Below are 60,948 nucleotides of genomic sequence, written 5' to 3'. Positions count from 1 at the left end.
AACAAGATTCTGATCTTCCAGCAGAGCAGCAGCCTGTCTCCCTTGCTTTCTTTTTCCTTCTTTCTTTCTTTCTTTCTTTCTTTCTTTCTTTCTTTCTTTCTTTCTTTCTTTCTTTCTTTCTTTCTTTCTTTTGTTGCATGTGGCTCTTAGCTAAAAATCTTTGCTACTCCAACATCTTCAGGTTCTTTTCCTTTTTTCTTTTTCCTGTAGTAGCCTTGATTAAAAAAGATAAATGTCTTAAGAGAGGAAATTTTGCTTTATTCATCACAGTCTACACATTTAAGAAAAAATGAAAGACACATTTTTGTTGCTAAATAACTATTTTACATCTATTTTGGTATAGTAGAATAGATAGTAAATGTAATCATTCAAAACATATTTCTGGGAAAAACTGAAGTAATTGAGATAATGTTTAGCAGAAAACAAAAATCTCACACATATTTTTAAAATATACATATAAGTCAGGAATGGTGGTACATACATGTATTCCTACCACTCAAGAAGATAAGGCAGGAGGAATGAGTTTGAGGTTAGAATAGGGTGCACAGGGAGACTTTATCTCAAAAAATTCCTCTTTTTGTCCTCGAATAAACCAAAGTCCAATAAAAAAAGCCAAGCTACAAGTGTGTTTATATACAGTTAAATAGATCATAAGTATAAAAAGATTAAACAAGAGTACAATATTTTTCATAATCTGATACTTATAAATAAAGAAGCAATCCTAAACAATCCGTTCTTTAGCTAATACACATATAGACACAAACGCGTTTTCTTTTAAAAGAGCACCACAATTTTATCTGGAAGATACAATTCATTCTGATAGTCTTACCAGATCATTACATTAAAAAAGTTTCTAATTAAAATATTTGGTATTACTTTTCGTTAGGCACTTAGCTAAGATCCTGTAGTTTTAGCAGCCTAGTACAGACAAAAAGACGGTTTTTGTCATCTCCTTGTATAATGTCCTTTTAAGGAAAACTGTAATATCAACAGACTTCCTTTTAAGTAGAAATATTCTCTTGTATGGCTTCATTTGTTGAAGTTTTAAGTCAGTATCGCAGACTGTGAAGCTTGGGGTTTCTTAAATTCAGCATTGGTTGCTTGATTGTAGGTTTATCATCAAAAAGTGCTGCTTCACTCTCAGTGGTTGGAAATCTTTTCTGATATATCAAGGGGTATTCCTTCTGAAACTTAAAAAGGAGGGGAAGGATTAGCAATCCTGGCCAGGTGTGGTGACACACACCTTTAATCCCCAGAATTAGGGAGGCAGAGGCAGGCTGATCTCTGAGAGTTCAAGGCCAGACTGGTCTACAAAGCAAGTTCCAGGACAGCTAGGGTTGTTGTACAGAGAAACCTGCCTCAAAAACAAAACAAACAAAAACAACAACAATAAAACAAACAAAAAACTTCCTGAAGTTCCTGAATATTTTCTTATATAAAACTAGTCAAGTGTATTTTTCATCTGACACTTCTCTCTATTTTTCTGACGGGGTCACTGTAAGATCCTTCAGACCCCTCCCTGTCAATGTTAAAATCCTAGGGTTCTCGTCTGTTAATTTTTACCCTAAACCCAAATCTTTCACACTGGTAAGGCCTATGAAGGTCACAGGGATTTGGTACAGTTTGTATTTCACTTTTGAGTTTCACAGGTTGTGTTCTTTCTAGAATTATGTGACTCTTGCATTTTGCTTTAGAGCTGAAGATTCTAAACAGTGGCAGGGACGAGTCACCGAGAGACAGGTGTTATAATCCAGATTTTACTTATGCTTTCTCAGGATAATTCAAGATATAATTATAACAAATAAAAGCAACATAAAAGAAAATCAATTAATATTGCTGTAGTTATTTTAAATTTAAAATAATTACTTCAAATACATAATGAAGAACAATAAGCAATCTATATATGTAAAAGTTAAAATCTTATCCCAAATGTCATTAGAAACAGCAATCACTAACCACACACTGGAAAACATTTGTAAGATGGAGAGTTGTACATTCTTGTACCTGTTTCAGCTTTCTTCTTTTCTCCTTTAGTGGCAAGCTTTTACTTCTAACAATATTCTCCAAAAGTTCTGCAATTGCAGCTTGGGAATTTGAAATTTTCTGTTCATCAAATTCTTTAGCACTAATCTGCTTACAGTAAGAATATGTTGGCAAAGGAACAACTAGTCCATCTTCATGATTTTTAACCTGTCAATGAAAAACAAGACAGTGAAAACGTGTACATTCCGGTTATATTTTTCCCATATAGAACACTTTTGATGGAATCTATAATCTATCATTTGGCCTCAATCACACATTCAGTGTATTAAGAAAATTGAAGATTATACACTAGAGGAAAGTGAGCAGGATGATTTAAGCACCACGACTTATTTTATAGCCCTGAATTGACTTTTCTTGATCTGTCTCCTAATCATAAAAACGAAAGTTTCATGTATATAAAAGCATTAAAGGAAGGTATTCTAATTTTTATCACAGATTTTATTATTTGAAATATAAAATATAACAATTTAAATATTTTAATTCAGTTTTAAACACCAATATTTTCAGTTAGTAATGAAGTATTGATCAATTGTTTTTGAGAACCAGAATACTATCAGAGCCTACATACCTATTGATAATAAAGTTTAAGGTACATATTTATAGTAAGCCAGTATAACATTATAATAGCATACGTGAGAAAAAGCACCAACAAAATGTGCTGGCTAGCCAACTCCTGAATATGGTAGATATTTTGTTTAGTGTTTTGTTCCCCCCTTTTCTAACATTTTTTTTTCCATTCTGCTTATTCCATTAACCTTCTTCTTTTCTACTTTTACAACAAATTCTATAATAAATTGATTATATAGAATGTATCAGAATAAGACTCTTTTCATCCTACTTACCATTAGATTTTCAAAGGGTTGACATTTAACTTAGCATGAGATAATCAAGAGTTCATACATAGGAACTGGGGAGATGGCTCAGTGGGTAAAGTGTTTACCAAGCAGACATAAGGCCTTGAGTTTGGATTACCAGCACCAACATAAAAACTGGCCACAGTGACATGCTTGTCTTACACCAGAGCTGAGGGTACTTTTTTTCTTTTTTTTTTTTAAAATTGGAGGTAAAGGGATTTATTTTCTTTTTACTTTAGATTTGAAACCCAATGTTATGTGCATTAAAAAATAATCATATTTTTCGTAATGTAAAGGAAACATTTGTCAACATGGGACTGCAAGAGAGGAAAGGCAAAGAAAAGTCCCAGTGCTGTATGAGTCTCCAGGCTCTATATATTCCTGACTTAGAGGATGAATATATGAGCTATTAAGTGTCCATTTTTTATGGGGTTACTCTGAGATGGATTTGCTACTTGCTAATAAGCAATGCGGAGATTTTTAAGGCTCAAAATACCTACATGGCCCTTCTTAATGTAGTCAAGATGTTTCTCCACTGCAGCCTGTAAATAAGTGGGTACTTGAAGAATTTCCTGATGATGATCCATTAGGAAAGAAACTAATCTTGAAGCCAGAAGCTCATCAAGATCCACTTCTTCAGCGCAACACAGGACACATCGAGAAAAAGTATTTATCATCTACAAAAAGATGTCAATTTAAAAACCCAAGTTTTCATATAAATAACAGTGTCAATAATTTCCAATTTTCATTGCATGATGTATAGGGATAAAATGATAAGCAGCTTTCAGTTTATGACACATGGAAATAATTTATTATAGTTAGGAAGATAAGAATTTTATTATATTACATTACAGTACAGTAATAACATTTGTTATGCATTATGTTATCAAAGTTCTAATGGATCATGTATAACAGGCTTTTATTTCAGTCTGTCATAATTTTATTAATATATATCACAGCTTCCGTTAATATATAGATGCAAGCCTTAAGTCAAAAAATGTTAGAGAATAATGACTTCTTATATTAAACCAATTACACGAAACCACAAACCAGGATTATATAATATGGAACACATGTTCAGCAGAAGTTGCAAAGTTGGCACTATTTATATTTTGAAACTCTGGAAAACGGTTGTTAATGATAATTAGTGTTTAGGCAGTGAGTTAATGCACAGATCTCTATTTCTATCATAAGGATTTTGAAACTCTGGAAAAATGGAAAACTCATTACTCTCATAGCTATATAATCTATATCTTCTGCCTTGATTTTCCTTTACAAGGCTCATATTTCCAAAATTCTGTTGGACAAACTTTATTTAGATGCTTTAATAACTTTAAAACCAAAAAGAAGAAAACTAAAATTATCTCCTTTTCAAACACCATCCTGTACTGAATTCTTATGCTTTTCAATGCTATAAATATTCACTAACATTTTTCTTTTTTTATCTATTCTGTCTTTGTTAATGAATTATCCACAGTGATGAGCAGAACAGCTAAGCAGAGTACCCAGGCTTATTATGAGAACATTTTATAGATTTAAGCTGGAGTCTAAAGAGTGACAATTCATAAGAAAAAAAATGAAAGAGACAGAGATAGAGATAGAGAAATAGACAGAGAGAGAAAGACACAGAGAGACAGAAATTTTCAAAAATTCATCTCCCATCAATATCTGTATATCAATCCCTCTATCCTCATTTTTAAGGAGCCTGATCTAGGGTTGCTTGGTAATAGTTCTTGTTTGTTTGTTTTGTTTTCCAGTACCTCTTGTCCATAGTGACTATTGTTATAACTCATCAGATATCATTTCCCCACTGGCATATTCTTGGAAACACTTTGGCAAATTATTCATTGATTATTTCCTTACTCTCTACCTCACGGCTGAAGTGCTCTTAGTTTTAATAGCACTTACAAGTCCACTTCCCTCCCAATCAGACAGAACTAATACGAGGTGATATATTCTGGTTTGGCTGACTAGATCAATCACTGTGAGGTGGGCAAAAGGAGAAAGAATGTAAAGTCATCTGCTAAGATTAATAAAATGTGAAAGTATAAGAGCCTAAACACAAACAATTTGTGTAACACTACTTTTTGCTTGAAAAGGTCAAGTTTTTAGAGTCTGTTTTTCTTATGCTTTAAAATTTAACCAACTTTTTAATCCAAATATTTGGCATAAAGTGAAACAACAATGAACTGGCCAATCATACAAAACAAAAAAGAATGTAACCTTGGTAGAATAGTTTACCACTGTAAAATTATTAAACTTTATTTTGTGCTTTGCATACATGGCTTTGATTTTCTGAGGCTGCTTTGTTTTCTTTAAAATGATTTTTAAAAATATTTTATACTTTATTTTATTATTGAAGGATTTCCTAATCAAGCATTATAAGATAGAAATATCAGTTAAATAGCACTTTCAAATAACTTGGTTTTCTTTTAGTTTTATGACTTACTTTTTCCATTATAAGAAATATCCCCAGTCCCCTTCTGCCTGGTCCTTTCTGCTGGGACAGACTGCTAGCAAGCCTGCTCCCCTGAAGAACCACATCCTGAGGCATCCCAGGAGAGTCACTGCACACAGGGCAACTGGCACCACAGCCTGAGACATCCCAGAAGGTCTGCTGCATACAGAGCAACTGAGCAAGTGATTGCCAGCTTGTCTGCTCCTCTGAAGACACCACACCTTGAAGGCATCCCAGGAGTTTCTCTGTACACAGGGCAACTGGGCAATTGACACCACAGTCTGAAAACCTCTTGGGGGCTCTGTGTCATACAGGGCAACTGACCCAACAGAATGAAAGGGTCCATGGAGTTCTGCTGCACACAGGGAAACAGAAACCACAGTCCATAGGTTCCCTTGAAGAACAGCTTCACTCAGGACAACAGCATGACTGCTTTTCCTCTGAAGACCTAACAGACTGAAGGCCTCCCAGGAGATCTACTGCAGTCAGAGCAACAGACCAGCAGCTTCTTTGCCCCTCTGAGGACCCCCCTAGTTGGAAGGCTCCACAGGAGGTATGCTACAGCCAGGGCCACAGGCCTACCAGGAAGAACTGAAACAACCCAGGGACAAAAGAGACAGACTCCAGACAGAGTCACCCAGACCAGCAAACACCAGGGATAACCAGAGGGCAAGAGGCAAGCACATGATGGCAAGCAATAGCAGCCAATATACGTGGGCATCATCCAGTTCTCCTACCACAGCTACCCCTGAATACAACAACACATCTGAACATCAGGAAGCTAACCTAAAATCCTATCTCATGAAGATAATAGAGTCCTTTAAGGAGGATATAAATAACTCACTGAAAGAAATACAGAAAAACATAGGTAAACAGGTAGAAGACATTAAAGAGGAAACAAATAAATCTCTAAAAGAAATACAAGAGAACATAATCATACAGGTGAAGGAGTTGCATAAAGCGGTCCAAGACCTAAAAGTGGAAGTAGAAACAATTAAAAACAACAACAACAACAACAACAACAACAAAAACAACAACAAACCAAAAACAAATGGAGGCAAAGCAGGAAATGGAAAATCTAGGAAAGAGGTCAGGAATTACAGATATAAGTATCACCAACAGAATACAAGAGATAGAAGAGAGAATCTCTCTGAAGAGAGTAACACAACTGTCAAAGAAAATTCAAAACACAAAAAACTCCTAACCCCAAACCTCCAGGAAAGTCAGGACGCAATGAAAAGACCAAATCTAAGAATAATTGGAATAGAGAACAAAGATTCTCAGCACAAAGGACCTGAAAATGTCGTCAACAAAATCATAGAAGAAAACTGCCTCAACCTAAAGAAAGAGATGGCCACAAAGGTACAAGAAGCCTACAGAACACGAAACAAATGGGACCAGAAAAGAAAATCCTCTAGTCACATAATAGTCAAAACATAAAAGCACAGAATAAAGAAAGAATATTAAAAGCTGCAAGGGAAAAGGGCCAAGTAACATGCAAAGGCAGACTTCTCTACAGAGACTATGGAAGCCAGAAGAGCCTGGTCAGAGGTCATGTAGACTCTAAGAGAACACAAATGCCAGCCCAGGCTACTATACCAGGAAAACTCTCAATAAATATAGATGGAGAAACCAAAATATTCCAGGACAAAACCAAATTTAACAGTATCTATCTACCAATCCAGCCCTATAGAGGATCCTAGAAGGAAAAGTCTAATACAAGGAAGGTACCTACACCAAAGGAAGAAAAAAAGATATTAAGCATCTTACAACAAAGTCAAAAGGAGAGAACCAAAAGCTGCCTACAAAAACAAACATAACAGGAACCAACAGTCATCTGTCTTTAATATCTCTCAATATTAATGGACACAACTCGCCTATAAAAACACATAAGCTAATGGACTGGATACGCAAACAAGATCTAGTATTTTTCTGCAAACAAGAAACACACCCCAATAACAAAGACAGATATTATCTCATAGTGAAACGATGGAAAGAGGGCTTCCAAGAAAATGATCCCAAGAAACAAGCTGGAGTTGCCATCCTAATACCCAATAAAATGGACTTTCAACCAAAAGTTATCAAGTACGATGAGGAAGGACACTTCATATTCACCAAAGGGAAAATCCACTAAGAGAAAGTCTCAATTCTGAACATCTATGCTCCAAATGCAAGGGCACCCACATTCATAAAAGAAACTTTACTAAAGCTCAAAACACACATTGAACCCCATAAAGAATAGTGAGAGGCTTCAATACCCCACTCTCACCAATGGACAGGTCTTTGAAACAGAAACTAAACAGAGACACAGTGAAACTAATAGAGGTTATGAACCAAATGGATTTAATAGATATCTACAGAACATTTTACCCTAAAACAAAAGAATACATCTACTTTTCAGTACCTCATGGTACTTTCTCCAAAATTGACAATATAAATGGTCACAAAATAACTCTCAACCTATACAAGAAGACTGAAAAAAAATCTCATGCATTCAATCAGACCACCATGGCCTAAGGCTGGTCTTCAAAAACAGAAAAAACAACAGAAAGTCCACATACATGTGGAAACTGAACAATTTTCTACTCAATGATAACATGGTCAGGAGAGAAATAAAGAAAGGAATTACATACTTCCTGGAATTTAATGAAAATGTTGAAACATCATACCCAAACTTATGGGGCACAATGAAAGCAGTGCTAAGAGGAAAGTTCATAGCACTAACTGCCCTGGTAAAGAACCTGGGAAGATCTTACACTAGCAACACAACACCTGAGAGCTCTAGAACAAAAGGAAGCAAAAACATCCAAGAGTAGAGGGCAAGAAATAAACTCAGTGCCAAAATCAACCAAATAGAAACAAAGAGGATAAAACAATCAATAATACCAAAAGCTGGTTTTTTTTTTGAGAGAATATACTAGATAAGCCCTTAGATAACTAACTAAAGAACTCAAAGGTAGTGTCTGTTGTGGTTTGCCCTGAAGTTATCTGTATTTTGATGCTAATTCCACTGCCCCAAGGACAGCTGCCTAGTCACAGTACTCAGGAATCAGGTGACTTTACCAGAACCTTCTCCCCATTGATTTTGTAAAGTACAGGTGAAGGGCAGGTACAGGATAGAAGGAGGCCTGTCATTGGAGGAGAAGGAAGGGTGGGTGGGAGAGAAGTTTGAAGGAAGAGGAGGAGACGAGAACAGAAAGGAGACAGGAGGGAGAGAGAAGGGGAGAAGCCTTGGCAGGACAATGGAGGCTGCCGTAAAGATCTCGCTCTGTGTATTTACAGGTTGTTATCAATGTTCCTAAGGTATGGTTGGTACTGGGCTTTGTATGTTTAAGACGGCAATTATATCTTATCAATTGGGTCAAAGATTATTGTGTTGTGTGTTCTTGAGGGTTTGAGTGTAGGAAAGTGTGTGGTGGCAGGAGACACTGGGCCACCATGGTGAAGTTGGGATGTGTTTCTCCCAAGATATCTAGCAGATATCTTGGGGCACAGTGGTGTGGACCTAGTGGGGTAAAAGACAACCAATACCTTTTTTATTTTTATATTTTTACAACAAGTATCCAAATAAACAAAATCAGAAATGAAAAGGGACACATAACAACAGAAAGGGAAGAAACTAAAAATACATCAGATCCCACTACAAAAGCCTATACTCAACAAAATTGGAAAATCTAGATGAAATGGATGATTTTCTAGACAGACACCAAGTACCAAAGTTAAATCAGGATCAGATAAACTATTTAAACAGGCCCATATCCCATAAGGAAATGGAAGAAATCATTAAAAACCTTCCAACCATAAAACGCCCAGGGCCAGATGGATTTTTGTACAGAATTCTACCGGACCTTCAAAGAAGACCTAATACCAATATTCCTCAAACTATTCCATAAAATACAAACAGAAAGAACACTACGTAATTCATTCTATGAAGCCACAATTACTCTGATACCTAAACCACATAAGGACTCAAGCAAAAGAGAGAACTTCAGACCAATCTTGCTTATGAATATTGATGCAAAAATAGTCAATAAAATTCTTGAAAACCGAAACCAAGAACACATCAAAACCATCATTCACCACCACCAAGTAGGCTTCATCCCAGGGATGCATGTTGGTTCAATATATGAAAATTCATTAATGTAATCCACTATATAAACAAACTCAAAGAAAAAAAAATCACATGATCATCTCCTTAGATGCAAAAAAAGCATTTGACAAAATACAACACCCCTTCATGTTAAAAGTATTGGAGAGATCAGGAATTCAGGGCCCATACCTAAACATAATAGAAGCAATTTACTGCACAACAACAGCCAATATCAAATCAAATGGAGAGATACTTGAAGCAATCGGGAACAAGACAAGGATTCCACTCTTACCATATCTATTCAATATAGTACTCAAAGTGCTAGCTAGAACAATAAGACAACAAAAAGAGATCAAAGGGATACAAACTGGCAAAGAAGAATTAAAGATAACACTATTTGCAGATGATATGATAGTATACATAAGCACCCCCCAAAATTCTACAAGAGAACTTTTCCAGCTGATAAACAATGTCAGCAAAGTGGCTGGATATAAAATTAACTCAAATAAATCAGTAGCCTTCCTTTATACAAATGATAAACAGGTTGAGAAAGAAATTAGGGAAACAACTCCCTTCACAATAGCCACAAATAATTTAAAATATCTTGGAGTAACTCAAACCAAACAAGTAAAAGATCTGTATGACAATAACTTCAAGTCTTTCAAGAAGGAGATCGAAGAAGATCTCAGAAAAATAGAGAGATCTCTCATGCTCATGGATTGGCAGAATTAACAGGAAAAATATCCATCCAACCAAAGGCAAGCTACAGATTCAATGCAATACCCATCAAAATCCCAACATTATTCTTCAAAGACATGGAAGGAGCAATTTTCAAATTCATCTGGAAAGGCAAGAAACCCAGAATAGCGAAAACAATTCTTAACAATAAAAGAAAGGCAGGGGGAATCACCATCCCTGACTTCAAGCTCTACTACAGAGCAATAGTGATAAATACTGCATGGTATTAGTACAGAGACAGACAGGTTGAACAATGGTAAAGAATTGAAGACCCAGAAATAAAACCACATGCTTACACACACTTGATCTTTGACAAAGAAGCCAAAAATATACAAGAAAGAAGAAAGCATCTTCAATAAATGGTGATGGTCTAACTGGCTGTCTATATGTAGAAAAATGAAAACAGACCCATATTTGTCACCTTGCACAAAGCTCAAATCCAATTGGATCAAGGACCTCAACATAAAACAAGATACACTAAATCTAATAAAAGAGAAAGTGGGAGAGAACTCTTTGGCACAGGGGGAAATTTCCTAAACAGAATGGTTCATGCTCTAAAATCAAGAATTGATAAATGGGACCTCATGAAACTGGAAAGCTTCTGAAAGGCCAATAAGACAAATTGGTAACCTAAAGATTAAGAAAAATCTTCACTAACTCCACGTCCAAAAGAGGGCTAAGTCTGGAGTGTAAAAATAAATGAATGAATGAATGGAGAATGAATGAATGAATACATAAAGAACTCAAGAAGCCAACCACCAAAACCCCAAAAAATCCAATTAAAAAAATGGGGTATAGAACTAAACCAAGAATTCATAACAGGAATCTCAAATGTCTGAGAAGCACCTAAAGAAATGTTCAAAGTCCTTAGTGATCAGAGAAATGCAAATCAAAATGACTCTGAGATTCCAACTTATACCAATCTGAATGGCTAAGATCAAAACCTCAGGCAACAACATGTTGGTGAGGATGTGGAGAAAGAGGAACACTCTTCCATTGCTGGTGGGATTGCAAATTGGTACAACCACTCTGGAAATCAATCTGGAGTTTCCTCAGAAAATTGGAAATAGATCAACCTGAAGACCCAGAAATACTACTCTTGGGAATACACCCAAAAGATGCCCCACCATGCCACAGGGGCATGTGTTTCATTTTGTTCATAGTAGCCTTATTTGTGATAGCCAGAAGCTGGAAATAACCTAGATGTCCAACAATAGAAGAATGGATATATAAAATGTGATTAATTTACAATATGGAATAGTACTCAGCTATTAAAATCAAGGACATCCTGAGTTTTATAGGCAAATATATGGAACTAGAAAATATCATCCTAAGTGAGGTAACTGAGACCCAAAAGGACATGCCACATATGTACTCATTAATAAGTGGATATTAGCCAAAAAAAGTACAGAATACCCAAGACACAGTCCATAGAAATCAATAAGGTCAACAAGCTGAAGGGCCCAAGTGAGGACACCTCAGTCCCACTTGAGAGGGAGAAGAAAGCAATCACCAGAGGGTAGGGAGGGAGGGATCTGGAAAGGAAAGGGGATGGGAGGTTGGGAGGGGGAAAAGGGAGGAGGGAAACACGATCTGTTATTGGGTGGGTGGAAGGACTGAAGCCTTGAGGGCCAGCAGAAAGAATAAAACAGACAACCCTGGAAGGTAAGAGGTAGGGGGAACCCTCCAGAATGTACCAGAGACGTGGAAGGTGACATTCAGAACTCAAAGGGAGGGGCCTTAGATGAAGTGTCCTACAGTGGGGAGAGAGAACTTATGAAACCCTCCTCCAGCAGAAAGACAGGGCATCAAATGAGGTTGCCATTCCAATCAAAACTCTGACCCATTTGTTCCCAAGTGAAAGAACTGCAGGGATGGACAGAAAGGGAGAGGAAAAGAAGGTACAGTGGCAGGCCCAAAGTGGGATTCAGCTCAAGGGGAGGCCCCCAAGGCCTGACACTATTACTGAGGCTATGGAGAGCTCACAAAAAGGACCTATCATGACTGCTGTCTGAAAGACTATCAAGCAGCTCAAAGAGTAGATGCAGATGTTTGTATCCAACAAATGTACAGAAGCTGCTGACTCCTGTGGTTGAATTAATGAAAAGCTAGAAGAAACTGAGGAGGGCGACCCTGTAGGAGGACCAGCAGTTTCAATAAACCTGGACCCCTAAGATCTCTCAGACATTGGACCATCTACCAGGCAGCATACACCAGCTGATATGAGGCTCCCAACACATATACAGCAGAGGAATGCAGGGTCTGGGTCCAGTCAGAGAAGATGCACCTAACCCTCAAAAGACTGAAGGTCCCAGGGAGATTAGAAGTCTGGTGGGGTAAGGGGAGGGGACATCCTCATGGAGACAGGGGGTAGGGAGGAGGTATGGGATGTGGAACAGTTGGAGGGTAGACCAGGAGGGCAATAAAGTCTGGAGTGTAAAAATAAATGAATGAATGAATGGAGAATGAATGAATGAATGAATGAATAAAAATGCTGTCTTTTTTCTACTGGGGGTGAGGAAGAAACACCACCAGATAGAAACATTCATGCACCAGCACGTGTGTGCACACATGTACACACGCACGCACAAACACAATTCTGGGAACATCATGGAAGAGGCAGAGATCAGGGAGAACTTGAATGAAACATGGTCTTCCTGATATGACAGAACTCACAAAAATGTTTGCCTGCACAAGATCAATCCAATCAACATTCCAGTATGGAGGTGGAGGGATTTACAAACCCCACTCATAGCCAAGGAGCTATTGACAGTTGATGTCCATTAGGGGAGGGAAAGCCAGCTTGCTTTAGAGGTGTGGCTCCAGCATGATCAATGATCCTCCAGTGACGGCCCTATCTCCATGTACATATGGGCAACATTAATTGGGCTTAATGATTTATTTAAAAATCAGGATATGAAGCTGGGAGGAGACAGAGGAAGGGGTGAATATAGTCAAAGTATATTGTGTACATTTATGAAATTCTTAAGAAACAAAAATTATACTTAGAAATTCAACTTACCAATGATCTTGTACCTATCTCTTCATGAAGTTTGGGCAAATCAACATTTTGACTCATTCGAGAAATCATGCGCATTAAGAGTTGAAGCTTTCTACGATTTGGTGGGGGAAGTAACAAACAACACAACTGTAGAGCATTGATGGCAACCCTCTCTAAGTGAGGCTGCAGCAAACCTAGAAGGCAAAGTCACCCCACCCCAAAAGAATCATCAATGATGATGGGTTTCAAATGAACAGAATACAGTTATATAACAAGGATAATATAATAGTATTCTTTCAACTATGGTTACAAATTCCTACATTCATTTAAAATATAGCAAGATAATCACTGTTGTTTTGCAGCTTATTTCTAAGTATTAAAATCCTTCACTTAGAAAATAAAGTGACACGGATTAAGTAAAATTAAAGGAAAAGAAATTAAGTGCTTTAAGTAGGGTAGAATAAATGTTGGTTATGCCATGACCAAAGTATTTCACAATCATTTTTTCTCAAGGAAAGAACAAAGCAATTTCAGAGAAGAAAAGCCAGGAATACAAAGCTGAGTTAGCAAACATTAAAAGTTAACATCACATGCACCAAAACCAGCCTTACTTTGTGTGCCAGTCAACACAGAAGCAGCTGGAGGTAAGGAATTCTCTGAAAGTTCTACGGTGCTTTTGCACAGTCTTTTATTGATTGTGGTAATAGACCCTCCGAGCTTACTTTGTACACTTGTACTGCCTTGTCCAACATTTGGTTTCATTATAATTTCAGCCACTGGTTTATTGATAGAACTATTCTGCCTTGTACTACTTCTTAAAAGTAAACTCTGAGATCTACAAAGCTGTTTTGACGTGTACTTTCCATTACATACGTCTTCTTGGTCTTCAATAGTCAAAGCAGAAGTTCTTTTAAAACCAACAGAGTGTGGCTGCTGAGCATATTCCTCTGAGTGAAGATTAAGTAGGGATTTCTGCTTGGGTACCGGTGCTAACGACTGCTCACTATCGTGTTCTTCTATATTCAGAACTGACAGGTAGAAGACACTGGACTTCTTTTCACTTGAATTCACTGGCATATCTATAATTCCTTCCAAAGAAGAGCACCTTGGTTTTATGTTAGAGGACAGGGCATTTGTATTACTTAAGCCTATTAAATTATGACAGCTTCCTCCCATTATGTCATTAGCACTAGCTCTTCTGTTTCTTAAATTAACTAGCTGCATTTTCTTGGTGCATCTTTCTTGAAATCCTTGATCACTTCTTTGTAGTCTCTTAGTAGAATCCAATTCTTCATTGCTTTTGTCTTTGGAAAGCAGACTGAGAAGAAGGCACTCAGTTGATTTGAAGGAATTCAAATTGCTTAAATCATGGATTTGTGAAGACCGTGGATCATCTTGGATTTTATGTATCCCACTTGTTTTATCTGAAACTGTGATGTAGCCACAAACAACTACCAGAAAATAAACAAAAATTAAGATGCAACTGCAAGACAGTGAATAAAAATACAACAGAAACAAAGTAAAGTTAAAAAAATAAGGCATCACTATGACATACATTGTTAGTAGAGAACACATAGCAGATGCTTAATTTGGAAGCCATTTCAATAGGACACATGCAACATTCAGTTATAAACATGCAAGACTGACTAGTGGTATTTCCATTTGTGATATAAATAATTAATTAAAAATTAATTTAGCAAAATAATTAGGAGGATTGAATCAGAACACACTTATAAATACTTGTTTTTAATTTTACAAGTACTTGGAAGCCTTTAATTATATGACAACTGTATATATAGCAGCACATATATAGTCATCTCAGTGTTTATGGGAAGAGTGGTTCCAGGGATACCCATGGATAAAATCTGAAAATTTATGTCTCTTATCTAAAATGGTGTCATGTACATACATATAACCTAAACATTTATTTTAAATAATTTCTAGATTATTCATACAATAATACAAGTTAAGCATTATGTATATATTTGTTGTTTAGAGAATAATGACAACAACCAAACCAAAACAACAAAAAACACCCTGTAGTTCTATGTAGCTACACTGAACAGAAAACACTTTTGATTATGGACTGGTTGAATCCAGAGGTAGGCAAATACAGCACATGAAAACCAGTGACACTTGTATCTATACTTGGTCTCTGTTCTTGGTTATTGGCATAGAACCACTAAAATCCTTGAATTTCCTGAGTAATCAATCTTGTTATCCAGGAGCTATTGCAAATATACATGAGTTTGTGCTAATGTAACTCATGGCTAGTCACGTATCTGTATTGCCTACAACCTCTTGGAAAGGGAAGGGAGATGGAGATTGAGTTCAATATCAAGAAAAACAAAACAAAACAACAGCAACAAAAAACTTAACTACACTATCATATTTAGCCAATAAAACCTACTTAAAATTCTGAAACAATGACGCTTAGGTAGCTTTGGGTTGAACACACACAGATGTTCAGGGTGTCTTTCCTCAGAGGTTATAGAGGCTCTGGGTCACCCCTACTCTCTTCCATGAGCGTCTCTTCAATTTGTCTGTTCCTGAATTCTATCCTTTTTAAAACAAAATAACAAACAATTACTTTCCAGGGTTTCATGAGTGAATGACTAAATTATAGAGGAGTTCAAAGGGACCTTTTGATTAGTAGGTAGTTGAGCATAAGTGTAGGGAGCAAAGGGAACTTATTTGTTGCCAGCACCAGAAGTAAGGGAAGGTTTGTGGATCTGAGCTTTTCTCCTGTAGGATTAGGGCTAACTCTAGGGAACAATGTCAGAACTAAATAGAACTATATGTCAGTTGATTGCAGGGCAAGTGGTGTCAAAACATACTTAAACCATCTGATCTGGTATAACCATAGTATTATTAAAATCTGAAATAACTTATATCTTACCACATTCATATTTACTATGTTTTTAGACTTTTAACTTTGAAGAAATTTAAAGACTTTAATAGAATAAATTTAAATATTAAGTAAAATTCACACATACCCAAAATGTTCACAAACAATTCATAATATTCAAATGTAAGTAGAGGTTCAGGGAGATCTAGAAAATAATCTGCAATTGTTTTGAATACATCACGTTCAAATCCAACATAAGTTAGACTATTGGTGTCATTACATCTTGGCCCTAAGAAACAGAAGGCAAAAGAAATGGGCAAAATAAATTTCAATTTAAATATAGTTAAAAGTATGCATACATTTAAACTTATATTTCATGAAGGAGCTATGGTTAACAACAATTCATGTTACAATATATGCAATTCATCAATTTATATCTCTTGTTCTCTTTTTAGAAGTTTATTTATTTTATGTGTATGAGTATTTTATTTGCATGCATACATATATGCCAACTTTTTTTTTGCAATTGTTTGCAATGTGAACAAACTATCATGAGATATTGGTCCAACTTTTTATTATGTTGCGATTTTTAAAAATTATATATACATATAACTATATATGTATATATGCACCACATGCATACCTGGTGCCATAGCCCCTGGAATTGGAGTTACAGTCAGCTGCCAGCTACCATCAATTTAAATGCATCAATTACTTTAATGAAATTTTGTTGCAATTTATTTTGTGAAGACAAGAATATTTGAATGATAACATACTTCTTCTAAACATCCTTTGTATGTCAATATTTGTATGAATAAATTTTAATGCATTAATTAGTAGAAAAATCAGATACATCATAAACATATCAAGAAGGATGGAATTATTTGTAATGTAAACACATTATCATTAGATATTGGTCCAAGCTTTTATTATGTTGTGACTTTTTTTTAAATTTCATTTTTTTTACTTATTCACTTCTTTAAAAATTTTAAATGACTTTAATATTTTGTCATTATTAAGTTTTAGACTTAATTCTAGTATTGAAATAACCATGACTATTAATTGATTACTGTTGATCTATTAAAAACAAAAACTTCTGTACACAGGTTAGAATCTATCAGGGAAGTTAGGAACTTACTCCCTTAGGATTAGTTACTCTGTACTCTCTAATTTACTGTAATTTAGTGGTCTCTAAACTTTTACTTGGGACTTTTCCTTTAAGAACATGGTTTATTATAAAAAAAAAAAAGATTCAACCGCATGGGAGTTTTGGGGATATCTCCCTAGTGAATAAAATACACATTCAGATTTTGTAGCCATTATTATCAAATATCCTTTTCCCTGAAACAAATATAGGGTTTTTTTTTCTATCTCTAAATTTTTATGTGGCTTTACATGTGTAAGCATACACAATGAAAATGATTAAAGAAAAAAAGCAAAGTACATACATAACAGTTTAAAAGCTAATGTTTGATTTATAGGGACTAAACTTAGTATTTCTCTAAAGCAGACATTAAGAAATGTTCTTTGTAGAGACTAAATTCTGTCTTTATGGATATGGCACTGTCAATAAAAATCTGATGGCCTATAACTTAGGCAGGAAATAGGAGGTGAGACTTCCAGGAGGCAGAAAGGATTCTGGGATGATGTGACAAGCCAGACCTGTGGTAACTGAGCACAGGTAACCAGCCACAGGGCAGAGTGTAGATCAGATAAATGGGTTTTATAAAGTTAGGATATAGTCAGAGAAGACCCTAGCTATATGGCCAACGTATTTGTAAATATATTTTGAGTTTGAATCTTATATCTGGGGGCCATAGGGCTGAGAGGAATTAGATCTAAATTCTACATTTTTTGTTTGTTTTGTTCTTTTCAAGACGGTTTTAGTGTGTAGCTATGGCTATCCGGGGACTCACTATGTAGATCAGGCTAGCTTCACTCCACCTTTAATAAATAGAATAGTAAGTAATCATTAGCAAGTTTTCTAAAATAGAAACCACAGGTTCAATAGAAACAACAGAAACAAACCCAAAGAATTTATAGTTAGACAATATAGTTAGTCAGAAGGTTCTGAGAATCTTAATTTTTAAACTCTGGGGGAAAAAGTTGTGTATAGTATTCTTCTTAAGAAGTTAGACTGCAGAGAGCCAAATAACTCTATTTTAAAAATGGGCTACAGGGCTAAACAAAACATTCTCAGCTGAGGAATACTGAATGGCCAAAAAACATCTAAAAGAAATGTTCAACATCCTTAGTCATCAGGAAAATGCAAATCAAAACAACCCTGAGATTCTATCTCATACCAGTCAGAATGGCTAAGATAAAAATTCAGGTGACAGCAGATGCTGGCGAGGATGTGGAGAAAGAGGAACACTCCTCCATTGTTGGTGGGATTGCAGACTAGTACAACCATTCTGGAAATCAGTCTGGAGGTTCCTCAGAAAATTGGACAATGAACTACCTGAGGACCCAGCTAAACCTCTCCTGGGCATATACCCAAAAGATACCCCAACATATAACAAAGACACGTGCTCCACTATGTTCATAGCAGCCTTATTTATAACAGCCAGAAGCTGGAAAGAACCCTGATGTCCTTCAACAGAGAAATGGATACAGAAAATGTGGTACATCTACACAATGGAATACTACTCAGCTATCAAAAACATTGACTTCATGAAATTCTTAGGCAAATGGATGGAGAACTAGAAAATATCCTGAGTAAAGCAACCCAAAGAACACACATGGTATGCACTCACTGATAAGTGGATATTAGTACAAAAGCTTAGAATACCCAAGATACGATTTACAGACCACATGAAGCTCAAGAAAAAGAAGGAAGACCGAAGTGTGGATGCTTCAGTCCTTCTTAGAAGGGGGAACAAAATACTCATAGGAGAAAATGTGAAGACAAAGTGTGGAACAGAGACTGAAGGAAAGACCATCCAGAGACTGCCATACCTGGTGATCCATCCCACATACAGTCACCAAACCCAGACAGTACTGCAGATGCCTGGAAGTGCATGCTGACAGGAGACTGATATAGTTATCTCCTGAGCTGTCTCTATAGCCTGACAAATACAGAGGCGGATGATAGCAGCCAACCACTGGACTGAGCCTAGGGTCCCCAGTGGAGGAGTTAAGAGAAAGGACTGAAGGAGCTTAAGGGGTTTTCAATCCATAGGAAGAGCAACAATATTAATCAACCAGAACCCCCAGAGCTCCCAGGGACTAAAGCATCAACCAAAGGTACACATGGAGGGACCCACGGCTCCAGTTGCATATGTAGCAGAGGATGGCCTTGTTGGGCATCAATGGGAGGAGAGGTCCTTGGTCCTGTCAAAGCTCAAAGCCCAGTGTAGAGGAATGCCAGGGTGGGGAGGCAGGAGGGAGTGGGTAGGGGAGCACCCTTATAGAAGCAGAGGGAGTGGGGTGGGATAGGGGGTTTCTGGAGGGGAATTTGGGAAAGGGGATAACATTTGAAATATAAATAAAGAAAATATCCAATTAAAAAAATTAAAAAAAACAGATTAATTTCCAATACTGTTCTTCCCTTAGACCAGTGGTTCTCAACCTTCCAAATGTTATAACCCTTTAATACCTCATGTTGTGGTGATCCCTACCATAAAATTATTTTTGTTGCTTCTTCATGACTAGAATTTTGCTACTATGTTATAAATTGTAATGTGAATAGTTTGGAGATAGATATCATGACCAGTAGTTGAGAATCGTCACTATAGACTCTAGTTAAACACACTGTTATTAACTGAAATCCAGTAGGTGGAAGAATTGTTATATAATATGAACTGGGAAGATCCCTAAAGATGGACAGATAAATTTCTGTGAGTATGTTTGTGTTCCTCACCATGAGTCATAGGAGAACAAAAGAGTTGGGCAGGGACTACAGAAAAAGATACTCAGAAGTCTATGCTTAAATCTCTGCTCTTCATCTTAATTCCATGAATAAAATGTTTCTGCAAGTTATTACATAATGACTACTTATTTTGCTATTCTGTTATTTTGACCTATGATAAGGAATATGATCTCCAATATTTAATCCCATTAACATTTCAACAATACTAATTTTATAATAACTGGAAAAGGACCTCTATCACCAGAATTTTTAAAATACACTTTAACTTTTGGTAACTTAAGGCATATATCTGCGAATTTTAAAAATTTATTTTGAAAGCAGTATGAATTTATTACTTGAATCAGAGGCTTACATTATAAAAACCAACCCTCACTTATTTTTTTTCTTTTTTTTTTCAGAGCTGGGGACCAAACCCAGGGCCTTGCGCTTGCTAGGCAAGCGCTCTACCACTGAGCCAAATCCCCAACCCACCAACCCTCACTTATTAATAAGAAAAAGGTTTGTTGAGGTTTGGTCTTGTGCTATGTATTGTGATGTTAAATGCTAGCCCTCCCCTCCCCAAGGCCTGGCGTTCCACAGAGATTAGAGAATCTGCATGTACACAAAGTAATGCTATGTGACCTTAATTAAAACTACTGGCTGAATAAAGATGCCTACAGCACAGAGCTGGGCAGAAGGGAGGTAGGCCAGGTTTGGAGTCCCAGGCTGAGGGTAGCAGGAGACCATCAGGAGGAGGAAGAAAGAGTAGACGGTGGAGAGTGGAGAGATGACATGGGATAGGTGAATTAGGAAAACATGGCTGTGAGGGCTGGCCAATTGGAGTTAAGAGCAGCCCAGATGGAACACAGCCAGTTATAACTCAGGGTTATTGATAGGAAAGTAGACATGGTATGGTAAGTAGATATCTGCCCAGCTATTTCTGATAAAGGCTTATAATAAATATAACAATTGTGTGTCTTTTACCTGGGAACTGAATGATTTAAGTAAGGTGGGGCAGAAATCCTGATTTGAGATTAAATACTACAACAAAAGCTGAAGAATAAATGCTAAAACCTGATTTATAGATTACTAACATAGCTTTTTCTATTAATATGTTCTAAGAAGTAATTTATCATGAAAAGGATGAACATGGGCTCTACGTAACTATATCTCTGTGTTAACCTTTTACTCATATGCTATTATACTTCTAAACTGCCTCCTTTAAGCCTTTGGGCTTTGTAGCAATTACTGCAGTCAGATTTTACCTAAGAGTCCTCCAAATCCTATGAGCTCTGAGTTATGATTTATTTAAACTGAACTATAAATGACAGATTCCAATCACAAAATAACTTTTTACATAGGAAATAAAAAGCTTATAATAAATTCTATTTGATAATCATTTGGCTCATGAAATATATTTTAATCTTGCTAAACACTATTAATATAACACACAGAAAGACAGACAGAAAAATGGATAGACAGATTCACACACACACACACACACACACACACACACACACACACACACACACACACACACGTGGTCTGCTTTAACTTACAATTTGCTAGGCACTTCATAGCAGATAATACCCAGTGTGGAAGATCCTCTAGATAAAAAAAAATACAAAGAATGTATAATTAGCTATACCATTTTAATAATCTGTTTTATTTTATTTTTAGACTTTATACTTTGCTTAGTATCAAAGTCTCTTACCAGCTTAGCTATCTATCAGCCAAGGACAGATCAATATTTTAAAATACAAAAGTTAAAAATGTATAGAGATCTCGAGTTTGATTCTATCTATAATACTTAAAAGAAGTAGTTACCAAAACCAAGAATTAATTATCTAGGAGGGGCTGTTGAGATATAAACTAAATCTCATCTTTATGTACTAGTAATTTCTCTTTAGTTCCACTTTAGTTCTATTGCTATTCTACAGGAGCGTTACTGATCTAGGTGAAGCTTACAACTGAAATTAACTATGGCTGAACATCAGGGTACTCTTACATTGAGGCCTGCTTCAAATATTTAAGTTGGCACCATATCCAGCTTATTTATCACTAAAGCTTTAGTAAAATATTGGCACATTGTGGGTCATTAACACAAGAGTTGTTAATAACAGTTTTATTGTCTATATTTTGGATGCTTATCACTATCATATATTTAAAGTCATATATTAATTCACTTTAGCAACTAAATAATTTTTGTGATAGCATGAATAATATTTACTTACAAAAATTCTATCATTATTGCTAAATGAATGTCCCTTGGAAAGTGTTCCACTTTCTATACCTGGATCTCTGCACTGTCTTATAAATGCACCTTTGGTTACTAGGTTTGAAAAGATCCCAAATTCTTTTCTAAACACCTACCTGATTTGTTTTGTAGTATGACCACTCCATGCTTACTTGTGTTGGCCATGTTGTACATTATGTATTGAGGAATTACTTGGTTTGGGTTTATGAGTTCTTCTATGGATGGCACACCTAAGATAGTTTGCAGGCTAAAAGAAGAGTATAAACTATTATTTTTTCTTTATAAAGTAGGAGGAACACAACCTGTCGTGCAACAAACAAAGTCACAAAGAGTACTTTATTTTTCTCTTAACAAAACTTCAAGGATTGTATTTAGTCTCTATTTTTACACATATGCTTACTCAACAAAACTCAGAGGAATCCAATAAAAATCTCAAGCTACAATGATGACTTAAAAGGTACAACTTCTTTCTTTATGCTTTACTAGATCTATACCAAAAGCAATTACTAAAACCATACATGTGTATTTAAATTCTAAGCTTCGAAAAGTAATAATTTTATTCATTCTCATATTTGGATGAAAAACATCAAATTAATAATCCACATACTTCAGAATCTTAACTATTACTTATTTTTGTCTTACTAGATCATAGTAACGTATCTCCAAACGTCTTCAACATCCTCCTGACTTATTTCTTTGTTTTCAGGTACATTTTCTTGATCTTCATTGGTTATTCTTTCATGATTTATCTTTTCTGTATTTTCCTGAAGGGAAAAAAAGGCTTTGGTTTGTTATAGTCTATACCCAAACTGAAGGAATGGTGAGCACTGTTAACACACATTTGTTCGTTGGTGTGTGTATGCGTTTATGTATGTGTAGGACTGAAGTTGACATCGGGTGTCTTCCTTGATGCATCCCAGCTTATTTATTGAGGTAGAGTTTTTCATACTTAATAACTGTATAAGTCAAAGTCTCCTGTGGAGTTACGAAGTATCTGAAAACTAATGGGACACAGTTCTCACTCAGTTTTGCAGCTTTCCCAACACTTACAAATCAACTTCATGTCTAGGTACATGAAGTATCTAGTTTGGTTTTTAGAAAAGACTAGTGACAGAGAGATGAGTTAAAGAGTATAAAATTATAGGGCTATTGTTCAGATCATAAATGTGCTGCAAACAAGCTAAATTTAAGTCTTAATGTCCAACCTGGTCTTACTATATGGTGGAATCTTTAAGAGGCAAAGCCTCATGGGAAGATACAGTATCACAAGCAGCAGGTTCTTGGGAGGAGCTACTGGTACCCCAATCTAGCACCCTTTTCCTTCTTTCACCTTCCTGTTTCCATAAGCAGCTTCCTCCTTCATGTGCTCCTATTGTGACCGCAGTGCCTTGCTATAAAACCTAAAGTAAGAGAGACTAGAGAATATGGACTGAACTTTTGGAATCTGAAGTTGCTTACCTACTTTGAAAGTGATTTTTATCAAAGTGGTTGGTAACCTGATTAACACAAATAGGAAGTATAACAAATGACAAAACACTATATTACAAAAATGCTTTTCAAAAATACCTCATTGTTGTATTCGACACTGTTTTGGCAGGTTTCAAACACATTCACACAAATTTTTTTTGAGATTGTAATTTAGGAGATTTCGGTATTGGCTTCAGATACTAAAGCATCATTTACTTTAAATGATCTTACTATTAACCACATGGTAATGCTATTTAAACTACTGGTTAGTAAAAGAATATTTTACCTGAGAGAACTGTAATCCACGCTTCTTAGGAGTTTTACGAGATAAGTTTCGTAATTTAAAAATACTATCTCTGTCTTTGGAAAAGTACTCTGTGTTGGTTTTCTTGATTTCTGTATGTCTTTGTGGAAAAGTTTTAAGTGGAGAAGTTGCAGGAAATCTGGTATAAAAATAATATGGAGTTAAATAGGATGTGATAAAAAATAAACTTCTAGAGTATATTTTAAAAGTCATACAAAAATCTGATTTACTTACATTACCAAGCATAGAAATTCTAGATTAAATCAATATTACCATTAAACCTTTAAAGTATCTTAGTAGTTTCTTGTTTCTTTTGTATATGTGCACATTTCAGTTTTGCTTATATTCAGTTCAGGGTTACAATTAGGACTAATTTGTTTGAAGAAAGAATGCATACATACGAATAGCTCTAGGAAACCGCTGTGTAAATCTCTTTGGAAAAAAAATCATAGCTGTGTAGTTACTTTAATTACAGTTCTCAGGAGGAGGGAGGCAGGTGGAGGTCTGTGAGTTCGAGACCAGCCTAGTCTACAGGTGAGTTCCAGGACAGTCAGAGCTATACAGAGAAATTTTGTCTCAAAAAACCACAACCAAAAACCAACCAATCAACCAACCAAACAAATAAGAAAAACATAAAAAACCTCATAGTTTGTATGTACTTCCTGCCTTTTGACATTTTGTTCCAATTTTAGGATTTAGTCTCTTACTTTTTTTGATTACGGTGCATTTTGTTTTTCATCTTAATATGAAGCATTTCAAGGATACAAACAACAAACAGAATATAAACCAAAATGCATTATGTAACCATCAAGCAATATAATTATTGATATTTTACTGGATAGTTGTCTTTTTCTTAAGTACAAGAAAGTCTTTGACTATATAAAAATCTCATTCCTGCCCTAAGAAGAATCACAAACTTATGGTTTTTATGTGTTTAGGCTTTCAATAAATATTCGTAAACATTGTAGTCTTGTGTATTGTTCTTTTTTGGTATCTTTCATCATATACTAAATTTATACTTAACATTTTGTGGCATGAGAAACTTTCTTTGCTACAATATAATTTTAAAATTATCTCATAAAAGTTTTGATTTTTTTAACTGAGGTATTTGAAGCAGTTATAGTGTTTTCTTTTAAAAAATATATAACTTTTAATTACGTGTAGGTATGTACATGTGACTATAGGTATCTTCAGAGTCCAGAGGCAACAAATTAACCCTCATCATCTTATTACAAGTTATAATAATTATACATTACAGGCAAGGACCTGTGACTTTTTTTTGTAATTAGAGAATTAATAAAACTTAAGGTCAATAATAATGTCACTGAAACGTGATAAAACTTCCATAACATACAAAAACACAAGTACTGTTATCCTTCCAACTTCCTATTTTATTATGTTTTATTTAACATTTAAAAATGCTGAACTTTGTAACTCACAACCTTCAACCATACAGTTTTCTACATCGTTTTAATTGACTTGAGAGCAGCGATACAAGGCAATCTCCAGACCTTCACTTACCCTCCCCTTTCCAAATCTAATCCCCCATTCTCATCTCAGGCTCTGACAACCTATTGCTATCTCCCTTCCTCTCTGCCCTTCTCTAGCAGACCATGAAGATCTACACCTGCTCACCACTCCATCCACTCGTCTCCCCTCCAACTTACACAGGCAGCCCCTGGGAAGCAGATAAGCCAGGACAGCATGCAGGTTATCTTTAGATCTTCACTCTCCTTCATTTCCTACAACTCCCCTCCCCCAGTCTTATCTCTAACTCTGTAGCAGATCACTTGTTGTGACCTCTCCTTCCTCTCTTCCTGCACTCCCAATAAAAAAGGCAGATGTTGGGGGCACATCCTGCTTTCATCCCTCCTATGGCTCCTCTCAGCACCCCCCTATTTCTAGCACATCTCCAACTGTAACTGTCAGCTCCCAATACAAAGAAACTAATTCTAACCAGAACCCTCAGTGGCCATGTCTGGCAGAATTCCCTATCAGGCCATTTAAAGTCACCACACTCTCCTAAGAAACAGAGAGGGCAACAGAAAACAAGGACTAGGACACCCACACAACAAAGACAAGACCATGTATCAGCACCTAGAATTATAACCAAACCCAGATGCCTAGACCTAGACCCGCTATAAAAACACAATAAGTAACAACCAGGATAATATGTCTCCACTAAATCCCAGCAACTATAATACAGTAGATCGGTCCTGAGAAATGTAATATAGCTGAACACAAGGAAGGGACTTCAAAACAGCTGTTATGAATATATAAATGTCTTTAAAGAGAAAATGAATATCTCTTAAAAATATCTATGAAAACACAAACAGTGGAATGAAATGAAGAAAATAGTTCAAGGTTTGCAAGTGGAAAAAGAATCAATAAAGAAAATATAAACTGAGAGAAAACTAGAAATAAAAAATTTAGGCACTCGAATGGGAAACTCATAGGTAGGTCTCACCAACAGAATACAACAGATGGAAGAAAGAATTTCAGGTGTTGAAGGAAAGAGAAGAAATGGATACCTTGCTCAAGGAAAATGTTAAATCTAAAAACATCCAGAAAATATGGGACACTGAAAACCAAGTCAAAGAATAACAGGAAAATTGAAAGGGAAAGAAACCCAGGTCAAAGGCACAGAAAATATTTAAAAAAAAAACAAACAAAACAACAACAACAAAAAAACAAAACAAAAAACAAAAAACAAAACCAAAAACCAAAAACCAAAACAAACAAAACAAAAAACAAAAACAAAAAACAGAAGAAAGATTCTCAACCTAAAGAAGGAGGTGTCTATAACGGAACAAGGATATAGAAGACCAAATAGACTGAATCAGTGAAATCCTCAGTGTTACATAATAATCAAACCACTAAATGTAACAAAGAAAGAATATTGAGAGCTGCAAGGGAAAAATACCAATCATTTGTAAAGGCAGGCCTATTAGAATAACACCTGACTTTGCAATGGAGACTCTAGAAGCCAGCAGAAGAGATGTTCCAAACACTAGGAGACCAGAATCCACTCCAGACACCATGCAAATCCTTTTATCACAAATGATGGAAAAAGAATGTCATTCCATGATGAAAACAAATTTAAACAGCCTCTATGTACAAACCCAGTGTTATAGAAAGTGCCAGGATAACTTCAACCTGAAGAATCTAACCACACCCAAGCAAACAAAAAGAATAAATTAGATCAGCAAACAAAAAAAAGGAGAGGACCCATATTACAACAATAAAATAGGGGGATCAACAAATACTGCTCATTGCTAACACAACATCAACAGATTCAATTCTGCAAAAACCAAACAGAATGGACTTAAAAAACAAGATCCATCCTTCTGCTGCACGCACAAAACACATGGCCCAGGGTAAAAGGACAGAAAAACATGTTCCTAGGAAGCTAGTATAGCTATTTAAAACCCACCAAAGTAGACTTCAAACCAAAACTAATCAGAAGAGATAGGGAAGAACATCAAAGGAAAAACCCACCAAGAAAATATTGCAATGTTAATATTTATACATCAAACACAAGAGAACCCAAGTTCATAAACACTAATACAGCTTAAATTACATATTGACCCTCACACAGTGATACTGGGTGACTTTAATATGCCGCTCTCAACAAACTAACCGACAGCTCATCCAGACGAAACTGAGAAGAGAAAGTTAGCACTATATGACATCATAAGACAACTAGATCTAACAGATGTTTATGGAACATTTCACACATGAGCAAAAGAATAGCTCATGAAACTTTCTCTAAAACTAACCACATACTCAGTCATAAGGCATACTTTAACTACATGTACACCACTAAATTGGAGAATCTAAAAGAAATGCATAATTTTCTTGATATATATCACTTATAAAAGTTAAATCAAAATCAGATAAGCAATTTAAACAGACCTATTGTTAGCAACCAGTCATCTCCACTGCCTGCCCCAGGGACTTAGCAACAACAGGATACATTATCACTATTAGCTGCTACGATGAGACACATTTCCACTGTCATCACTGAATCCTGCATCTTCCCTATGGGCAAGCACTACATCCCCTTATAGTAAGCCCATACAACATATCTAATTAAATGTAGAGAACTTCAAAGCATTTCCACTAAAATCCGGAACAAGACAAGGTGGTCGACTGTTTTCATACATATTCAAGATTGTTCTTGAAGGGACAACTGAAGGAGATCAAGGAGATACAAACTGGAAAGGAAGAAAGAGTATTATTATTTGCAGATGTTATGATAGTATATATAAGTGATTCTAAATTTTTCCCTGAGGGAACTCCTATAGCTGATAAACACTTTAAGCAAAGAAGCTGAATACAAATTTAAATCACAAAAAACAGTAGTAGCTTTTGCATGTATAAAAGACAAATGGTCTGGGAAAGAAATCGTAGAAATGGTTTTCACAATAGCACATACTCCATAGTTTCAATAATATGAAATATATTGGGCTAACTCTAACAAAGCAAGTGAAAGACTTTATTATAAAAATTTTAAGTCTTTGAGGAAAAAAAATTGAAGAAGATGTTAGAGGATGGAAATATGTCCAATGCTCATGGATCTTTAGGATTAACATAGTAAAAATGATCATCCTACCAAAAGCAATCTATGGATTCAATGCAATCCCTACCAAAATTCCAACACAATTCTTCATAGAACCCAGGATAGCAAAAACACCCCCCGAATGATAAAAGAACTGCTGGAGGTATTACCATCTTTGATCTCAAATTATATTATATCTCAAACTGTACTATAGGGCTGTATGACAGGATATTGGCACAAGAACAGACATGTTGATCAATGGAGTAAAACTGAAGACCCAAATATAGCTCCACACATCTATGGACACCTGGTGTTTGATAAAGAAGCTAGAAACACAGAAGGAGGAAAAACGAGAGCATCTTCAATGAAAGATACTGGTCAAACTGAATGTCTGCGTGTAGAAGAATACACATAGATCCATATCTATCAACCTGTACAAAACTCAATTACAAATAGGTCAAATACCCAACAGAAGACCAGATACAATAAATCTGAGAGAAAGTAGGGAATAGTCTTGAACTCATTGGCACAAGAAAAGACTTTCTGAATAAAACATTAATAGGATAGGCATTAACAGCAACAATTTATAAATAGGACCTCATGAAACTGAAAAGCTTCTGTATAGCAAGACATCACCATTATAAACAAAGCAGCAGGCTGTGGAATGGAACCCATACCCAACATTGCTTGGTTGACCAAGAACCTGATACTAGATAAACTAGGGTAAAACCAAACACTACTATTTTAAAACAAAACAAAACAACAAAACATAGCAATGATACTTGACAACATTCTACTATACTTGTAAATTAGTGCCATGCTCAGCCATCCTCAAGAAGCTTCCTCCTGCTTCTCTGCAGATAGGAATAATGTACAGAGACCCACACAGCCAGACATTATGCTGAGTGAGAGATCTTGGAACACGCAGCTGTAAATGGTGTCCATCAAACTCCTCCCCTCAGGTCTCAGAAAAAACTGAAGAGAATGCGAAAAGAGGGTAAGTGCCAGATGGGATGGAGAACAGTAAAAGATCAAGGCCTTCTAGATACGAGAGGACTGGCACACAGAGGACTTCACAAAGACTATGGCAGAATACACAGGGGCTGCACCAGACGGCATCCCAGAGCTGAAAGAAGTAGACGTACACCCATCCCTAATGGAGAAGCTATCTCCAATTGATATCTACTTCAAATGAAAAATTAAGTTTTCTTCAAGGGAATTTCCCTTGGGAAACAAAACACTCTTTAAGGGTATTGCCCTGTGCCCAGCAGTAGATGGGCAACATAAATGAACTTGACAGCAACTCTAAAGGTTCTCTGTATCATAAGGTTAAGGCATGGTTTGTTTTGTTTACTAACAGGTCCTTTACCAAGCCATATATATAATTTATGACTCCTTATTTTGTGTTTCTATGGAATTCTTGAATGTGTGTGTCTAAAATACATTTCTTGTGCTTTGGCTGTTTTATCATGCTATGATTTATTTCTTATTTATCATATTTTATTTTATTAGTATTCCCTAGATACCTGTGTTTTTTTGTTGTTGTTGTTTTTTGTTTTTTGTTTTCTAAAACAAGAAGAAAGCATGTGGATCTGTGTGGGAGTGGAGGTATGGAGGAATTAGGAGGAGTTTGGGGAGAGAAATTCATAATCAGAATATATTGTACAAAAAAAATCTATTTTCAATAAAAGAAAAAAGTAGCAGCAATACCTTTCTAAAAAGCATTACCACAGAAAGAAGCTGCTATTGCAGTGAAGCTGTAACAAATGTGGAGTTACAATTATATTGTAATTTCAGCTCTTTATCTTTTTTGTGTTTAGTTTTTATTTTTGAAATTAAATAATTATATGATTCCCTCCTTCTCTTTCCTCTCTCCAATCCTTCTCACATATCCTTGCTCTCTCAAATTCATGTATATATTGTACATACATGTTTTAAATATAGAAACACAACCTGCTCAATCTATATAAAGTTACTTGTATGTGTATGATTTCGGGGATGACCATCTGGTATTGGGTAACTATTTAGGGGGCTTTTTACCAAGGAATAATGGTGAAAGCAGAGGTAATTAGGCTTTGTAATGACATATCAATTCAGTACCTGAATAGTTGATTGTTGTCATCAAGGTTTTCTGATCCCCATCTACCTTTGATATCTTCAATCACATGATTCTTAAGAAATTTTCTCAACAGTTGAATAGTCTGTTGTCTTGTAACTTCAGGACCAAAATTACTATTACTTCTCAATAGATCCATAAAAGCCAATCTACTGCTTCAACTGCAGTAAAACAATTACTATATTTTTAAATGTTGTCTATGTTTTTCTTAAAGGCATTCCTACTCGAAAGATGTGGTCACTTGATTTCCTGCAAAGAGAAGAAAAAAAAATACACACACACACACACACACACACACACACACACACACACACACACACACACACACACAAAATAAATCTCATTGATTTGGGTTTTAGCCAGTTACAAGCTAGTTTGGGCTACATTAGGCCCTATCTCAAAATAACCAAATGGAACAAAGAAAATTCTTTATTTCACAGGTAATTATACTGTAAATATTATTGAAGAAAAAAATCTTATCTGTGATACATAAACTCTTATCTCACAGATTTTTTACTACTAATTCTAGTGTCAAAATAATATTTTATTTTATTAGGCTTTCTTTACTAAATATTCATTGGGAATTCCAATTACTTAGGAAACTTCAGAATGAAAAGAAGTATAATGTTCCTATTTCTTAGTCAATGAAGCATTTACTATTAGGGTTTTTTTTTGTTTAATTAACATTAATAATTTATGTCAAACAATATGCTTATGTTCAGTATTTAGCTATAAATCTCAGTTTTATAAAGATGCTATTAGCTCATTTTCACATAAGGTAAAAGAAGCACAGCATGTACCTAAATCAGTGGTTTTCAACCTTCCTAATGTTGGGATCCTTTGATATAGTTCCCCAGGTTGTGGGGATACCCAACCATAAAATTATTTGATTGCTACTTCATAACTGTAATTTTGCTACTCTTATGAATTATAATGTAAATATCTGATATACAGGATATTGGATATGCAATCCTCTAACAGTTCACAACCCACAGGTTAAGAACTACTGATCTAAAAGATTAACGTAAATATTCAGATCCATGTTTAAGTTTAAGCCTATAATTTCAGAGGCTGAGGTATGAGCTTTGTTATGTTCAAATCTCGGATGGGATACAGGGTGAGTTCAAAGCTACTCTGCACAACTTAGTGAAACCCTGTCTGAAAAGGAAAAGTAGAACTGACTTCATAGGTTCTTATCACAAAACAAAATCGAAACAAAATGAACAAACAACAAAAGACAGGTTTAACCAACTCTGTCTTAAATCTGTGTTCAATTACTGTGCTAGTCAGATAAGACTTCTGGCACGCAGCGATTATAATGCCGAAGGGCTTTTAATGCCAGTTACTTAGTACTCTTATGAAGATTCCTATAGTGTTGGGTATGGTGGCAAAGGTTAGCAGATCTCTGTGAGTTCAAGGACAACCTGGTCTGCATGGTGAGTACCAGGACGGCCAGAACCACATAGAAAGACCCGCCTCTAAACAAACAAACAAACAAACACTATAATCAACATCGTATAGATAAAATGATAGTAAAATAAATCCATTGCACATTTAATTAACTTATGCATATTTGTGTAAAGAAAATCACTTATTTTCTGAGCTACCTTCAAATAAGTCAATTGTCTAGACTTGTGACATTAACACTAGAACATAATACATTAAAAACATAACTTTTTAACAGAAAAAGACATGTTAGAAATCAGATTACTAACCTGACTGAAGAGACTACTAATTATATTACAGTTGTGTCACACATAAGATCACAATATTGACCTTACACCTGAAAAACAATAACCATAATTCTTTTCTTCCCAAATTTCTCTCATTACTTACATTCAAAATACTTTACTGAACTGCTTCACTACAATAGTAAAGTGACACATGACTCTGCACTCACAGACATCACAGAATACTTTTGAAATGTGACAGATTAATAAGGTCCCAGAGTGAAACATTTAGGCTTTGCTTAAACTTTACCTTTACTTCTTGTTTATGAATCTTTGTTCTTTCTTTCCCTGTACCCCAATATCCTTATATTAATACCTATCTTGTGGTAATTAGAAAAAAAACTTACTTTATGTAAAGTATTTGTAAGTACTTGGCATTTGGGGGGTGGTGCTTATGCTACTTTTGTCTAATACAGTAAATTTTTAATGTGACAGGACTAACTCCTTATGGTACATTGCAGAACTATACTGATAAACATAACCACCACTGCTTGTTGAGCAATAGAATAGCAAGATCACCATACCAGAAAAAGGTTCATTTTTTTCTAGTTCTTTCATTCACCATTTATGTGGCTTTAGGAGCATTCCTTCCTTGAGCCTTACCTCCCACAATGGTAAAGTAGGATCAGCATTTGTGAGAGGACAATTTGCTTGCTATTCTATAGACTACCACACATTCTTATACACAGAATATTTTTAGAAAATCTCTTAAAGTGGGTATATATTGCACCATTGTACAATTTTCCAATGTGGAAACAGGTTAGGTGAACCTGTTACCGTAATCCAAACGCACAATCCCAGTAATTATTAAAAGTGGTTACTAAAAGTATTCTGGGTTTAGGTTGAATAGTTCTTTCCTAGTGCTACTCACAAACTCTACGGGGTCAATAAGTCAGACTGTCATGTCTGGGCTTCCAGACTTGAAACTTTAATTTCTAATTCTGAGAGGCTGTAAATCACACGTGTAAAGTGGCTAAGACTATTATGAGAACCCGGAAAGAAGACATCTGAGGACTTGTCTCACAGAGTCAGAAAGTGGTGTAGCTTTGGGGTACAGCACTTTGGATCTGAAGCTGAGAGACACCAGAGTGAAGCGCAAGTCAAAGACGGGGGTGGGGCGGGAGCAGTCGCTTTAGTTTCCCACGGCATCTCAGAAATCTTGGAGCCCTGGCTCAGGAGAGGTACCAGATCCCTGGCTCGTCATGAATCTGGTAACTCTGAGTTCCCTCAGGAGACTCCCTCAAACAGCCAGGATCCCCGGGGAAACCTCGGTCCCTGGTCCCTCTCCTCCACGTTCTTACCAGCTTGGTGGCCCGGTAAGGTCCAAGAGGAGCACCCTGACGCTCCATGCTGTCATTGCCAGGCTGAGGCGGCGGAAACAGTGCTGTAGCAGGAACTTCTGTGGCCTGGTGTCGGAACAACTGCCGCGCTGCTGATTTGAATATCTCAGAGAGAAGCTGATTGGCGGCGCCATTGAGTCACATGATGCTTCACGGAGGAGAAGGCGCTGTGACGTGCACGCAGCCTGTCTGGGTGGTAAGGGAGGGCTGTGGAGCTCAGATCTGAAGGGATTGTAAAGCGAATGAACCGCACAACAGCAGAAACGATTCTTCCTTCTTGATTCTTCACCAATGCTAATATAAACCACATTGGGCTTTACCCGGACACTACACCTAGAAGGCTGGCCTCTGTGTGTTTGTTTCCTTTCAACTTCCCTCCATGACGCACCCCCCCCACCGTCTCTGTCTCTGTCTTTCTCTGTCTCTCTCTCTCTCTCTCTCTGTGTCCTCTGTCTGTCTGTCTGTCTGTATGTCTCTCTCTCTCTCTCTCTCTCTCTCTCTCTCTCTCTCTCTCTCACACACACACACACACACACACACACACACACACACACACACACACACGCAAAGTTTTAAACCCAGGGCAAGCAGTTTAGGTGCCTATTTGACATATCAAAGCAGACCAGGCTTGCAGGTTTTCCTAGCATCTTTCAGGCCCTACCTGTTAGAAGGAAGTGCTGGCTTAGGTAACATGTGCACACAGAATGTCTATATTTGACCTTATTTAATATGCTTTTTATGTTTTTTCAATTAGGATGAATTATTACCGTTTAAAACAGTGGTCGTTAGTTGTACTGTTTTACAGTTGTCCTGTAGGACCAAGATGCATACATGTGTGTGTTAAGTCACACCTCTGTAAAAACTCCTTTGACTTGCTCTTCTATCTCCTCCTAGGAAAGGTAATGATTTATATAATAACAATGACAGAAATAATTTGCACAGAATAGTGAAAACATTATGAAGATTTTGTTGTCGTTTTTGAGAAAAGGCCACCAAAAAGTCTGGAAATTAACGTGTATGATAGAAATTCATAGAAAAAGGAACATTCTTTCAAAGTACTTGATGTTTATTTATAAATTTCACATCATCTGTTTTCTTGTCCACATTTACTTGCAATACCAAGATTTTCTTTCTCCTACTTCTCTTACTTTAATCTTTAATATTATATGTATGTGTATTTACTAATGTGTGTATTTGTATATGATCTGTTTTTATCCACTGCTTTGTTAGTTTCTGAAAGGACAATTTACTGGAAAAAATGAAAAAATATCAATCAGGAAGAATGGGTCTGTAAAGGATTACTCTTTGCAAAAACTTGTCCCTTTTAGACGTTTTTCTCTCAATTTGCCTAAATTTGCACTAAGCACAGATCATATTTTATGTAAGTTGTGAAGTAAATAAATAGATTATGTATTTTCTTAATCACTATGATAACCTTAATGAACTATGTGGAATGAAAAGAAAAGATATGAAGCCTTTCTTTTTGGTAGAGTTTTTGTTTTTGTTTTTGTTTTTTTTTTTAAGGAAGCACCAGAGCTGATTGTGATTTAGAGTAAGCCACATATGGAAAGAGGGTGTTTAAGGAGAAAAAGAAACAGAACCATGAATCCAGGTAGAATGGAATATTAAGGGAATTCTAAGAGTGATATGAAGTTGTACAGGCAAAGCATGACAGTTGCCTTCTAGAGTTTCACTTTAAAACACGACATCTATTACTGTTAATTTTTCTTCTGATTTTAATTATCATTTTTCCATAGATAGTTATATTGTGAATGGAGATATTTATGTCTAGTTTTAACTACTATAGTTTATTCTCTATAAAGCATCTAGTGAACTTCCTACCAGATAGTTCTCCTTATTTTCCCTTGTTTTGGTACGCATTTGTATTATATCTACATAAACTGTATACAAAATATGTTTTGATTCTTGTTTTCAGAGATCAAATGTATTTTACAGAAGTGTAAAGGACAAGAGGAGTGTATTAGATTTACAGAGGCATTTTCTATTTCTGTTTACTTCTTTCCTTTTCAGATTTACTGGTCATTTTGGGTGTTATTTCCTCTGTCTAAAGAATTTTATTTTATTCTTTTTAGAATACATTTGGTGACAACTATTTTGTAAATTGTATTTATCCCTTTTTGGAAATATTTCATCTTCATTTCTAAAAGAACTTTTCTGTGAATATGAAGTTCTGAGTTGAGAATTATTTTTCTCTCAGCACTTTATAAATATTGTTTCACTTCCTTCTGGCCTCAATGAGGCAGCTGTAATCATCTGATTAATTTCCCCATAAATGGTACATTATTTGTCTTGAGCTGTTTCAATGATATTTCTTTGTATGTGGTTTTCAATATTTGGAACATGATAGCTCTGAATATGTATTTTTGCTGTTGTTTAGATTTGCTGCATTTTTAAACTCGAACGTGTATATCTTTTCTGCAAATGTGGGTAGTTTTTACTTTATCTACTCAATGAGTTTTTTTAAAAGATGATTTCTCAAAAGTTTTATCAATGTATTCTTATCTCCATCTAAGACTAGGATAATACAAAATTTAACTATTTTATAGCTTCATGCGTTCTGGAGGGCCTACTTAAATTTAAAATATGTATTCCTTTGTTTTTCTGGACAATGATCTGTATTAGCTATTTTTTCCATATCATTGCAAAATACTCAACAATATCAACTTAAAGAATGGTTTATATTGTTTTATAGTTTGAGTCTATCATGGCAGAGATTACAGTGACAGGAGCATTAGGCAATTGGCCATATTACATCCACTATCAGAAAAATAAGAAAGATGAATTCTGGTGCTCAGCTGGATTTCCTTCCTTCCTTCCTTCCTTCCTTCCTTCCTTCCTTCCTTCCTTCCTTCTCTCCTTCCTTCCTTCTTTCCTTCCTTCCTTGTTTCTTTCCTTCCTTCCGTCCATTCTTCCTTCCATCTTTCCTTCCTTCCTTCCTTCTTTGCTTCCTTCCTTCCTTGCTTCCTTCCTTTCTTTCTTCTTTGCTTCCTTCCTTCTTTGCTTCCTTCCTTCCTTCCTTCCTTCCTTCCTTCCTTCCTATTTTTCTTTCTTTCTTGCAGATGATCTCAGCCCATAGGATAGCACTATCCATATTCATGATGGGTCTTCCATATTCAGCTAAATCTGGAAATGCTCTCGTAAACATGCACAGAAAATGTAGAACAAGGGATTAGGAGGCATGTTCTTAGTGGGGTAGGTGTGACCCTTTTGGAGAATGTGTGTCACTGGAGATGGGCTTTGAGATTTCAAGAGTCTAAGCCAGTTCCACTGACGCTCTTCCTGCAGCCTGTAGACCCAGATGTAGAACTCTCAGGTACTTCTGCAGTACCATGTCTGCCTGAATGCCATCATGCTTTCTTGCCATGATAATAATGGACTAAAACCATTTGAAACTCTAAGCAAGCCCCAATTAGATATTTTCTTTTATAAGAATTGTCATGACCATGATGTCTCTATGCAGTAATAGTAAAGACCACCCTGTAGGAAGGAATGTTGAAACAACCAGTAGACCAGTAGAGAGAGAGAGAGAGAGAGAGAGAAAGAGAGAGAGAGAGAGAGAGAGAGAGAGAGAGAGAGAGAGAGAGAGAGAGAGAGAGAGCTCAAAGCTCACCATCAGTGACAGGCTTACTCCATCAAGGCTATACTTCCTAATCCTTCCCAAAGAATTCTACCAAATACAGAGTAAGTATCAAATATATGAGTCTATGGGAAGCATTCTCATTCAAGCCACCACAGTCAGATTGTTGAAACTTTATGAGTGTAGCTTCTCACATTCCTAGAAGACACAATCTTAGAGCAAACTTCTTCTTCTTCTGGTTCTTGTTCTGTTCTTCTGCCTTTCCTTTTGCAATGATCCCAAAAACCAGGAATTATGTTTTCAGCTGGGACAGGATTCGACAACTCTGTGATTTGATTGATTGTGTTTTTTTTTAAATGGCCTTTGTTTTAAACAGAAGTCTTCTTTTTGAGGAAGGGAGACTACATTTATCTGTGGGTAAAAGGACAACTATTTAAAAGTTAGTTAGGGATAGTATTGAGTTAGTAAATTTATGATGGTAAGTTCTCCATGACCTTAATAGCCCCAGGTAGTTGTCTACTTTCCATCACCAGGCATGATTTCCCTCTTGTTGAGCAGGATTTAACACCAATAAGGGAGCTGTTAGTTATTGCTAAGGTGCATGACTCTTAACAAGAAGGAAGACCAAAATCTGTATGCTTCAATTCTACTTAGAAGCGGAACAAAATAATCATGGGAGGTAAAGGGAGAGACCTGGGAGGAAGAGAGGAGGGGAAGTGAGAAAAGGGGGGGAGCAGAATCAGGTATGGAAAGAGATAGGAGAGAAGTACAGAGGGTCAGAAAATTGAACAGAAATATGTAGCAGTAGGGGATGTTGATCTGGGTGTACCCACCAGAAAGTCCCAGATGCCACAGAAGCAAGATGTTCCCAGGACCCAACAGGGATGACATTAGCTGAAATAACCAACAAAGAGAAGATAAAAGCTGTAGAGACCATTTCCAGAATTGTTCCTATCTAAAGGAAATGCATGGGCAGACCTGGGAGGCTGGCTATGCACCCATTCCTTCAACACCCAGAGGGAGCCCAACTCCAAGGTGCTTTAAAACTTCCAGGATCACAGGTGAGGCCACAACATCTGCCCCAACACCTGGAGTACCTGAGACCCCTGGGATCCAGAGACCCAGGAACCCCAACCAGCCCGAGGCATGTATTACTTCCTGTTTGAACCTGAACCTGGAGCAGACCTGGAGCATTGGCTCTGCACCTACTCCTACAATTCACAGAGGAAGCTTGACTCCCAGAATTTCTGACAAAACAGGAACTCAGGAGATTGGTCACACCAGGATTTCAGGATCTCAAAGGTAGCTTGACTCCTAGGAGCTCTGACACACTCAATATTGCAGGATCACAGAATCACAGAATCCCAGGATCACAGGAAAGACAAGTTCCAGTCAGAAACTGCAAGGGCAGTTAGCACTAGGGATAACCAAATTGCAAAAGGCAAGCACGAGAACATCAGCAACAGAAACCAATGCTACAACTCAGTTCTCCCACCACACCAAGCCCTGGATACACTAACACACCAGAAAAGCAAGATTCAGATCTAATGACCCATTTAATAGAAATATTAAACAAAATACAAAGGGAGACAATGTTGGAGATGGAAGACCTAGGAAAGAGGTCAGGAGTCACAAATGCAAGCATCACCAACAGAATAAAAGAGATGGAAGAGAGAATCTCAAGCACAGAAGATACCCTAGAGGACATTGAAACAATAGTCAAAGAAAATAAAATGCAATAGTCAAAAAGCAAAATCCATGACACGATGAAAAGACCGAACCTAAGAATAATAAGTACAGAAGAGAGTAAAGACTCCCCAATCAAAGGGCCAGTTAATATCTTCAACAAGGCACTCAATGCTGTGGTTCAGGCACCATCGGATCTGAAGGGACCCAGTCAAACAGCTCCCTGCACCCGAATCTCGTGGGAGGGAGAACTAGACCTTCAGAGGGGCAGACACGCCTGGGAAGCCAGAGACTACTCTCTGCCCACATTTCTGACTCTAGAGGAAAATGCCTAGCGCCATCTGGGCCCCTACTGCACTGGGTCCCAAGTGAAGGCGGGGCAGGGCCTTCTGGATGCTGCCCTCATAGAGAGCTGAAACCTGGATTTGAGAACAGGCCTCAGATCAGAGGTAAAACCAAATTTTCTACTCCAAGTGACCTGCCTGGTGGACTCAGGACTCACAAAGGCAAAATTCCTCTGGGACCAGGCACTTCCAGTTTCTAGCTGGGGCCAGAACCTCGCTGATCCCGGCCCACAGCTCCCTGCTCCCAAACCCCGTGGGAGACAGAGCTCACCGCCCAGACAGGTGGGCACTCCTGAGACTGCAGGGCAGGAGAGAACAGTACTGCCCATCCTGGCCCACATCCCTGGCCCAAGAGGAAACTGTTTAGGGCCTCTGGGAACAGGAAGAATAGGGGCACTCAACTCTGTGGTCCAGACTCCGCCTGGATCTGAAGGGAACCTGTCAAACAGCTCCCTGCACCCAAATCCGGAGGGAGGTCGAGCTAGACTTTCAGAGGGGCAGACATGCCTGGGAAGCCAGAGGAGAATACTCTCTGCCCACATTTCTTACTCTAGAGGAAAACACCTAGCACGATCTGGACACCCAGTGCACAGGGTCCTAAGTGAAGGAAGGGCAGGCCCTTCTGGTTGCTGCCCTCACAGAGAGCTGAAACCCCAGCTCTGAGAAGCAACTCTAGGCATGAGACCAGAGGTAAGACCAACTTTTTTTGCTGCAAGTGACCTGCCTGGTGGACTCAGAACACAAGCCCACAGGAACACCTGAAGACCAGTAGACAGGAACTACTACACGCCTGAAAGCAGAACACTCTGTGCCCATAACTGGCTGAAAGAGAACAGGAAAAGCAGTCTACAGCACTCCTGACACACATGCCTATAGGACCGTCTAACCACTATCAGAAATAGCAGAACAAGGTAACACCAGAGAAAACGTAATGGCAAGAGGCAAGCACAGGAACACAAGCAACAGAAACAAGACTACATGGTATCATCGGAGCCCAATATTTCCATCAAAGCAAACACAGAATATCCAAACGCACCAGAAAAGCAAGGATCTAGATTTAAAATCACATTTGATCATGATGCTGGAGGACTTCAAGAAAGACATAAAGAACTCCCTTAGAGAAACGCAGGAAAACACAAATAAACAAGAAGAATCCTATAGAGAAGAAATGCAAAAATTCCTGAAAGAATTACAGGAAAAGCTGAAGGGACCCGATCAACAGTTCTCTGCAGCCAAATCCCGTGGGAGGGAGAGCCATGACAGAGGGCCAGACATGCCTGGGAAGCCAGAAGAGATTACACTCTGCCCACATTTCTGATTCCAGAGGAAAACACCTAACGCCATCTGGGACCCCGGTGCACGGGGCCTCCTGGAAAAGGCTGCGCAGGCCCTCCTGGTTGCCGCCCTCACAGAGAGCTCAAAAGCAGTCCCCCATGAGCAAATTGAGCTGCGGGTCCACAGGTAAGACCAACTTTTCTGCTGCAAGCGACCTGCAAGGTCAACTCAGGACATAGGCCAACAGGAACAGCTGAAGACCAGTAGACAGGAAAGACTACACGCCCGAAAGCAGAACACTCTGTGCCCATAACTGGCTGAAAGAAAACAGGAAAACAGGTCTACAGCACTCCTGACACACAGGCCTACAGGACGGTCTAGCCACTGGCAGAAACAGCAGAAAGAAGTAAAACCAGAGACAATCTGATGGCAAGAGGCAACCGCAGGAACCCAAGCAACAGAAACCAAGACTACATGGCATCATCGGAGCCCAATTATCCCAACAAAGCAAACACTGAATATCCAAACACACCAGAAAAGCAAGATCTAGATTTAAAATCATATTTGATCATGATGCTGGAGGACTTCAAGAAAGACATGAAGAATTCCCTTAGAGAAACACAGGAAAACATAAATAAACAAGTAGAAGCCTATAGAGAGGAATCACAAAAATCCCTGAAAGAATTCCAGGAAAACACAATCAAACAGTTGATGGAATTAAAAATGGAAATAGAAGCAATGAAGAAAGAACATAGGGAAACAAACCTGGATATAGAAAACCAAAGGAAGAGACAAGGAGCCATAGATACAAGCATCACCAACAGAATACAAGAGATGGAAGAGAGAATCTCAGGAGCAGAAGATTGCATAGAAATCATCGACACAACTGTCAAAGATAATGTAAAACGGAAAAAGCTACTGGTCCAAAACATACAGGAAATCCAGGACTCAATATGAAGATCAAACTTAAGGATAATAGGTATAGAAGAGAGTGAAGACTCCCAACTCAAAGGACCAGTAAATATCTTCAACAAAATCATAGAAGAAAACTTCCCTAACCTAAAGAAAGAGATGCCCATAAACATACAAGAAGCCTACAGAACTCCAAATAGATTGGACCAGAAAAGAAACTCCTCCAGTCACATAATAGTCAAAACACAAAATGCACAAAATAAAGAAAGAATATTAAAAGAAGTAAGGGAGGCGGCCGCTGCGGAGAGCTCATAAGCAACACCCCATGAGCAAACTTGAGCCTCGGGACCACAGGTAAGACCAACTTTTCTCCTGCAAGCGACCTGCTGGTGAACTCAGGACACACAGAGGCAAAATTCCTCTAGGACCGGACACTTCTGGTATTTAGCAGGAGTCCCAAACCTGCGGATCCCTGCCCGCAGCAGCTCTCTGCTCCCAAACCCCATGGGAGAGAGCCCTCACCACCTGGTCAGGTGGGCACTCCTGAGACTGCAGAGCGGAAGAGACCACCAACACTGCCCACCCCTGCCCACATCCCTGGCCCAAGAGGAAACTGTGTACGGCCTCTGGGTTCCCTTGGATAAGGGCAGAGCAGCAGCTGGTCCCCTGCGTCTGAGACACCGCCTGAACCTGAAGGGACCGACCGGATAAACAGTTCTCTGCACCCAAATCCGGTGGGAGGGAGAGCTAAACCTTCAGAGAGGCAGACACGCCTGGGAAACCAGAAGAGACTGCACTCTGCACACATTACTGATTCCAGAGGAAAACACCAAACGCCATCTGGAACCCTGGTGCACGGAAGCTCCCGGAAAGGGCGGCGCAGATCTTCCTGGTTGCTGCCGCCTCGGAGAGCTCATAAGCAACACCCCACGAGCAAACTTGAGCCTCGGGACCACAGGTAAGACCAACTTTTCTGCTGCAAGCGACCTGCCTGGTGAACTCAAGACACAGGCCCACAGGAACAGCTGAAGACCTGTAGAGAGGAAAAACTACACTCCCAAAAGCAGAACACTCTGTCCCCATAACTGGCTGAAAGGAAACAGGAAAACAGGTCTACAGCACTCCTGACACACAGGCTTATAGGACAGTCTAGCCACTGTCAGAAATAGCAGAACAAAGTAACACTAGAGATAATTTGATGGCGAGAGGCAAGCGCAGGAACCCAAGCAACAGAAACTCTATGAAGAATTGGATTGGAATTTTGATGGGGATCGCATTGAATCTGTAAATCTTTTGGTAAAATGGCCATTTTTACTATATTAATCCTGCCAATCGGTTTTTCTTTGAGTTTGTTTACATAGTGGATTAGGTTGATGCTTTTCCCTATATTGAACCATCCCTGCATCCTTGGGATAATGCTCCCTTGATCATGGTGGATGATCCTTTTGATGTGTTCTTGATTTTGGTTTGTGAGAATTTTGTTGATTATTTTTGTGTCAATTTTCATAAGGGAAATTTGTCTGAAGTTCTTTCTGTTGGTTCTTTGTGTGGTTTAGGTACAAGCATAGCTGTAGATTCATCAAAGGAATTGGTTAGTACTCCATCCGTTTCCCTTTTGTGGAATAGTTTGGACAGTATTTGCATGAGGTCTTCTATGGAGGTCTGATAGAATTCTGCACTAAACTAATCTGGTCCTAGGTTTTTGTCGTTCGGGAGTCTTTTAATAACAGCTTCTATTTCTTTACGAGATATGGGATTGTTTAGATCATTTATGTGATCCTGATTTAACTTTGGTACCTGGTATCTGTCTAGAAAATTGTCCATTTCCTCCAGATATTCCAGTTTTGTTGAATATAGGCTTTTATAGTAGGATGATTTTTTGAATTTCCTCAGATTCTTTTGTTATGTCTTTCTTTTCATTTCTGATTTTGTTAATTTGGATACACTCTCTGTGCCCTTTTGTTAGTCTAGCTAAGGGTTTTTCTATCTTGTTGATTTTCTCAAAGAACCAGCTCCTGGTTTTGTTGATTCTTTTTGTTTGTACTTGGGTGATCTCCGCCCTGAATTTGATTATTTCCTGCTATCTACTCCTCTTGGGTGAATTTGCTTCTTTTTGTTCTAGAGCTTTTAGGTGTGCTGTCCAGCTGCTAATGTATGCTCTCTCCAGTTTCTATTTGGAGGCACTCAGAGCTATGAGATTTCCTCTTAGCACTGCTTTCATTGTGTCCTACAAGTTTGGGAATGTTGCTTTTTCATTTCCATGAAGTTCTAAAAAGTCTTTAATATTTTTCTTTATTTCTTCCTTGACCAAATTACCATTCAGTAGAGTGTTGTTCAACTTCCATGTGTATGTGGGCTTTCTGTTCTTTTTGTTGTTATTGAAGACCAGCCTTAATCTGTGGTGATCTTATAGGATGCATGGGACTCTTTCATTCTTCTTTATCTGTTGAGGCATGTTTTGACTGATTATATGGTCAGTTTTGGAGAAGGTATGATGAGGTGCTGGCAAGATGGTATATTCTTTTGTTTTAAGATGAAATGTTCTATAAATATTTGATAAATTCATTTTTACAACTTCTGTCAGTTTCTCTATGTCTCTGTTTAGTTTCTGTTTTCGTGATCTATCCATTGATAAGAGTCAGGTGTTGAAATCTCTGACTATTATTGTATGAGAAGCAATGTGTGCTTTGAGCTTTAGTAAGGTTTCTTTTATGATTGTAGGTGCTCTTTCATTTGGAGCATAGATATTCAGGATTGAGAATTCATCTTGGTGGAGTTTTCCTTTAATGAATATGAAGTGTCCTTCATTATCTTTTTTGATGATTTTTTGGTGAAAGTCGATTTTATTTGATATTAGAATTGCTATTCCATCTTGTTTCTTGGGACCATTTGTTTTCCAGCCTTTCACTCTGAGGTAGTATCTGTCTTTGTCTCTGAGTTGTGTTTCCTGTTCATGGCAAAATGGTGGGTCTTTTCTACATATCCAGTCTGTTAGTCTATTTTTTTTTTTTGGGAGGGGAATTGAATCCCTTGTTGTTAAGAGATATTAAGGAATAGTGATTATTTTTTCCTATTATTTTTGTTGTTAGAGTTGTTATGTTTGTGTGGCTCTTTTCTTTTGGTTTTATTGCCAGGAGATTACTTTCTTGCTTTTTCTAGGGTGTAGTTTCCTTCCTTGTGTTGGAGTTTTCCATCTATTATCCTTTGTAGGGCTGGATTTGTGGAAAGATATTGTGTTAATTTGGTTTTGTCATGGAATATCTTGGTTTCTCCATCTATGTTAATTCAGAGTTTTACTATATGTAGTAGCCCGGGCTGGCATTTGTGTTCTCTTTGGGTCTGTATGACATCAGTCCAGGATCTTCTGGCTTTCATAGTTTCTGGCGAAAAGTCTGGTGTGATTCTGATAGGTCTGCCTTTATATGTTACTTGACCTTTTTCCCTTACTGCTTTTAATATTCTTTCCTTGTCTTGTGGGTTTGGTGTTTTGACTATTATGTGATGGGAGGAATTTGTTTTCTGGTCCAATCTATTTGGAGTTTTGTAGGCTTCTTGTATGTTTATGGGCATCCCTTTCTTTAGGTTAGGGAATTTTCTTTTATAATATTGAAAATATTTACAAGCCCTTTAATTTGGGAGTCTTTGTTCTCTTTTATAACTATTATCCTTAGCTTTCATCTTCTCATTGTGACCTGGATTTCCTATATGTTTTGGTTTAGGAGCTTTTTACATTTTACATTATCTTTGATAGTTGTGTTAATATTTTCTATGGTATCTTCTGCCCCTGAGATTCTCTCTTCTATCTCTTCTATTCTGTTGATTATGCTTGCATCTATCATTACTACGTTTTCTATCTCCAGGTTTGTCTCCTTTTCTGATTTCTTTATTGTTTCTGCTTTGATTTTTAAATCCTGGATGGATTTGTTCAATTCCTTCACCTGTTTGGTTGTGTTTCCCTGTAATTCTTTAAGGGACTTTTGTGTTTCCTCTTTAAGGGCTTCTACTTGTTCACTTGTGTTGTCCTGTATTTTTTAAGGGAGTTATTTATGTTCTTCTTAAAGTCCTCTATCATCATCATAAGATGTGATTTTAAATCCACATCTTGCTTTTCCAGTGTGTTTGTATATCCAGCATTTGCTTTGGTGAGAGAACTGGGCTTTGATGATTCTAAGTAGTCTTGGTTTCTGATGCTTCGGTTCCTAAGCTTGCCTCTCTCCATCAGGTTGTCTCTGGTGTTAACTTGTCTTGCTGTCTCTGACAGTCGCTTTACTCTCTTGTAGGCCTGTGTGTCAGCACTCCTGTAGACCTGTTTTCTTTCAGCTGGATCTGGGAACAGAGAGCTGCTCCTGGTTTTGTGTGTCCTGTAGCCTCCAGGCAATTTGCTTGGAACAGAAGAGTTGGTCTTACCTCTCTTCTTAGGTGTGTAAGCATTCCTGGCAACTGGCTTTCAGCTCTCAGATCAGGTAGAAACGGGAAGGGCCCTGCCCCTGCCTGCTCCTAGGTTCCTTTATCCAGAGGGTACTAGGCAGGTTCCTCTTGGTCTAGGAATGTGAGCAGAAGTGGAGGTCTCTCCTGAGCTCTCAGAATTGTCCTCATTTCTGAGAGTCCAGCTCTTTCCCCCATGGGGTTTGGGTACAGAGAGCTGTGGGAGCTGTTCAGCTCTGGGTGCAGGCAGAAACGGGAAGTGTCCTGTCCCAGACTGCTCCTGCCTTTGTGTGTCCTGTGGCCACCAGGCGGGTTGCTTGGAGCAGAAGAGTTGGTCTTACCTCTGCTTTCAGGTGTGTTAGCGCTGCTGGAGATTGGCTTTCAGCTCTGGGCACAGGCCCCATGTTGAAATTCTTATTGATTTGTAGATTTTTTTCTAGTAGAACTTTTGGAGTCTCTTATATATAATATTATGTCTTCTGCAAATAGGTATAGTTTGAATTCTTTTTCTATTTGTATACCTATACTTTTTCTCTTGCATTATTGCTTCAGTTAGTACTTAGTATACAATACTGAAAAGGAGTGGAGGTAATGGTCATTCCTGATTTCAATGGGATTGCTTCAAGTTGGTCCATTTACAATGATGTTGGCTGTATGTTCCTCTTATAGTGCTTTTATTATGTTTAGGTATGATCCTTCTAACCTTGCTTGTTCCAACAGTTTAATCAGGGAGGCATGTTGGATTTTGTCAAAGGACTTTTTTGCATCTATTGAGGTAGTCATGTGATTTTTGTTTTTAAGTTTATTTATGAAATTTATTATATTTATTGACTTGCATATATTTAACCATTTCTGTATCTATAGGCTAAAGCTAACTTGGTCATTGTGGATAACCTTATTGATGTATGTTTGTATTCATTTTGCCAGCATTTTATCTATCATTTTTTAATTTCTATTCATTAAAGCTATTGAACTATAGTTTATTTTTTGTGTGTCTTAACCTAGTTTTGATATTAGTGTGATTCGGAGTTATAAAAGAAGTTTGGGTGTATTCCTTCATACACACACACACACACACACACACACACACACACACACACACACACACAAACACAAACACACAAATTAGAAGAGTTTAAAGAAAGTCTAGAAAAATTCTGGAGTGAATTCATATACTGTTTTAGTTGAAAGGCTTTTAAATATCCTCATTTTATGAGGGCTATTTAGGATGTTGATCTCTTGTTTAATTTTGGTGTTTTGGCTGAATCTAGAAATTAATTTTTTCTTCTTTTCCTCTCCTCCTTCTCCTTCCTCTTTTAAGTTTTATAACTTAATGGAATACAAATTTTGTTTTTTTAAAAAAGGGGATATATATATATATATATATATATATATATATATATATATATATGAATTCACTGTTACTGTCCTTAAGCACTCCAGAAGAGGGCATTGGATTCCATTACAGATGGTTGTGAGCCACCATGTAGTTTTTGGGAATTGAAGTCAAGACCTCTGGAAGAACAGCCAGTGCTCTTGAGCCCTGGAAAGCAGAATTTTAAACCCTCATAATCTAAGTTTCTTTGCTATTATAATTTTACCCTGTTCATTTCTGATTTTGTTTATTTGGATTCTCTTTGTTTTGCTTTGTTCATTGAGCCAAGGATCCATGGACTGTGTTTATTTTCTCAAAGAAACAGCTCTTAGATTCGTTGACTCTTTGTGTCGTTGTCTTTGTTTCTATTTTATTAATTTTGGCTTTGACATTTAGTCTCCCTCTGTATAGTGGGTTTGGTTTGATCATTTTTCTTCTTGTTGTTGTTTTTCCAGTTATTTAAGTTGTATCCATAAGTCAGCCTCATTTATTTATTTATTTATTTATTTATTTATTTATTTATTCATTCATTCATTCATTTATTTGCCCTGATTATATTACAAATAGTAGATTAGGAAAAGAAAAAAATCTGAGTTTTTTTTTGTTTTGTTGTTGTTGTTATTGTTGAAAATTCTTTTAAAAGAATGGAAAATTAATGGGAATTAAAACCAAGGAAACAGTTAAGTCCTTAACTGTAGCATAGTCCTAAAATAAGGCCTGATTATGACATTTCTGAAATATCATCCAAGAGTAAGGAAAACATTAGTTTCATCAATGATAAGGTCAAGTTTAATAGATGAAGAATACTACATAAGTGATTTCCCTTGATGCATTTCATATTAACCTTTTGAATTTCTCTCAGTAAGTTTCTGTGGATATGGTTAATATATTTTCTATTAGCAGACTGCTCTAAGTACTGTGGAAAGATCCTTGCCCCTAAATGTGACTTCTGGTCCTGTGCACTCATTTCTGTGATCAGGATTGTTGAAGAGGAGCTGAGATATCAGACAAGTAGCTCAAAATTAAAAGTTCAGTCTTGCCCATCACCAGTTCTTACACATGTGAAGACTTTCATTCCATCAGCTATATTGTTGTTATAGTTAAAACCACCATGTAGGTCAAACAGAATACTGTCACATTTCATGCCTGATCTGTGCATAAGATTTTAAATGAGTCATTGAAGGCAGACTTGGGCTACCACTTCACTTTCCTCATCTCTGTGACATCTTTACTTATGTTCTTTCAGCTTGTCTTTTATTATTATTATTATTATTATCATTAACTTGAGTGTTTCTTATTTACATCTCGAGTGTTATTCCCTTTCCCGGTTTCCAGGCAAACATCTCCCTAATCCCTCCCTCTCCCCTTCTTTATGGGTGTTCCCCTCCCCATCCTCCCCCCATTTGCCGCCCTCCCCCCAACAATCACGTTCACTGGGGGTTCAGTCTTAGCAGGACCAAGGGCTTCCCCTTCCACTGGTGATCTTACTAGAATATTCATTGCTACCTATGAGGTTGGAGCCCAGGGTCAGTCCATGTATAGTCCTTAGGTAGTGGCTTAGTCCCTGAAACTCTGGTTGCTTCGCATTGTTGTTCATAAGGGTCTCGAGCTCCTTCAAGCTCTTGAGTTCTTTTTCTGATTCCTTCAATGGGGTCCGTTCTCAGTTCAGTGGTTTGCTGCTGGCATTCGCCTCTGTATTTTGTATTCTGGCTGTGTCTCTCAGGAGCGATCTACATCCGGCTCCTGTCGGCCTGCACTTCTTTGCTTCATCCATCTTGTCTAATTGGATGGCTGTATATGTATGGGTCATATGTGGGACAGGCTCTGAATGGGTGTTCCTTCTGTCTCTGTTTTAATCTTTGCCTCTCTATTCCCTGCCAAGGGTATTCTTGTTTCTCCTTTTAAAGAAGGAGTGAAGCATTCACATTTTGATCATTAGTCTTGAGTTTCATTTGTTCTAGGCATCTAGGTAATTCAAGCATTTGGGCTAATAGCCACTTATCAATGAGTGCATATCATGTGTGTTTTTCTGTGATTGGGTTGCTACATATTTTAAGTACTACATAATGAGAGTCCAGCTTTATAAAAATCAATGTAAATGAAATAGTTTCATAATAAAGAGATTATGAATCTCAAGAAGAAAGAAGACCAAAGTGTGGATGCTTTAGTCCTTTTTAGAAGAGGGAACAAAAACACTCATAAGAGGAAATATGGAGACAAAACGTTCAGCAGAGACTGAAGGAAAGGCCATCCAGAGACTGCCCCACCTGGGGATCTGGCCCATATACAGCCACCAATCCAGACAATGCTGCTGATGCCAAGTTCATGATGACAGGAGCCTGATATAGCTGTTTCTTGAGAGGCTCTGCCAGAACCTGACAAATACAGAGGAGGATGCTTGCAGCCAACCAATGAACCGAGAATGGGGTCTCCAATGGAGGAGTTAAGAAAGCAATGAAGGAACTAAAGGGTTTGCAACCCCATAAGAAGAACAACAATATCAACCAACCAGACCCCACAGAGTTTCCAGTGACTATACCACCATCCAAAGAGAACACAGGGATGGACCTATGGCTTCAGGTTCATATGTAGCAGAGGATGGTATTGTTGGGCATCAATGGGAGGAGAGGCCCTTGGTCCTGTCAAGGCTCTATGCCCCAGTGTAGAGGAATGTCAAGGCGGGGAGGTTGTGGGAGGGAGTGGGTATGTTGGTGGGAGAGCACCCTTATAGAAGCAGGGTGAGGGGAGATGAGATAAGGTGTTTCTGGAGGAGAAACTGGGAAAGAGGATAAAATTTAAAATGTAAATAAAAAATCCAATAAAAAATTAGAAACCAAAAAAAGGAGAGAGAGAAGATAGAAAAAAAATGTGCATCATTAATAAAAAAATTCTTTTTGCTCACTCTTTTCCAAAGTGTATTATTCATTTAATTGACTTTGTATGGGGGTTGTACTTAATTTAAATTTATTTAATAATTCTGTTTTTTATAGACTCTCCCTGTCCTAGAACTTACTATATACATCAGGCTGGCCTAGAACTCACAGAAATCCCCCTACCTCTGCCTCCCAAGTGCTGGAATTAAAGGCTTGCCACAATTATGTCTGTTTATACTTATTTTAATATACTTAATTTCTATTATATAATCTAAAATTTTTGAAAGCTTACTTTTTAAGTAAAATAACCAAGAGAAACTATATTTAATTTGTCAAATTAAATGGCTAAAAGTCCATTGAAAGGGAATGGATGTTATGTTTTATGATTCTTTAGACACTTTGTGACCTTTAGCCAATTCTCAAGATTTGCCTGAGAAATTATCCCACAGCAATTTTTACATATATCAGCAGATTACTTGATATGAACAAAGTTTAAACATGAAAAAAATGATAAAATATTTGAAAGAGGAGAAAGGGAATAGCTCTTTTACAGAGGTAGTATTCTAAAGATTGCTAAAGATTGCTAGTATTTGGCAAAAAAAATTACTTATATATTTGGCTAGTTGCAAGTAGTTATAGGAAGCCTTCATATGACAAGTTACCAGGGAAACATTTTCCTCACTAGCAAAGGATAATTGTGTTGTGTATATCCATGCATAGCAAGGCTGAAATTGTTGTATACTTTCTCTAATTTAGAAACTGGGGAGGTAGCATTGCAAGAATCAGAAGCTTAGAGCGCAGAGGGCAAAATAAGTTTCCTAACTTTCATTTATAAACAGGACCAGTAACATTAGTTTAATCATAATTCTGACATTATTAATAAACGTAATTGTTAACATATAATTTACTCTCCCTTAATTCATTTGCTCCGATAAAAGAAAAACAGCATAGACTATGTGGCTTATCTATATAAGCATGCATCAATTTCTCATAGTTCTTGAGACTGGAAGCTCTAAGATCAAAGCCTTGGTGTTTGTTGGGCCCCTTTTAGGTAGTGCACTTTATTCTCCTTGTGACCTCCTGTGACTACTTTCTGAAGTCCCCATCATCATTCTGGGGATTAGATTTCAACATAAAAACTCTGGAACAGCATATTTCACATAAAACATGTCCTTGAATTTAAAAATGATACTGCTTTATGTACATCTTCCTGGGGATATTATTATCTTCAGGTTTGTAATGAAGACAAGGCAACTAAAATACATTATGGGTTCTGTGGTGGTTTGATTATGCTTGGCCCAGGGACTGGCACTATTAGAAGATATAGCCTTGTTGGAGAAAGTGTGTCATTGTGGTTGTGGGCAATGAGACCTTCAACTACTTTGGAGCCAGTCTTTTCCTAGTGCCTTCAGATGAAGATGTAGAACTCTCAGGTCCTTCTGCACTATGGTTGCCTGGACACGGTCATGCTCCCACCTTGATAATAATGGACTGAACCTCTGAACCTGTAAGCTAGCCCCAAATGTTGTGCTTATAAGAGTTGTCTTGGTCATGGTATCTGTTCTCAGCAATAAATCTTTAACTAAGCCAGATATTATAGAAAGTTTAAGAACCTGGATATTATACGCTATTTCTTTGATTCCAGTGTATATTACCTTCAGACAGCACCCAGCTTTAAATTCTATCTCTATCTATCCATCTGTCTGTCTGTCTGTCTATCTATCTATCTGTCTATCTGATTAGTTAAATCATTTCTCCTTTCCCTGTCCTTTCATACCCTCCTCTTTACTCCTCTCTGATCTCTTTTAAATTCATAATCTTTTTTTAATCAACTGTCATTATCCCATGTTTCTAAGGTAAGGTTTCTTTATTATTGTTCTATTACTGTGACAAAACAACATGACCAACGCAGCTTATAAAGGAAAGCATTTAATTGGGGGAAAGTTTACAGTTTCATGGGATTAGTTTCTGACTATCATGATGGGGAATATGGTAGCAAGAAGGCAGGAGGGCAGGCAAGTAAGCACAATGCTGGGGCAGTAGTTGAGAGGTCACATCTGACCCATAAGCAAGAGGCAGAGAGAGGGAACTCAGCCTGGCACAAGCTTCTTAAACCTAAAAGGCCACTCCTAGTGTTACATTACCCCCAACAGGACCATAGAGTCTAATCCTTCCTAAACAGTCCAGAGAGTGGGGAGCCAAACATTTAAATATTTCACTATATGGCGGACATTCTTATTTAAACCACTGGGTTTGCCAGTGAAAGCACGAATCATGATAGGATGATTTAGCATAGATCAATGAAGGCATAGCTTTTGGGCTTCCCTCTTGTTTGAGCTCATTTATAGTCTCCAAAGAAGTCCTAAACATATTCATATACTCACACAAAATTTTAATTTTAATTAGAATATATTAACTGTAAAAAGTAAAAATATGTTTCATTGTGTCATTCTAATACATGTAGATAATATACTTTGAAAACACTCAAGTCCTATTTGTCATATTCTTTAAAGTGAAATATTTTAAAGATAAAGCTAATGTTCCAAGGTATCTTTACCTCAGTCTTGTTTCTTTTTATGTAGAGTCAGTAGTGGTAATTGTGAATAGTTAAGGGATGTAGCTTATGTAAGAAATTGATTTACAATAGGCTCAATTTAGTGAGAATTATGTAATTTATAACCATTTTTGTCTGATTAAAATTACTGTTATCCATACTTATATAGGGATATTTTTCAGGAGTATTACCGGGCCTACAGTTTTGACTGTGCAACTTTTGATACATGAAAGGGTAGCATAGGCAGTTATACCATAAAATAAAGCTTTTCTAAGCCTCAGCTACTAATGTGTGTTAGTAGAAGAGAACAAAGTTTTATGTTACAGCCCTATTGCTGAAGAAATTATCTCATTGACCAATGGGATACTTAAGGGAGTGCCTCATGCCTTAGTAAATGGGAAAAACAAAATGAATTCTATGGTATTTTATTTCTGTAGATTTTTCTGTTTTGTATTGCTTTGTCTAGACATTTTAAAAATTATATTGTTCTTTTGCTTGTATAGTATGTCTTATGGTTTTGTGTTCTGTTTATGCGTATATGTGTTTCTTGTGCTTTTTCTTTTTCTTTTATTCTGTTTTTCTTTTTGTTTTTTAAATAAGAAAGAAAAAAGGTGTAGGGCTGGAAACATGAGAAGATCTGGGAAGAGATGGAGAATGGGAAACCATGATCAGAATATATTGCATGAAAATTTTATTTTAAAAATTAGTAATATTAAAGACAAAGAGAACAAAGTTAGAAAGATACAGAGCCAGAAACTAGTTTGTGGAAAATTAATCCAAATATCTGTTGAATTAGAAGTAGAAAAACATTTCAATAATAAAATGGTTATTCATAAAGGTTGTTGTAAATGTTGCAACAGTGCTAAAACTATACATGTTTCTAGTAATAAAAGATCTGGTAACCAAAATAATTTAATAAATAGTAATTAATAAACACATTTTTAAAGTTTGATAATAAAAATGGTAACTTGTCAGATTTATTTTTCATTTTAGATAATTATCATTTATTTTATCGTTTTAGATAATTATCTGTATTCATATATAGAATTAATGATATTTTTAAAAGAACTCCTCTCCCAAGTTGTATAATATTAGGGCCTCATAAATCCTGTATTTTATACTATGCAGTTTATTTGTTCAGCAAGTACAGATGGAAAGGAAAATGTCTTCTGGACTTGGTCCTGATTTGATGGTGACTTGATACCCAGGGGCTCTGGAGTCAACTATTAGGCATGAATTTTTTTCAAGATTAAGAGATGGAGTGTACATTTTGGATCTCATGAAAGGAATATAATTATTATATGTCGACTTTGGTAATCTGACCAAATGAAAAGCCCCCCAAATGTGGTCAGATTTCTCTATTTCAGATGTGTTTTTTCTCTCTCTCTATTTTTCCAGCTACCCAGTCACTTGACAAATACAATATCAAACAGAATGTCTTTGAAAATGTAGGACTATTAAGATGATATAAGTTGATTGCTTTTGACTAAGAGTGGTTCCAAGGGAATTGATTTATTCCAAAAAAGAAAATGCTAAAACTTCTTATAGTATAGGTGTCATAGACTGTTGAAAATAAACATGGTGCTTATGGACTCACATAGACTGAAGTGACAAATGCTGGGCCTATATGGGTCTGAATGAAATCTTATGAATATGTGTTGTCGCTGTTAGCTTGGTGTTTTGTTGACTCCTAAGTGTGAGAATGTGTGTGTCTCTGACTCTTTTGCTTCCTTTTGAGACTCTTTTCCTCCTACTGGATTGTCACGTTCAGCTTCTCTGTGAGGACTTTTGTGTTGCTTTATTGTATTTTGTTTTATTGTGTTCGATTGCTGTCTTGTAGAGGTCTGTTCTTTTCTGAAGGGAGATGAAGGAGGGCTGGATCTGGAGAAGAGGGAAGGTCAGGGGGAGCTAAAAAAAGTTGAGGATGGGTAAACTGTGTCTGGAATGTATTCCATGATAGTGGAATCTATTTTCAAAGAGAAAATGAAAGGAAGACAGGCAGACAGATAGATAGACAGAACCAAAGAAACAAAGAAAGACAGAAGAAGCCAGCACAATCTTTTCTCTCCAAACCCTCAGATTAAGGAGGTGATGTTTTTTGATACTGGAAATTATGGCTGTTATAGTTTCTGGAGTCCCACATTTTTCAAAGAGATAACATTAATATGTGAAGGAGAAGTTGGATGATGAGATGCATAGTAACCACTGCAAAGAGACAAAAATGTTTAATAAATTCTGGCCCCTTACTTCAAAACCCATTAAAAGTATACTTATGGAAATTTTGTCATAAAGAATAGAACACTAGGCTTCAAGGTTAGCATGTTCAACAACTAGGAATTCCTTGTGACCTGACCAGCTAACACTGGGCCTAGATGACAGGTAGTCTTCACAGTAAAGTTGACTGGGCTTTGAATTAACTAAGATGTTTATCACTAGGTATATCTGTAATGGTGTTTCTAGAGGGGATTAATTTAGCAAAGAAACTCCATCCTGAATGTGGAAGAACATATAGTATAAACTGAGCATAAGCATTCTCTACTCTCTGTTTCTTAGTTTCTTTACATGTCAATAGTCCCAAATGCATGTCCTTCCACCATGAAGTCTGCCATGCCTTTCTTGACATTATGGACTGTACCTTTCTAAACTGTCAGCCTTAAGGAATCATTCTTTCTTCTTTGTCAGGCATTTCCTTTCAGATATGAACAAAATAACTAGTATATGCTACACAAATGACAAGGGCAAATTAGAATTGCTACTAAAGAAAACCCTAAATCTACCTTCAAGCATCAATTGCTCTTTGATAACTTAAAAATAATGTATTTCGAGGTTACACAACTGCAGGATATATTATTAGGCTCCTAGTAGTTTTTCTGTAGGTAATGCAACTGACGTCATTTATGGGTATATATGCCTAAGTTACTTTGAAGAAACTTATAACCTGTTTTTTCTAAAGCACATTATGCCCCATCCCATCCCCCGTTATAAAAAGCTATCCCTTTGAACAATGTGAAACTTCAGGAACTATGACAGACATAACTTCTGGTACCAGAATGTGCTTATTCTTATGTAAAAACCATCACTGCTTTAACCGGAGGGTATTGAGAGAACAAGATAATGCTGGCCCTGTGGGTTTGTAGCCCCATAGAAAGAACAACAATATCAACCAACCAGACTCCACAGAGCTCTCCGGGACTAAACTAAACCGACAACCAAAGAATACACATGGAGCTGGAAGAGGATTGCCTTGTTGGGCATCAATGGGAGAAGAGGCCCTTGGTCCTGTGAAGGCTTGATGCCCCACTATAATAGAATGTCAGGGCGGGGAGGCAGGAGGGAGTGGGTAGATGGGTAGGAGAACACCCTCATAGAAGCAGGGGAAAGGGGGATGAGACAGGAAGTTTCCAGAGGGGAAACAGGGAAAGGGGATAACATTTGAAATGTAAATACAAAAAAAAAATCCAATAAAAGAAAAGAAAAAGTCTTCATTTTGATAGGTAATTAAAACAGGATAAAATGCTGTGGTTTCATTGTGTCTGATCTCTTTGCTCTCTTAATCTTTGAGCTAGATGCTATTCAGCTCCATATAGACATGTTGATTTAACCTTTTGCCCAAGGCTATATACTCCATAATTAATATATCATATTGCACTCTGGAGTTTCTGCTCCGCCGTTAATTTTGTCTTGTTAGCAGAAGCATCTACAACCCTTAATCTTATTACAAGGCTCAGACCAATCCACAAAGCTAGGATGTTTATATAAGATGATAAGTTCCTGGGTTAAATCAGCTGTGCATTAGTCTGCAAAACCAAAACCAATCTGAGTGTTTGTGCACAACAAGCATCTTTGAAAACTTCCCATTGGCCAGTGGAGAGTACCAAATTTTATCCCATATCAGGAATTCAATATGTTTACTCCTCTTCTCTATTAGGAATCAGCAAAGTAATTCTTCCTGTCATTTGTTGCCTTTAACTCAAGTGGAAATGGTCACCTTTTCACATGCCAGAATCGGCTATAAGCACTGTGCAAATGCAATGATTCTGCCCCATGTTTGGTCTAGGAATCAGAAATCTAGGGGATGAGTGCTGTAGTGAAAATTTGTGTGCAATGCACTTGGATCTACTGTGTTTAACATGACTGTAGAGCTAAAAGGTCAGATAGATTTCATGTGAGACCAGAAATAGACAAGCCAGCAGTAATAAAGTCAGTACATTATGCCACTGTCTGTCTTGGTTTTGTTTTGTTAATCTTCTTAACATTTCCTTCTATAAATGAATATGAAGCTCAATTCTAGAAGGAAGATATGATTGACTTGTTTTAAATGAGTTAGGAGCAAGAGAACTGAACTATGGGTGACAAGTTGGGCCAGAAGGTTCTCATACTTATGTGTGGTGTGCCATTTCCAAGACTATTGACTTATGGCTCAAACAGTTACTACCCACATATTTGGACAGTGAATATCATGGCTCATGAGATGCTAAGCCATGACTATTATGGGTTTATAGTCCTGTTTTTTTATTAAGTTTTTGCTCAGAATCTTATTATTTTGTGGTTTGACTAATTTATTCCTATTTTCATTTCCATACGTCTAGACATAGGAAAAATGTTGAGTTTAGTAAGAATGTTAAATTTCTGATAGAATAAGGTACGCTTTCACTTTCATATAGGTATTTTATTGACTGTTCAAGGTATTAACTTCACTTCCTTATAATTTCTTAGATTTGAGAAAGCAGCTCAATAAATATGTATTAATATCATATTGAGCCTTTTGTTTAAACATCTTTAGCCTTTACTACCAGAATATACACATAATATTTGGTTTAGGAAGCTTCTTTGCTTGCTAAACTAGAAGCTCTCCAGAAATTTTATTTAATTAATAATTTTATTTAATTGGACCCTCAGCTATTGCTTCAAACCATGATTATACTCAAAAAAGAAATTTGAAAAAAATTTAAATACTACTTCTTTAAAACTGTATAGCAAATTTTCAATAACCATCGTACAATTTAGAAAAAAATAAGGTATTCAGAGTCAAAGAATTTAGCAAAGACAATGTAAAAAATAATTCTACAATCAATAAAAAGGTACTTATAGATATCAGTCACATTGCATACTAAACATATGTGTTGTTGCTTAATTCTTCATAGCACACGGGTGACTTTATAAGGTGATCAAACATGTATAAAGGGTAACATTACAAACCTAACATTTGCTGTGAGGGACAAGGTTCAGGGTCATGTTTATGTGGCTGTGTGCCCTCTGTGTGACGTATCATGTGGTGAGCTTTTGGGGCCTTTCCTAGAAATTCGGCAAGCACTTGTCACTGGGCTTGGACAAGGAGGAAGGCTCAGATAAGAATATTCACATTTGGGTTAATAGAAAGCTCAAGGTAAACTCAGCCTAGGGATGTGTGGGATACCTTTTATCTTGGTCATTCTGATAAGTCCCTAGAAACAGTGAGCAGGGGGCTTTGTTCATTGCCTTGTTTGATTACTTTGTCTTTGATCTAAGAACTGACCCTATTTTTAGGATGTACTTAGGATGATATAAAAGCAGACTGGAGGAAAAATAAACGCTTCAGTCTCAGCACTGGCTAGAGTCATGTTATCGTGTTGTCTTTTTCTTTTCAATCCTCACTCCCTTCCTTGAGACTCTGTTGATTGACTGAGCTGGCTTGGTCAGCATCACACGATAATCTTCTATATATTGGATTGGGGCAACTATACCTTGCACACAGCTATAGCTTAAAAACAACTAAAAACTAAACTCTGATAAAATCCAATGAAATTCCTAAAGTGAGAAGAGAGTTTGGCAGGTGTTTATTAAAGTCAGAGAATGCAAATAAATTTGAATTGCTTAAAATAACATTAGCTATAATACATCATTTTTATCATTATCTTTTGAGCTACATATAATTTGAAACTTTCCAAAGATCTTATCCCACTATACTAAAAAAAAAAAAATTAGACTTCCAAAACTCTTGTTCCATGTCTTCATGACAATACACTCAAACACTGAATGTACCCACAAAATATGCAGTGCAAATGTAAAACTTGTTGATACCCCTCCCACCGTGTTTTGCTTTTCAAAGCAGCTATACATAAAACAAGAACGTGGAAAGCACCTGTTTGATTGAGCTGAATGCCATCAGGTTGTCATATAATCCTAGCTCATGGCAGTTGTTAGTTTGCCATGACATCATTTCCCTTCGCTTTAATGAATATCCAGCTGGTCTAACTTTTCTCAGGTAACATTTCAATTATCAAGGCTATCATTTCAAAATATGCATCTATACTGTTTAAATTTATTTGATTACAATGTTCCTAGTTTATTTTTCAACTGCCACTAAACCTTTTAAACTTAGCTGTCTCCGAATGTTTTATTTAAAAATATTTTTAATATTATAGACATTCACTAACTTATGACTCAATCATTAAAGGAAAGGCATAATAGAAGAGCAATGTCGCCCTCTATTTTTCTGCCAGAGGACAGCTCCAGCAGACCAGGGTTCTAAGGAGGAAATGTGGAGTCAGAGATAAGAAGATACAAAGTATATTATGGTTGAAGCATGCTCCAATTTTTTTCCCATTCTCTATGATTTTATTTTTTCTTTCATCTTTTATATACTACTCAGAACAAAAATCTTTATGTAGAAAGAAATCATCTCATAATCACAAGTTACATATTTCATAAAACAAATGTCCTCAGAAGCCCATATATGGTTAAACATTCTCTCCCCTATTTTCCCCATAATTATGTCTTTACCCCAAAGCAATAACTTTTATTATTGATTAACAAAATTTACCTAAGCAAAGTATATTTCAGCCAGTCTTCTTGTACTAGCTGGCAACAGTCTTTCCTTACAGTGTGGCAGACTTCTGTTTTTGTTTTACAAGGCCTTGCTCAGCTAACTGTTAGCCAACTACTTCTAGTTAACTAAGTCTATTTTCCTATTCTTTCACTCACGATAGGGTTATTTAATTTCCTTTCACAACTCTGTGTTCTCAAGGTACCACCAGAGCCTTGTATTAGATCTGTAGTCAACATATCTAAGAAACCAACCATAGTTACAGGAACTTCATTGCTTTCTTTAATCAAAAGTCTTTCTCTGACAGGCCAGATTCATGGGCTTACAATGCCTGAAACTTCCCCATTCTTATTTCCTATTTCTAGTAAGTCTCACAGCCATCTGGAAAAAGGTATTTTTTTAGTCTTATTGCTATCTTTTCTATATCCCTCATTAGAAACACTAGCCACTTGTGTCTTTAAACTGTTCTCAGAAAGTTCAGCTGAATCATTAATCTGTCTAAATGACATTGCCCTGGGAAAATCATCACTCTTATTTTGTACCATAAGCAAATTGCCCAGAGAGGAGTGGGAATTACAGCTATAAATAAATGTTCGGGGTTGTTACATCCCATTTTGTCCATTTTGCTCCAAAGAAAATGACACAGGAACATTGTAATTTGTTAATAAGCTGTTGACACTATGCTGGGCAGGTTCTGAGCTATACTAATCCGTCAACAATGTTAAAAATCCACATGAATTCCGCATTACTTGCCAAATTAGCATTCCTGGGCAGCTTCTGTTATAGTTGTCTGTCCTCAGGGTGACCTTCTCTTGGCCATGTGATACTGGTCTATTCCACCAAATGGCAACCTCCTTGTCCTCTTCTTCCTCCTTCTCCTAGTGCTCCCTATCTGAGACCCTCTACTTGATCTTAAGTCCTACCTTTCTTTCTCTCCTGCCAAGTAACAGGCTCTAGACTTTTTGTTAATGAATGAGAGATTATTAAAAATCATTCTTTACAGCACATTGGTCAATAAAATGCCCATGTCCAGACTGAAACCTGATCTTGGGCATTTCTTAGGGCATAAGAATACTGGCTTCTGATGGAAAATATTACCTTAGCTGTTCATATTTCTGATTTTTTTGTGCTAGCATCTAGATATTTGGAGTTATGATGTTTGAGGTTTTTGTTGGTATTGATACCTAGCCTCATTTTTGTTGGGTAAGTGTTCTATTCTTTGGTTGCATGTTGTCTTAGTTTGCGTTTCATTGATGTGAAGGGACAACATGACCAAGGTAACTCTTGCAAGGCAAACATTTAATTGGAACTGGCTTACAGTTTCAGAGGTTCAGTCTATTATCATCACGTTTGGAAGCCTGGCAGCACACAGTCAGTCTTGATGCTACATCTTGATCCAACAGCAGCCAGGAGGAGACTCTTCTGCAAGTAGTTGAGAGGATCT

General features: G+C 37.1%; 1 protein-coding gene across 1 annotated transcript; it reads right to left on the bottom strand.

The window, feature by feature from the left end:
* Positions 1-237: 237 nt before the first annotated feature.
* Depdc1 (DEP domain containing 1) lies at positions 238-30,836 on the bottom strand. The gene is made up of 11 exons (XM_032897083.1): positions 30,572-30,836; positions 23,893-24,049; positions 22,782-22,903; positions 22,256-22,386; positions 21,442-21,489; positions 16,181-16,321; positions 13,796-14,635; positions 13,206-13,378; positions 3,398-3,574; positions 2,005-2,190; positions 238-1,190 (listed from the first exon to the last, which is right to left on the bottom strand). Exons 1-11 carry the CDS (start codon positions 30,724-30,726, stop codon positions 1,050-1,052), a joined length of 2,271 nt encoding a protein of 756 aa, XP_032752974.1. The 5' UTR covers positions 30,727-30,836; the 3' UTR covers positions 238-1,049.
* Positions 30,837-60,948: the final 30,112 nt, after the last annotated feature.

The sequence above is a fragment of the Rattus rattus genome, chromosome 3, assembly GCF_011064425.1.
Source record: "Rattus rattus isolate New Zealand chromosome 3, Rrattus_CSIRO_v1, whole genome shotgun sequence".
Taxonomy (NCBI): domain Eukaryota; kingdom Metazoa; phylum Chordata; class Mammalia; order Rodentia; family Muridae; genus Rattus; species Rattus rattus.
The sequence above is the reverse complement of the archived record's forward strand: the minus strand, read 5'-3'. Positions and strand labels throughout refer to the sequence as shown.

Bases quoted from the DNA above. Each gene is read 5' to 3' on its own strand.
- Depdc1 (XM_032897083.1), bottom strand. From the start codon at position 30,726: ATGGATCTATTGAGAAGTAATAGTAATTTTGGTCCTGAAGTTACAAGA. The intron at 22,387-22,781 runs GTAAGACAAAAA...CTCTTCTTTTAG, and splicing joins AGATACGTTACTATGATCTA to CCTGCAAACTATCTTAGGTG. The intron at 14,636-16,180 runs GTATGTGTGAAT...ATTTTCTGGTAG, and splicing joins ATTGTTTGTGAACATTTTGG to TTGTTTGTGGCTACATCACA.